The sequence below is a fragment of the Pan troglodytes genome, chromosome 2, assembly GCF_028858775.2.
Source record: "Pan troglodytes isolate AG18354 chromosome 2, NHGRI_mPanTro3-v2.0_pri, whole genome shotgun sequence".
NCBI lineage: Eukaryota > Metazoa > Chordata > Mammalia > Primates > Hominidae > Pan > Pan troglodytes.
The window spans coordinates 50855325-50924378 of record NC_086015.1 but is presented as its reverse complement, the minus strand read 5'-3'; the positions used below and the strand labels follow the sequence as shown (position 1 = coordinate 50924378).

General features: G+C 56.4%; 2 protein-coding genes across 9 annotated transcripts; one reads left to right on the top strand and one right to left on the bottom strand.

Moving 5' to 3' along the window:
* Window positions 1–11856: 11856 nt before the first annotated feature.
* PTH1R (parathyroid hormone 1 receptor) lies at window positions 11857–43370 on the bottom strand. Of its 8 annotated transcripts, XM_063806761.1 has the most exons (19): window positions 43315–43370; window positions 42704–42813; window positions 40231–40481; window positions 37802–37925; window positions 34511–34567; window positions 32003–32125; window positions 21621–21723; window positions 19791–19925; window positions 17695–17805; window positions 17468–17586; window positions 17188–17282; window positions 16803–16998; window positions 16200–16353; window positions 14571–14631; window positions 14176–14242; window positions 13796–13890; window positions 12990–13131; window positions 12867–12908; window positions 11857–12387 (listed from the first exon to the last, which is right to left on the bottom strand). In XM_063806761.1, the coding sequence occupies exons 6-19, from the start codon at window positions 32075–32077 to the stop codon at window positions 12001–12003; spliced, it is 1782 nt and encodes a 593-aa protein (XP_063662831.1). In that variant the 5' UTR covers window positions 32078–32125; window positions 34511–34567; window positions 37802–37925; window positions 40231–40481; window positions 42704–42813; window positions 43315–43370; the 3' UTR covers window positions 11857–12000. The 8 variants fall into 8 exon arrangements, with proteins under 8 accessions (XP_063662831.1, XP_001152239.1, XP_016796401.1 ...); XM_001152239.7 differs by having other exon boundaries at window positions 42704–43370; XM_016940912.4 differs by lacking the exons at window positions 40231–40481; window positions 42704–42813; window positions 43315–43370 and having other exon boundaries at window positions 19791–19964; window positions 37802–37835.
* Window positions 43371–52189: 8819 nt separating this feature from the next.
* Window positions 52190–57806, top strand: MYL3 (myosin light chain 3). Its single transcript, XM_016940914.2, has 7 exons — window positions 52190–52384; window positions 54679–54706; window positions 54841–54990; window positions 56009–56182; window positions 57222–57299; window positions 57411–57452; window positions 57582–57806. The coding sequence occupies exons 1-6, from the start codon at window positions 52256–52258 to the stop codon at window positions 57437–57439; spliced, it is 588 nt and encodes a 195-aa protein (XP_016796403.1). The 5' UTR covers window positions 52190–52255; the 3' UTR covers window positions 57440–57452; window positions 57582–57806.
* Window positions 57807–69054: the final 11248 nt, after the last annotated feature.

Genomic DNA, 69054 nt, shown 5'->3' with positions numbered 1-69054 from the left:
AATAGCACGGGCACATGTGTGCACACACAAACACACTAAATCAAAGCCAGAATGTGGTAATAATAAGTTGTCATTCTGAAAGTGTGATGTTCCATAGCTGTGAGAAGAGCTACAGTCATGTGCAACAAATGGATAGATGTTGAAAGAAGCAAGTCAGGGAAGAAATAGAGTATGAGCCATTTGTGTGACGTTCCAAACAGGTGGAGTGAGACGATGTAAGGACACACACAGGTGGTAAGGCCAGGGCAGAAGAGCAAGGTGGTGATCGTCAACTTCAGGCTTGTAATTAGCTCTGGAGTGGGGCCCTTTGAGATAATGGCAAAGTGTTTTTCTTGGCTTGAGTGATGGGAATTTATTCTCTATATGTATTTATTTTTATACACCTTGCTGTATATGCTGTATTTCAACACACAGGCTTATTTTTTTCTTTCTATCTATCTATCTATCTATCTATCTATCTATCTATCTATCTATCTTTATTTAGAGATGGATTCTCTGTCACCCAGGCTGGAGTGCAGTGGCACGATCTCAGCTCACTGCAACCTTCGCCTCCCGGGCTCAAGCAGCTCTCCAACCTCAGCCTCTCGAGTAGCTGGGACTGTGGCTGTGTGCTACCATGCCTAATTTTTTTTTTTTTTTTGTGATGAAGTCTTGCTCTGTCGGCACGCTGGAGTGCAGTGGTGCGGTCTTGGCTCACTGCAACCTCCACCTCCTGGGTTCAAGAGATTCTCCTGCCTCAGACTCCTGAGTAGCTGGGACTACGGGCACACGCCACCATGCCCAGCTAATTTTTGTATTTTTAGTAGAGAGGGGGTTTCATCATGTTGCCCAGGATGGTCTGTATCTCTTGACCTCGTGATCCGCCCGCCTCGGCCTCCCAAAGTGCTGGGATTACAGGCGTGAGTCCGCGCCATTTTAAAAACATTTTTAGTAGAGACGGGGTTTCACCATTTTGGCCAGGCTGGTCTCAAACTGACCTCAAGCGATCCTCCCGCCTCAACCTCCCAAAGTGCTCAGATTATAGGCATGAGCCACTGTGCCCAGCCTATTTTTTCTTTTTTTTAAGAGCAGTTTTACTACATCTGCAGTTTGACTCCAGTGTTCTAGATGAGAACATCAAAGCTAAAGGGAAAAAGTAACAACAGGCTACATGTAAAAATTTTAAGAGATTACCTACAAAGGAAGTAGTTTCGCTTTTCATCAACAATAGATACCAGAAGACAGTTTTCCTAAGTGCTCAGGAAACAAATGTCAAGTCTGCTCAGTTACCATAAGTAGGGGCATGACAGATGTTTCCAAGCTTATGACACTAAGTGTTTACCATGCACTGATCTTTGCTGAAAGAACTAAAGGATGGGATGCTGAGCAAAAACCAGTCTGGGAGCAGGGAGTGGATATGGGAATCGGGACTGTTTGGCAGTCACCCACGACTGGGCTTAAGCAAGAAGGGGTTTTATTGTCTTGTGTTAAGTCCAAGGTGGTACCATGGCTCCCTGAGGCCACCAGGGATGTGAGTCCCTTCTGTCTCCCCAGTTGCCATCCTCATCTCCTCATGAGAGCTTCTGCCCCATCACAGATTCGAGGTACCATTAGGAGGAGAAGGGCAAAGGGCAGGCCAGCTGAGGAAACCCTGGCTCCAACCCTGTCCACAGACCTGTCTTCACTTCGCATTGGCCATGACTGTGTCAGCAGCCGTGAAGGCACCGGATATGGGTGTTTTAAGCTGGGCACTTTGCCAATGAATTGAGACTGTCTGAGGAAGGTAGAAGATCCTGGGAATGCAGCCAGCAGTGAGCTACAGGGTGCAGGGAAGAGTGGTGTGCAAAGAGACTGGCAAACGCTGGAAAGACGGATACCATTGATGGGCCTCTAGGAAGACTGACACAAAAGAGAAGTCAAATTACGAATATCAGCAATGAAATAAGGGCATCATACTCCACAGACATCAGAAGGACAGGAAGAGGACACTGTCAATAACTGTACCCACATCAATTCCACAGGTTGTTCAAAGGGGCCAGTTTTTTGAAAAGCACAAATACCACACCTCAGCCAAGATGAAATAGATCATTTAAATAGCTCTATAACTATTAAGGAAATTGAATTTATTATTTTAAAGCCTTGAAAAACCTCCAAGCCCAGGTGTTTCAATGGAGTATTTATGTATTTGAAATGTATTGAAATGGAGTATTTCAATGGTTTAATGTAACTATTACCAAAAGCCCAGTGATTTTTTTTCTGGATATAAAGATTATTCTAAAATGTATATGGAAAGGCAAAGGAACTGGAATAGCTGAACAATTTTTAACTAGAAGAAAAAAGCATAAGGAATACTACTCATTTCACTACCTATTGTGGGCTTACTTTACAGTAATAGCAGTCAAGATTGTGGTGTTGGTGGAAAAAGAGGCAGATCAACAAGACAATACACAAGCACAGCCAACTGTTTTTTTTGTTTGTTTGTTTGTTTGTTTGAGACACAGGGCACAGGGTCTTGCTCTACTCTGCCCAGGTTGGAGTGCAGTGGGGAGATCTCAGCTCTCTGCAGCCTCAACCTCCCGGACTCAAGCGATCCTCCCACCTCAGCCTCCTGAGTAGCTGGGACTACAGGTGTGTGCCATCACACCTGGCTACTTTTTGTATGTTCGGTAGAGATGGGGTTTCGCCTTGTTGCCCAGGCTGACCAACTGATTTTTGACAAAGGTGCAAAACAAATTGATTGGAGGAAGGACAGTCTTCAACAAATGGTGCTGGAGCAAAGGGAAATTCATAGGCAAAAAAGCAAACAAAAAAACCCAAGCCCGAACCTCAGATCTTATACAAAATTAACTCAAACTGTACTGTGGACTTAAATGTAAAATGTAAAACTATGCAATTTTAGAAGTAAACGAGAAAACCTTCAGGACCTACAGCTCAGTCAAGAGTTCTGGGACCTGAGATCAAAAGCACAATCCATAAAGAAAAAAATTGATAAATTTGACTTAAAAGTTTTTGCTCCAACGAAGACCCTGTTAAGAGAATGAAAAGCTACAAACAAAATATTTGCAAATCAAATAAAGAAGGACTTATATCAAGAATATATAAAGAACTCCCAAACTCAACGGTAAGACAAAACAAAACAAACAAAAAAACAATTAGAAAGTGGGCAAAAGACATAAAGAAATGTTTCACTGAAAAGGATATACAGATGGTAAAGATGTTCAACATTACGAGCCATTACGGATATACCAGTAAAGATCACAATATCTTTTTTTTTTTGAGACGGAGTCTCGCTCTGTCGCCCAGGCTGGAGTGCAATGGCGCGATCTCGGCTCACTGCAAACTCCGCCTCCTGGTTCACGCCGTTCTCCTGGTTCACGCCATTCTCCTGGTTCACGCCATTCTCCTGGTTCACGCCATTCTCCTGGTTCACGCCATTCTCCTGGTTCACGCCATTCTCCTGGTTCATGCCATTCTCCTGCCTCAGCCTCCTGAGTAGCTGGGACTACAGGCGCCTGCCACAACGCCCGGCTAATTTTTTGTATTTTTAGTAGAGATGGGGTTTCACCGTTAGCCAGGATGGTCTCGATCTCCTGACCTCGTGATCCACCTGCCTCGGTCTCCCAAAGTGCTGGGATTACAGGCGTAAGCCACCGCGCCTGGCCCACAATATCTTTACACACGTATTCGAACAAATAAAAATAGTGATAAACGCTGACAAGAAAGTGGAAAAATTGAATCTCATACATTGTAGGTGGGAATGTATAATGGAACACCCACTCTGGAAAATAGTTTGTCCATTTCTTTAAAAACTTTACGTACACTTATCATATAGCCCAGTAGTCATGCTCCTGGGCATTTATCCCAGAGAAATAAAAACGAATGTTTACACAAAAATGCATATACAGATGTTCATAGCAGCTTTATTTGTAGGTTGCCAAAAGCTAGGGAAAAGGTCCTGTCAATAGGGGACAGGTTAAGCTCGGGTTCATCCGTACCATGGAATGCAACTCAGCAATAAAACAGGACCAAGGACTGACACCTGCCACAGCTTGGATGGATCTCAAGGGCATTATGGTGAGTGAAAACAGTAGGTATCAAATGGTCACATACTGTATGGTTCCACTTCTGTAACATTCTGACAGTGACAGAATTATAGAGATGGGGAACAGATTAGTGGTTGCCAGGGGTTAGTGATGGTGGGGACAGGTGACTCTAAAGGGGGTGGCTCCAAGGAGATCTCTGGAATGGTTGTGATGGAATACCTCTGTGTATCTTGATTGTGGTGGTGGTTACCTGTATCTATGCACCCGATGAAATGGAATAGAACTATACACACTGCACCAATGTCAGATTCCTGGTTTCGATATTGTACTGCAGCTATGGAAGATGTAACCAGGTGGAAGCTGGGTGAATGTTACACAGGACTTCTCTGTACTTTTAAACTTCCTATCGGCTGGGTGCAGTGGCTCATGCCTGTAATCCCAGCAATTTGCGAGGCTGAGGTGGGCGGATCACCTGAGGTCGGAAGTTCAAGACCAGCCCGGCCCACATGGTGAAACCCCATCTCTACTAAAAAAACCAAAAATTAGCTGGACATGGTGGCGCACGCCTGTAATCCCAGCTACTTGGGAGGCTGAGGCCCGAGAATCACTTTAATCCTGATGGCAGAGGTTGCGGTGAGCCGAGATCGTGCCCCTGCACTCCAGCCTGGGCAACAGAGTAAGACTCTGTATAAAAACAAAAACAAAAACAAAAACAAAACTTCCTATGAATCCGTATTTCAAAATAAAAAGGTTTAAAAAATACAGGTGGTGAGCAAAGAAACTGGTAAAACATGTTACTAAAATGTGTGTTTCTTTAAAGTATGCTTTCTCCATTTAAAACAAACATTCTGGGGTCTGGACTACAGTCTTCATCCAGGTGAGGATAGTTCAGAGTTAGTCTCAGTGATTCATAGTCCCCTGAAAATTTGGTAAAGAAAAAAAAGTCTCAGCCCTAGCCTTGGTTGGAGGGCTAGGTGGGGAGGGTGCCCTGAGGCCCTGGCAGCCCCTTTGTCGTAAGCCCTTCAGGCTTAAGATGGGCCAGCGAGGGCCAGGGGCCAGTGCCCAGCACTGTGGATGGAGCCCTGGTTTGCCTGCCACTGCCTGGTCCATCACTGCCCAGGCACTCCTCCAGGACAGCCCTGACCAACCTCGCAGTGTTCAGGTCCCTTCATCTTGGGGTTCTCTAGGACACCCGGCCTCTTCATCTTGGGAGAGGTGTCAGGCCTGGGATATTTTCCACAGCAGCACGGATGCTCCTTCCCTAGAAGAGGACAGGAGACCAGAGACCCAGGCGCAGGGCCTCTCGGTTCTGACTCTTGCTGGGGAGGCAGCAAGAGGGCTGGGAGGAAGTCCCACCTGGGCTTGCAGAGTCAGGGACCAGGCAGGTCACCAGCCAGGACAGGGCCTTGTAACCACAGTGAGGAACTATGGGCTTGGGATCAGAGATAGGCACAACCCCTGAAGTCACAAGGGAAAACTACTGTCCAGCCTGAAGCCCAAGCCCCTCACTGCCTTGGAGGCTTCAACATGTGAGATGCCCGCTCACCTTCAGGCGGCCTCTCCATGGGGCTCTGAGCTGGGCCCAGGGCTTGCTACAGCGCTGCCCAGCCCCAGGAGCCTGGGGAGTGGGCCATTAGTGTAGCATGCTTCCCGAGGACCCATGTCATGCTGGGCACTGTATCCAGGCATGCAGCTGTGACTGACGATGGTTCTGCCCTCGAGGAACTGACCTTCCAGGTGGTCTCCAGATCTGTGCTGGGATCCAAGCCCCTTCCCTCAGACCAGTTGAAAGGCCTTGCTTCCCCATAACTGTCTGGCTGGGAACCACGTGGGGCCCTCAGAGTCCACTCAGACGCGGATGAGCAACTCCATGCAGCTGTTGACTTTTATTTCCCCATGTCCTCCCATGGCCACTGGGGGGCAGCAGGAGATCCCCGATGGGGTCCCTGACAGGGCGCGTTGGTCCAAACGGCTCCTGCCAGCAGCGGGTCTTCTGTAAAGCAGGTCACCCCACCGCATGACGCACGCCTATCCTTTCCTGTGGGGTTTATGTCATTTGTAAGTGACTGCTCATCAGAGACGATCCAGAGAGTGGGGTCCAGTGAGCCTGAGACCCAGAACAGCAGGGGCCGTGTCCCGGCAGATGAGGTTCCAAGGCACTGCCGGGTGTGTGAAGTCCGGGTGGGGTATCGAGTGCCCGCCCAGCCCTGCCAGGTCAGCACAGCCTCTCCCCTCCTTGAACTGTGGGTGCGTCTGCATGTGCAGAGGGTGTGTGTGGGCAGAATGCCTGTAGCCTGGCTGGGAAAGGGCACCCCTGGAGGGTCAGGTCCTCTTGGCCCCCGGGCTAGGCCTGAGCTGGCATCCCCTGAATCTCCTGAACATCTGCTGCTCGGAGCCAAGGAAGCTCTCAAGATGCCCAGTGTTGACCCAGGGACCATCCATCCAGGTGGTGGGGGCATGCATGGGTAGCAGTGGGCACCCCACAGAGTGAGGGGGTGCTGTCGCATGCTGGAGCTCCTTTCTCCCTGGGCTCAGGCCTGCCCCCAGGGGCTCTGGCAGCTGTGGGCTGGGCAGGGGTGTCTGGGCTGAGTTTCCCAGCCAGCCTGCCCCTTCTGTATGTATTTACTGGTTTTCTTTAAATGTTCCCATTACTCAGGCCTCCAGTGGGCACTGAGACAGAAATAAATCCCGCAAGGCGGCCCAGCCAGAAGCCGGGAATCCAATTCCCCCTCAAAGACCGGAAGAGGCCCCTGTGCAGAGCATGCCAGTCCGCTGTGGCCCACACACTCCACACAGCCACAAATATGGCCACTCCCCTGCACACACATGTGCACATCCATGCCTTTACACACGTGTTCCCCCACGCAGACTCTTCACACACGCACGCGCACATGCAGGCATTCACACGCACCGCACACACTCAGGTTTGCCTCATACACAGAGTTGCTTTGCACATGCACACACACATTCACACACATGCACACACACCCCACTCATGCACGTATTCCCTGACAGCCAGGCTCACACGTAGTTGTGACCACACACTGGGTTCACCAACTCAGCCATCCTCAAGACACTGCTGGGCGAGACAAGTGGGCGAGGCTATGGAGGGTGCACGGAGGAGGCCAGCCCCGCACAGTTCGGGAGGAGCGTGGCCTCAGGGGAACGCAGGCCCAGGGCTGCCAGGGCTTCTGAATTTTTAAGAGAAGTTGGAAAGCTGAATTTTTATGTGAAATATCCTGATTTTTAAATGTTGGCTCAGGATGTTGAAAATACTGTAGGTGCCAAACCAAACATGTCTATGAGCCAAATTCCACCCACAGGCGGCGTTCTTAGACCACGAGTCCACACACACACAAATAGACACACACACAGAGAGACATACACACATAAACACACAGACACATACAAATAGACACACACACACATGCAGAGACATACACAAATAGACACATACAAATAGACACACACAGAGAGACATACACAAATACACAGACACACACAAATAGACACACACAGAGACATACACACAAATAGACACATACAAATAGACACACACAAATACACATAGACAACAAATACACATGCAAATAGACATACACAGACACACACATATACACACCCAGACATACACAAATAGACATATACAGACACACAGATTTACACAAATACACAAATACACATACACAGACATACACAATACATATAAATACACACAGATAGACATACGTACACCAGCACAGAAACATAGACACACACACACACATACACACACACCAGACAGATATACAAATAGGCACAGATATACACACACAAATAGACACACATACAGAAATACACAAATAGACATACAAATGCGCACACACACACACACACAGACACACTGGTACACAAACCTACAACCACACATGCATAGACATGCCAGAAGACACAGACACATACAAATGGACATACAGGCATATCCAGACACACACACATAGAAACACACATGGCCACACACACACACAGGTACACAAGCACAGACACACATAGGCACATGGACAGACACTCGTGTACACAAATACAAAGAAATACACAAGCAGCACGCGCATACAAACGCTCGCACATGGAGAATGACACCCAACACGCCCCACTGTCTTACTGATGTATGGATATGAGTTTGTTGTGGACAGGTTGTCTGACTGTGGCCTCCGGGCAAGCGCCAGTGTGCGGGCCATGCCAAGGCTGCTCCTGCCCTGCCTGTTAAAAACGCTGGAGCAAGAAGAATCCACCCTCACCTGGCCTCCATTGCCTGCATGCCCGTGGCACTGAAGAGGGAAGGAGCCGGTCATACACACAAATACACAGACACATACAAATAGACACACACAAATACACATAGACAACAAATACACATGCAAATAGACATACACACAGACACACACATATAAATACACACACAGACATACACAAATAGACATATTTGAGGCTAAGGGGGAGGTCCTTAGGCTGTCACGCCTGCCTGAGGGAAGGATAGGGGTCCTGTCCCTATCCTTGTTGAGGAGCGAGGTAGGATCCTGAGTCCACTCAGGTCATGAAGCCTGAGCAGGGGCTTGACCTGTGAGGAGAAGTTGAGGCTCAGAGAGGGAAGGTGGCTTGCCCAGAGCCACACAGCACACACCTGGAGCCAGCCAGGGCTCAGGCCCCTGCCTAGCTCTGGAGTACCTTCCTCCTCTGTCCCTCCCAGCCAGTGGGACCAGTCCCTCAGGCAAGGTTTGTTTCAGTTGGCCATGGCAGCCTTGGGCTGGGATCATTCTCCTGGAGTTGGCTGAGGAGGAACCAGGGACAGAGAGTTGTACCCCCTCACCCCAGCCCCCGCCAACGGGTCCCTGCAGCCAGACAGCTCTTCCAGGAATCCACGCAGAGACAATGCACTCTCAGATTCCCAGGATGGGTCCATGTCCCCTCAGACCCCCAGAGCAGGGCTGTGTCCTCCCAGACCCCAGGGAGGGAGGGGCAGGGTCATGTCCCTCTTGAACCTCCAGAGAACTCAGCCCCCTTTCCTGTCTGTCCACACCCTCTCTGGCCACCTCCCAGGGTGAGGGCTGAAGATCGTGGCCCCTCAGAGCCTGCCCACTCCAGGCACTTGGGGCCCAGCTCAGTCCTTGCTCTCGACAGGGACTGGCAGGTGGTGGGTGGCAGAGCTCGACCCTATTCTGAGCTGGGAGCTTTGCATCCACTCAGCTTCCCCTTGAGGCTAGGCCTGTGTTCCAGGGCTGGACGAGCACCCCCAGGAGGTCCATTCCTTCCAAGGGCCTTCAGCGATTCTTCTCGCAGCCTGGGCTGAGGGAGACAGGCCAGCGAGGGATGGGGCCGTCCACGTGCTCAAGACAGGTGGGAGCAGAAACTGGCCACTGTACTGGCCTGCCTTGGAGTCTGGGGCAGCCTGCAAGGTGCCGGATCCCATAGCCAAGGGGGCTGAGGATTTGGGGTCTCTAGGTGCCCTCCACCCTGCTGACCACCCCGCCCAGCTCTGCTAATGTTTACGTGTTCCCTGTGGCTTGGCTTTGCTGTGGGGCCTTGAAGGGAGAAGTGACCACCTGGATCCAGCCCCTGCTCAAGGCAAACAGGGTCCTGCCTGCCTGCCAGGCCTGCTGAGGGCTCCACTTCCACTGCCAATACCTGGATGGCCCAGGTGGGGCTCTGAGGCCTCTCTGAGTGGAGGCCAGCCCTGGCCTGGGGGCTCCTAGTCTAAGGGGAGAGAACTGGTCCTAGCCTAGGGGACTTGGACTGAGGTGAGAGGTCCAGTTCTGTCTTGGACATCCAGACTGAGGGGAAAAATGGTGCCTAGTCTAAAGGGGGAGGCCTGGCACTGCCCTGGGTGCAGATATCCTCAGGGCAGGGCAGTCCTCCTCTTAGAGGCATCCAGCTGGTGTGGGATGCCTGGCCCTGGCCTGGGGACACCAAACCTGAGATGGGGGTACCCAGTATGTCCTGGGGGCATTAGTTCAAAGGGGAAGGACAGCCCTATCTGGAGGGGAGTTCCATCTAAAGGGAAGATGGTGACAAGTCTAATGGGGGTGACAGCCCTGTCTTGGGGTGACCCAGTAGGGCAGAGGAGAGGCACACCTCTGTCCTGGGGGGCACCCTGCCTGAGACAGAGGCTCAGCCCTGACCTTGGGGTACTCAGACTGAGTGGGGAGACACAGCCCTGTCCTGGGGTATGGGTGGGGATTGGGGGTCCCTGGTTGTAGGAAGAGACCAAACCCTGTCCTAGAGGGAATCCAGTCTGAGAGGAGAGGCCCACCTCCACCTGGGGGGGCACCCAGTCTGAGGGGGAAGCCACAGCCCTGTTGCGGGGTGCCCAGTCTGAATGCTTCTAGGTGAGTGGGCCTCATTGGCTTGTTACTTCAGAAACCTCAGTTCAGACCCTAGAGAGCGGCATCGGACATCCCTGGGGAGGAGGATGAGGGTCTGCCCTGCTGAGGTCTCCTTCCCCCAGCTAACTCTTGTTGCCCTCCCTGTCACCATCTCCCTGCGAGGCCACCCGCCTCCTGCCAGGCCACCTCTTCTCCAAACCCTGTGCAGCCTCCTCTCGTCTCCACATTGCTGTGGGGACTTTTTAAACATTCAGACCTTGTTGCTCTCCCTCTTGAACTTCCAGTGGCTCCCAGCCTGGCTCTGCAGCCCTTTAAGACTGGCCTATGCCTCCCTCAACCATTGCATGGAGCTCCACGGGTGCACCAGGCCCTTGGACAGCCTTTGGTCCTGTCCGTCATCTGGAAGGGCAGGCAGGGCTGGGTGTGAGGCTGCTCAGCAGGCACCCACACCTCCTAACGCCCACCTGAGTTTTTTGTCTTGGGCCTCCTGACCCCTCCCCTATGCCCTACGGGGTGTGTGTGGGCTGCTGGAGATGAGGTGCACTCCTGGATGCCGAGTCCGTGGAGAAGAGCAAGACGGGCTGAGCGGGAGATGGGAAGGCAGGGCAGGGCTCGTGCGGGGCTGTCTTTAGGCTGGAGCAAGAGCAAGAAGCTGGTTCAGGCCAGAGCCCGGGGTGGGCATGCTGTAGGGTCAGTCCTCAGGGTGTCGGGCTGAGGGGCTCTGTGCCACTCTGGGGCCCACGAATGGCCCAAGGTGGGAGAGGGCACGGTCCAGGGGGGTGAGTAAGGTGGTAGGTGGGTGTCAGGTGAGGACACTTAGTGACTGTCCCAGATGCATAGTGAATGGATGTGTCCCACCTTGCAGGCCCCTGCCCAGCCAGCCCTCTGGGCTCAGACTCCTGGCTCCCCACAAGTCCTGAGCCAGAGCAGGGACCCAGCCCACCCTTCGCCTGCTGGCCTGGTGCTCCTCCTGCAACCTCAGTCACAGAGGCATGTCAGGTCACGGGTGGATGCTAAGGCTCCTGCGTGGAGGGCTCCCTGAGTGGCCACCGGACAGCCAGGAAAGGTCCACTCTGTGGCAGGGCCGTAGGCTTGGGGGTGTGGCCAGGGACCCGAGGGATCTGCCAGCAGCCCTGGGTGGCAGTGATGGGGGCAGCAGTCAGAAGAGTTGGCCCAGAGGAGCCTGGGTCCCCCATGGGGTCTAGGTACAAGTGTGGAGAGCAGCTCCACAGCTGGCGGCAACGGAGGCTGGATTCCCACATGGGTCCACTTGGCTGCTGTGTGACCCCTGCAGACTTGAGCCACTCTGGGCCCTTTCTGCTGGACACCACAGGCCCCAGATCCCTCCCCGTTCTGAAGTGAGACCTGAGGATTCCTCCATGACTCATGGCCCTCCCGCCACAGCTTTCCCTGGCTCCCAGCCCCACCCTCTTGGAGTGAGTCCCCAGTTTGGGCCACAGGAAGCCACACACCACTTCCTTTTCCTTTCTCTTTTTTTTTTTCTTTTTTTCCCTGTTTTTCCTCTTGGCCCCAGCCCTGAGTGGGAAATCATTCAACCACTCATCTTTTGGTCCATCTGTCCATCCACTATGTCAGCAGGTCCAGCCCCCAGCGCCTGGTCACATGACTGTCTCCCACTCTTCCTGTAGCAGGGCAGGTGGCCGCTCAGGCCCAGAGGCCTCCTCGTCCAGGCCTGAGCAGGAGCCGTTGAGGAACCCATCGTCCTTGGGAGCAGCCATGGCAGGTGGTGTGGTCTCGAGGGTCTCCAGGGCTGGGGTCCCTGGCTTGGCATGGCCAGGCAGCTGAGGGTGGCCGTTGGTGGTGGCAGCGGGCAGTAGGCGGGGGCTGAGGGGCAGGCCGAGTCCCACACGGGGGCCGACATTGGTCACACTTGTGTGGGACACCATGGGGCCGTAGCTATAGCTGCTGCTCCCGCTGCGTGCCTTGCGCTTGAAGTCCAGTGCCAGTGTCCAGCGGCTCCAAGATTTCTTGATCTCAGCTTGTACCTTGGGGCAGTAAGGGTGCGGCAGTCAGGTGTGTCTCCCAACCCCAGCGATGCCCCATCCCGGCCCCTGGACACCCAGCACGGAATGAAAATGGGAATAGGTGACTCCTGGGAAACTCCAAGGCCAAGTGAAATCCCATCCTCACAACAGGGTGTTTGGCTACAGGCAGCCGACACACCCAGAATCTACAAGGCTCAAATTGCCCCAAAGGTGGCTGAGTCCTCCAATCTGGGTCACAGATAATTGAACCATGGGGCTGGGAAGACACTTGGCTATGCCAGTGACTGAAGAGTCCCCACATCCTAGCACATCCTGAACCTGCATCATCTGGAAAGACTTCTCTGCTTTCAGAATGTCCTCAGGGGTGTTCTTGGAAGAACAAAGAAATAACGGGGTGGAAGAATGGAGAAATGAGCCTTGAGGAAGCCTCTGGGGTATCTGCCCCACCCTGCCCTATGCCAACACTGTCTCCTGCTTACCTCGCCGTTGCAGAAACAGTATATGATTGCGACAAAAAATCCCTGCGAAGAGGGGTGTCTCGAATCAGGCCTGCCCCCGGAACCCCTCCCACCCTCAGCCAGGCCCGGGCCAGCACTGCGCACCTGGAAGGAGTTGAAGAGCATCTCATAGTGCATCTGGACTTGCCAGAGCGTCCCTGAGACCTCGGTGTATGGTGTGGCCATGAAGACAATGTAGTGGACGCCAAAGAGGGGCATGAGCACCAGCGTGGATTTGAGCAGCTTCCTGGGCCAGCGGGGCAGGTAGGTCAGGGCCAAGCCACTTCTCCTTCAACAAGCATTGTGCCACCCCCACCCTGCCAGCCCCAGGCTCCAGAAGCTCAAAGGGGCCCAGGGCTCCAGTCACCACGGGAGGACAACCCAGTTCACCTGCATGGCTGCTGTCCTGGCTAAGTGCTAATAGGGCCCGTTGGTTCTCAGCGGTGTCCCGGAGTGGACTTCAAATGACAGTCCCCCTGTCCCTGGGCCCTTCGCACCTGTGGAGCCCTCAGCTGGCAAGCACTCCCCTCCACGGTCGAACCTCACTATCCCACAGTCTGCTCCTCAGGTTTCAGCTGAGCTGCGGCCTTCCTGGGGCCACTCACCGCCTACCTGTTCCTCAGACCCCCTGCAACCAACTCTTTGAGGAGAGGTTCAAGTTCGTTGCACACTCACAGACTCCAGCTCTAGTGCAGGGCCTGGTACAAGTGGGCAGGCTGGCTTTGGGGTGCCCTAGGGCCTCCCATCACTGCTGGGCAGGCCAGGTGGGTGAGGACAGCCAGGGAGTCAGATGCTGGGTCCTTTCCCTTGCCCCAGGATCATTCATGGGGCCACTGTCTTTCCTGGGGTACATGGTACCAGGACTCGGGGACCCCTGAGGAGCCAGGGCATGGCAGGCATGGTGGGCTCACCGGTACTGCTGCCGTGTGTCACACCGGCCGGCGTTGGTCTCCCGCAGCTTGGTGGCGAGCACCCGGACGATATTGATGAAGAGGATGAAGTTGAGCTGTGGGAGTGAGGGGGCTGCGTCTGGAGGCTGCACCCTAGTGGGGCGGGGCAAGGCCTGGCAGCCACGGCCATAGGCTCTGCTCTGTCACTGCATCTCTGGGTGGCTCCTTGAGCCCTTGGTTTTCCTTTCTGGGCTGGAGTGTGGATCAGCTGGTCCTCCGGCCTCTGTAGCTCTGACACTGGGGTCCAGGGAAGCCTCCTAGGTCCCTGTCAGGGGCTGGTTCCGGGGGACCCAGGCGCACATCCCACCCACCCCTGTGGCCAGCAGCCCACCCCTGCTCACCACAATGGAGGCCAGGATGGGCACCTGGATGATCCACTTTTTGTTCCCGGAGCTCAAGTCCCAGCACCTGGGGGAGGTTGAGGCATTAGCTCCCATCCCTCCTGTTCCCATCCTAAGACTGCCCACGGAGGCCCAGATTTGGTCTGGTCTGACATTAGCTGTTGAGGACACAGGGCAGGGGTGTTGGGTGTGGCCAGGCCTGAGGCCTCCCTCACAGGCCTCTTTGGAAGTAGCCTCCTGTGACCCTGAGGGTGCTCCTGGCTTGAGGCTGGACTGAGAACTCCTGAGGCTGGGCCGTTTGAGGCCAGGGTACAGGAGGCCCTCTCACATGCTTCCTGGAAGAAAAGGGACCCAGGGGTGCTTCTTGCCTGGGCCCCTTCTCCACCTGGACCTACCCGGTGTTGGCCAGGGTAGCTCTGACACTGACCCACACAGCCACGAAGACAGCGGGCAGACCTGCGGGCACAGAGGGGGACAGTGTGCAGGACTGTGGCTGCTGTCCACAAGGTCATTCCCCCCTCATCCTCGATGACCCCCAGCTTACCCCACCATTGCCCTGAACCCCTGACACTGGGCACTTGGTCCACTTGGTGACAGAGCCACACTCTGCCATGTGGTGCCCTAACAGCTTCCCCTTGGGGCTCCAGCCCTCAAAACCCAGCTCAGCCTCTGCCCCCATCTTGGCTCCATGTCATATGCACATATATGGGGTACAAGGTATAATATAATAATAAGGTATCACTAACTGATCCATGCCCTGTCCATTGCCTCTGCAGAGGGCACTGCTTTGGACTTGCAGCTCCCATGGGGAGACAGCCTATTTTCCGCATTTTTTTTTGCCCCAGCACAGCACCCCCCACAACCTGGTTTGAAAGGTCCTAGCCCTCGTGGATGAGACTGGATGGGGTGAGAGGTTTTGTCCCAAGCAGAGGCCACAGGGAGACCTCGGTGTGTCAGTATGTCCTGGCCTGCGCCAGCTCAGGGGGCACATGGTATATTTGGGTGAGCTGTGCCTCTGGGAAGGGAGCCCCAGGTCCTCCCCGACCACACACCACCAACTTGACTCTAGGCCTGGTACACCCTTGGAGGGATAGGGTATGACCTGGCTTTAGGGTAAGAAAAAGAGCTGTGACATTCCTGTGCCCCAGGATTCTATGCACTCCCAATCTGCATGTCGCCAGTTCACTAGGACACCTCCTAGCCCCAGAGCCTGCATCTGTTCCTGGGACTGGGCCCAGGTCTCCCCAACTCTGGGGCTTGTCATGGTGAGGTCAGGGTCAGGATGTATGTCGAGGGGCAGGGAGGCGGTGGCTGTTGACCTGTGGGCCTCTGGGTGCTGAGTGCGGAGAGGGCTCCAGCCACCCGGCCCACCCCTCTGCAGTCTGGCCAGTTGTCCCGGAGCCCAGCCAAGCTCTGCAGCTGCCAACAATAATGGACAATTATCGGTAACTGGATCCCAGAGCCTGTGGGGGGCTGGGAGGAGTGCGCAGCTCCAGCAACCCATTCTGCAGAGGTGCTGTGAAGCTCAGGTGATGCTGAGGTGCTGGGCCCACGGCTCTGGGCCATGGACCCCGCAGGCCTGCTGAGGCTGGCAATGGTGTGGGCAGCCCCGCGCCCCATCCCAGCAAGGGGACTGGTGGGGTAATAGATGCTGGCCTAGTCCATGGGGCTCAGGGTAGAGGGAGGGTCCTGGATCCCAATTCCAGCCCCAGGCTGACCTCTGACCCAGTATCCTACTCTGATCCTGAGCTGAATCTTGGCCTGATGGTTCCTCCTTTCCCTCTCCTGGGCCGAGCCTCAATTCAGGTGAATCTAACCTCAGGTGAACCTGATCCCTGGCCAAGCCCTGCTGTTCCCTGAGCCTGGAATAGGGTCAGGATCACAGAAGGGCGGCAGGCCTCTCTCCTGCTGTTCCACTTGGGGCAGGATGTGCTGTGTGGGCGCCTCCCCCCAGGGGCTGCCCTCTCCCTGTCACCCACGGTCCCACCCCTGCTGGCACCTCACTACCCGCTGTGCCCGCGTACCCCAGCCGAAGACCGTGAAGCCCCACAGGTACTTCTTCTCTGAGAAGAAGGCCATGAAGATGAGGCTGTGCAGGTACAGCCCCTCCACCAGAATCCAGTAGTAGTTGGTGGCCAGGAAGTAAAGGAAGAAGGTCACAGCCACCCTGCAGCCCGCCTAAGAGACCAGCTGGTGTTAGTCAGAGGGCAGGGCCTGCCTCCGGGAAGTCAGGGCTGGGCTGGGGGGCTGGGGCGGCAGGAGAGGACAAGTGGTGCCGGCCAAACAGGCCAGGAAGGGGCAGGCTTCGTTTGGGGGGCTCTCTCAGGGGGATGCGGTGTCAGGGGCAGGAGGCAAAGTGAAGAGGTAGAGTGGCTAGAGGGTACTGGGTTGCGGTAGGAGCCTTGATGGCAGCGCGGGGCGTGTGGGACACTCGGAGCCCTTGGCAGCAGGGTCGGCGGCAGAGCTGAGGGTTGCGAGGGACCCTATAAGACGGGTTTGAGTGGCTGAAGCCAGTGGCGCTGGCAGGAGGCGGGCAGAGCGAGGGCCGGGCTGGAGGGGGGCGGGGCGGGGCCCCACGAGGCCAGTGGCGGCACCGGGAGCGGGCGGGCGGGCAGAGGGGTACTCACGTAGCCGGCAGCGGCGGTGGCAGGCGGCGGGGGCGCCTGGGCGATGGCGCGCAGCTCCTCCTCGGTGAGGCGCTCAGCCTCATCAAGCGTGGCGCCAGAGTAGAGCACCGCGTCCTTGACGAAGATGCTCACGGCGCGCAGCATGAAGGACAGGAACAGGTGCATGTGGATGTAGTTGCGCGTGCAGTGCAGCCGCCTGCGGGGCGCGCGACATGACCGTGGGTGGGGGCACGGGGACGCGCGGTGGGTGGACAGGAAGCTGGGTTGTGCGCCGTAGGTAGGGACACCCGCCGGGGGTGATGGGTGCAGGGAGGGGGTCGCATCAGACCTCGGCCACCGCCCCCCCTCCACCATGTCCCGCCGCCTCTCGCCCCGCCCCGCCCACCTAAAGTAGGCCAGGATGAGCACAGCTACGGTGAGGGACGCCAGGGACACGGAGTAGCCCACGGTGTAAATCATGCCCAGGCGGTCAAACACCTCCTGTGCGGGGCGGGGGGAGACACAGTCAGAGCCCTGGGACCCAGGGAGAGCATCAGGGTAAGAGCAAGAGGCCAGGGTAAGGTTGCTGGAGGAGTCAAGGTCAGGAGTCAGGGCTGGGTCAGGGGTCACCCGTGGGGTGGGAGTGAATTTATCCCGGTCAGGTTGGGGAGGAGAAAGGCTCGCACCCGTTCACGAGTCTCATTGGTGAGAAATTTGACACACTCGCTGTAGTTGGCCCACGTCCTGTTGTGCCCAGGCACCAGCTCCCAGCTGCCATTGCGGTCACAGCGTCGGTAGGCATGGCCTGCAGGTCCATGGGAGGTCAGGGCCGGCAGGGAGGTCTCGAGGCACTGAACCCCTAGCTCCAAGTCTCAGCCTCCTTGTAATCCCCACCCCTTCCAGCAGGCCTCACCTTTGTGATTGAAGTCATAAATGTAGTCCGGACAGGGCACAGCCACCACCTCACCTGGTGCCCCCAGCGGCCAGCACAGGATGTGGTCCCATTCCGGCAGACAGGGGCGCCCTGTGCCCAGAGACAGACAGGGTAGGGGATACCAAGGGAGAGTCAAGGCCATGATTAGTGACCCAGAAGGATGAATACATCTGTGGTTTGTTTTTTTTTGTTTTTGCTTTGTTTTTTTTTTTTGAGACGGAGTTTCGCTCTTGTTGCTCAGGCTGGAGGGCAATGGCGTGATCTCAGCTCACTGCAACCTCCGCCTCCCAGGTTCAAGCGATTCTCCTGCCTCAGCCTCCCGAGTAGCTGGGATTACAGGCATGCGCCACCATGCCTGGCTAATTTTGTATTTTTAGTAGAGATGGGGTTTCTCCATGTTGGTCAGGCTGGTCTCAAACTCCTGACCTCAGGTGATCTGCCTGCCTCGGCCTCCCAAAGTGCTGGGATTACAGGCATGAGCCACTGCACCCGGCCCATCAGTGGTTGTTGGTTCCTGCAGGGACAGGTGTGCCCCAAGCAGGAAAATTCAGGCTTTGGAGCACTCTGGAGAAAATGTATTTCTGTGGGCTGTACCCACCTCATAGAATTTACTATGGCCTCTGCGATACAGGTACTGGCACTGGCCCCATTTTCCAGATGGGCTGACAGAGGCCAAGAGAGGTAGGCAACTTGCTGAGGTCATACAACACAGGGCCCTGTCCTCTTCAAGTGCTCAGCCCCAGGCCAGGCCTCTCGCCTTTCTCTCTGCTCTTGGAACCACCTTCCAGGTGTCTCTGAAGAAGGGCAAGTACCCAGACTAACTCTCCCTCAGCTGGGAGGCTCCCTGTGTGCCCCTTCCCCTGGGATCATGAACAGGAGGCAGGAGGTCTGGTTTCTAGTGCCAGCTGGACTCCAAGGAGCTGCTGACCTCATGCAGGTGTCCCAAGTCTTTCTATTTCCATTTCCTCATTGGGAAGTTGGGATTAACCACATTGGCCCATGCTTCTACCACCACTCAATGCCTGCCCTGAGTACCTGCTGTGAGACTCCCACGGCCACTGCTGGGGGAGATCGATTCCCCAAATCTAAGTGCTAATGGTGGGATTCAAAGTAGGGTGACATCCCACTTTGGAGCCCCAGCCTCACTGCAGGGAGGCTAAGTGACCTTGGAGGGTCCCCAGCCTCTGGATCTTCCACATTCCACTCCCAGCTTGCAGCCCCCTTCTCTCCCTCTGTAGGGCTCCAACCACAGGACTCTCCAGCCACCCTGGAAGGCTGCCTTGATGGCTGGACCCGCCCTGGCTTGGTGAAAGGCTCTCTGTCCTGGGCGCCATATTCCCAGCCCCACCCAGCCAGGCCCACAATTCCCTCTGGTCCCCAGGGAGCCACAGGGTGACCACAGCCTCCCAGATGTGGCCCATCTGGAATCTGCTGCCCACCCGGCCGGCTGAAACCGGCCCTGTGGCCAAAGCCTGGGCTCTGTCTGCCTTTCCTCATCTGCTTCCCTCCCTTCTCTTCTCCCCTCCTTGTCCCACTGCCTCTGGCCCCACCCTCTGCCACTGCCCTCCTCTCCTTCTCTATTTCTGTGGCCCTATCCACTATGTGTCCCCATGTACCTCCTCTGACACACTGAGCCCAGACTTCAGTGTGTGCCTCCTGGTCCCCTCTATCTCTGTGACTGTCTCTCCCTGCCTCTGTTGATCTCTGTCTCCATGCCTCTCCCCGTCTTTCTCTGTCACTATCTGTCTGTCTTTGTGTATCTCTCCCTGCCTCTCTGTCCCCCAGGGTTCTCTGTCATCTCTCTTTCTCTCCATGGGTGGGACCGTAGCCCTGGGTCCACTCTTGGTGTGGTGCTGGAGAGTTCTCTGTTCATCTCTTTCTGAGGCCTGAGCCATCTAGCTCCCCTTCCTTCCCACTACACTCTGTCTTCTCCCAGCCCCTTGCCTGGGGATGTGGCTGCAGCCTTTTACTTTCTATAAGAGCCAAGAAGCATGAGCTCACATCAGAGAGACAGTGCAATGGGGGTGGGTGGATCCAAGCCCATGCCAGCTGGATGCATGGAAGCAGAGACGTACCTCGGTACCTGCTGCCAGTGGGTGCCTCCTTGTCCTCCTCAGACTCAGGGTAGAGCTTCCCAGATGCCTTATCTTTCCTGGGCTTCCCTGATGTGGACGCAGATGTCCATCCCTTGTCTGATTCCATTATGTTGGCTGGAGAAACCAGGGTGGTAATGATGGCTGTCAGCTGAGCTACAACAGGAGACCCAGGGTACTCTTTGGCCTCAGACTCCCCCTTTGTACAATGGGGGGGTTGTCTCCTGCCCTGCTGACACCTAGGCTGTTGGGAGATCTGAGACGATGGGTGAGGAGGTGTTTAACAAAGTGTAAAGTGCTTGCCAGGTGAAGTAATAAGAGGAGGTGGAGATTGTCCCCCAGGGTTGGAATGGGAGTGCAGGATCAGCTAGTGGGGTGAGCACTAAACTGGGCAAGACAGAGCAGAGGTGGTATCCTCCCACCCAGGAGTCAGGAGTGGGTGGGGGCCAAGGCCACGCAGCAGTGAAGGCCCCACCAGGGGGCGCACGGTGAAAGCAGACAGAGTGGGTGATGTCAATGGACAGGTTACATAGCTAGAATTAAGTCTGGCCTGAGTGCTGTGCAGGTAAAGAAGCTGGTGGTGAGAAGACAAGAGCAAGGTGGTACAGTCAAGAGTGGACAGAGAAGACCACCCCATCCCCTGCCCTGGATCCTCAAGTATGTGGTTCACAGCTTCCACAGTGGCCGTTGAGATGCCTAATCTGAGATGGAGCCTGGCCTCTCTTCTCATTGGAGAGATGCTGGACGTTTTTTTTTTTGAGACAAGGTCTCCCTCTATCGCCCAGCCTGGAGTGCAGTGACATGATCACAAATTACTGCAGCCTCAAATTCCTGTGCTCAAGTGATCCTCCCACCTTAGCCTCCCCTATAGCTGGGACTACAGATGTGCACCACCATACCTCGCTAATTTTTAATTTTTTTTTTTAGAGATGGGGTCTCACTATGTTGCCCAGGCTGGAGAGGTCTTTCTTCCTAGCCACAAAGTCTTCCTCATTTTCTGACTTGTATTCCTTCAGCCACCGCCCAAGCTAGGCCCCCCTGGTCCTCACATGTCGGGTCTGTGGCAATGATGGGAAGCTGAGTCCAAGCAGCCTGGACTGGGATGAGAATGACTGTGCTCATTTTCCTGCCTCCACCCTCGGGCCTCAGTGTGGGGATGTGGGTAGCAGGGTGGGGTATAGTAGGAAGCGAGAGGCTCCATGGTGGATGATGAGGGGCAAAGAGAGGCTCCTCCAGGCTTTCACAATTAAGAAGAGGGGCTGGGTTCAGGACCCAGAGTGAGTGGGCCCATCTGACCCCCCAGATCTCGATGTGACTGGGAGCCACTGTTGGGGCTGGCATCGGTGGGGCTGTGACTGCAGAGACCATGTGAGTCTCTGTGAGTGTGAGCAAAATCTGTGTGCCATAGAGTGTGTTTGTCATTGTGTGCTTGTGTTCTGGGCGATCACCAGCCTCAACCCCTGCAGAACCCTAAGGGCTTGTCAGGGGAGGAAGCGGCTCCTCTCCTTCAGTCAGTTGGGGTCTGAGCCTCTTCGGTTGATGAGATTAACCCGACAGCTATCAGTCTGAGTGCTGGTGGTGGGCAACACAGGGACCTGAGCTCGAGACTTAGGACAAGCCATGGATGCCCGAGCCTGCTGACTCCACTCTTGCACCACGCACCCCACTTCGGTTCTCACTTTGGCCTGGCCCCCTTTACCTAAGTCCGCCCCCACAGAGAGCCTTCACCTGGCTCTGTATCCTGGGTCCCGCCCTTGACTGGCCCCTCCCTCACCTGACCTCATCCCCAGACCCTCTTCCTTTGACCCCCACCTGGCCTCTGCAGGACCTCCTTGAGCCGTTTTTCGCACTGGGCCTGAGCACGGTGCAGCAGGAAGATCTGTTCCTCTTTAGTCATGACGTCATCTGCATCCACCTGCCAAGCCGAAGGTCAGACCACAGGCAGGACTTTCCGGCGCAGCAGCAGGTCCCAGAGACATCCCAATTTCCCAGAGGGACTACCCCCTTTCAAAAGGCCCTGACTCTAGAGGGAAGGTGGGATTTCCCCTGCATGTGGGGAATCTGCTCTATGGAGCTCACACCTTACAGATGGGAAGCTGTGGCTCTGAGGGGTAGGGCCTGCCTGATCGAAGGGAAAAAGCAGGGGCTCTCTCCTGCCTGCCCGCCAGTAACCCTGTAGGCTGCAGTCACTGATATTCTCTGTCCAGTCCTTTCCCCAGGGGTACATGGGACTGGAATGGAATGTCCCAGGATGGATCCACACAGGATCCTGGCTGCCTGCTGGGGACATGAGTCGGGGGCAGGGGGTGGATAAGGAGTGGTGAACTGTGGGGAGACAAACCCAGCCTGGAGTCCTTCAAGTCCTGGCACCCTGGGGGGCCTTGGGAGTCACCAATTTCCATCTTGGCCCAGCTCCCCAGTCAATGCTGTCCCCAGTGAACGGTGAGTGCCTCAATGCCTCCCCTCCTTACAATCTCAAGAGAGAGAAAGAGAGGATGGAGGAACTGTTGGCATGCGGCCTGGGTTGGGCTGGGCACTCTGGTGCTGGCTGGGGGTGGGAGTCCCTCTCATTCCACTGCTTATCTGGGAGCTCCCTCCATCCAGACTCGGAGTTCTGATGACACTCAGGCCCTCACTCCTGCTGTTCTCTGCCTGGAATGTCCTTTCCCTTCCCTCCAACCTGCACACCCTGGGCCCTGGCTGCCACCCACCGGGACTCACTGGCCTCATTATAAGAAAGGAAATGAAATATCATGCGGGTGGAGGCTCACCCTGAGCAGGTGGCTGCTGAGGGGTCTCAGCCTCTGTCCTCTGACTTGGGAGCAGCTTGGTGTGCCTAGCCCAGCCATTCCCGTGAATGTGACCCGCAGAGGTTAAGGCGGTCTCTGAAACCTCCCCAGGGCGGGGCTGTGAAGCCCTCAGCCCCATCCCTCTTAATTCAGGGTCGTGTTTCCTCAGACCCCTGGGCAGGGGTATGTCCCCTGAGACGACCCCCTCCATCCCTCCCCCAGAAGGCTACGTCTCCTCAGCTCCGGGGCAGAGCCGCATCCTTCAGACGCGCCAAGGCGGGGCCGGGGCCCTGCAGTCCGAGCGTGGCTGTGCAGGGCGGGAGGACCCAGAGGAGGCAGGGGAGGAAGAAGGCGGGTCGGGCATGGGGCGGGCACCGGCGGGAGGGGCGGGCAGGCCGGGTCAGAGAGCCTGGCTGCAGGGAGAAGTTAATTGACCGCGTCTCTTGGCGGCAGCAGCGAGGGCTTCCAGGGCCAAGGAGTCTCCAATTGGCTCGGCCGGCCTTGGGTTCTGCTGGTTCCACTTAGCGGAGCCGCGTGCGCGTCCCTGTGCGTGCGCGCGCGAGTGGCGGCGCATCCTCGAGTGGCCGGCGCGTGCACTTGTGTGTGCCCGTCCGTGCGCGTTCTCACATGGAGACTGTCCAGCGTGTCAGTGTGGGACGCGAGCCGGACGTGTTTGTGAGCATGCACGTGCACATGTATTTCTGGGCATAGGGCGGCGTGTGTGCGTCTATGAGTGAGGCGGCAGCTCCTTAGCCTTTGCGTCTGTGGGTGGCCCGTGCTTCTGGTGTCTCTGGGGGCTGAGGTGGACCCTGAGATCTCCGCTGGTACTATGGACCCCAGGAAGGGCTGGAGCAGATCCTCACGTGCTGGCGGCTGGCCTAAGCTCCTCTATCCTAGTCTCTTTGCTTCCCCAGCTATGGCTGAGCTGGCTGGGGCAGAGGTAGACACAGAATGATGGGATGGCTTAAGGGAGGACAAGTTGGACTTGCCAGGATCCAGGGGCCTCCAAGACTAACCTGAAGCTCTCCCTGTGCCTCTGACATGGGGGATCCATGCTGGTGAGGGGGCTGATCCCTGTCCAGCTCACTCCATTTACAGCACCCATTAACTACCATTTCCATCGTTGCTGCTAGTACCTCCATCAATAACCATCATTACTGTCACTAACACCAACACCAGCATCACCAGTCCCTCCCAGTACTACCACCACCACCACTGGCATCACCGTTACCACCATGAGCACTACTGTAACCATCAATATAACCACCATCACCACCATCTGCACCATCACAACTGGTACATCACCAGCACCAGCACCACTGCCACCACCTCCAGCATCACCAAGGCAACATTAGCACCATCAGCAATACTGCCACCTGCCCAACAACTACCATTTACACTGCCTTTGCCATCTTGTTGTCTTACCCCCTCCCCACTATCCTTCTTCTTCTGCCACCTCCACCCCTCTCAAGACAAACCCATTGTGCTGTATTTTCTCCAGCTGATGGAGAGCTCTGGAGTGACTGACGGAGGCTCCCACACATCCCTAGAGACTTGCTGACTCCCTGGGCCTCCCAACAGACAGACCAGCCTACTGATATGACTGGGGGTCACCCCTGATGGCCTAGACTGCAGGCAGGCAGTCATGGGTTGAAAACTGAGTGGCCATTTGGCAGCCTGACCACCGAAAGCTGACCAACACACCCCTCACTGGCTCAAGGAATTGGCTCAGCCTCTACCTCCAGCTGTTGGCTTCACCTTCTCCATGGCCAGGAGGAGGCACACCCCTTTTTCTGGAGTTGGGATGTTCAGGAGAGGGAAAGATATGTGCTTCCAGCACGCATGACTCCCACACTCCTTCATTCATCCATAGGGGTGGTGGCCCCACCTCTGGCCTCCCTGAACTTTAGGACCTATTTATCTGTTAGCACAGCCATTGCAACAAGAATAACTCATGTTAAAGTTAAGGAAGCACTTTCCCAAGAAGAGGAGGACAACCCCACACCAAGTGCGCTACCCCTCCAAACGTTAGCTCACAGCTCCATGCCTGGAATGCCCCCACTCCTGTTCACTCCTCCCTCCAGCTGTGCCCTCCTCTTCAAGGAGATTCTGCCACCAGCCCCACAATGTGAATCCCACCTCCACCCTTGACTAGCTTCGTGTCTGAGAAAGTTGCTTAACCCGTGTGCCTCAGTTTTCCTGTAAAATCAGGGTAATAATAGGGCTGTTGTTGGCCCGGCACGGTGGCTAACACCAGTAATCCCAGCACTTTGGGAGGCCAAACCAGGTGGATCACCTGAGGTCAGGAGTTCGAGACCAGCCTGACCAACATGGAGAAACCTTGTCTCTACTGAAAAATACAAAATTAGCTGGGTGTGGTGGTGCGCCTGTAATCCCAGCTACTCGGGAGGCCGAGGCAGCAGAATCGCTCAAACCTGGGAGCGGAGGTTCCAGTGAGCCAAGATCGCGCCATTGCACTCCAGCCTGGGCAACAAGAGCGAAACTCCATCTCAAAAAAAAAAAAAAAAAAAAAAAAAAAAAAAGCTGCTGTGAAGATTAAATGAAGTACTTCACAACAAGCCTGTGCAGGGGTGAAGCTCAGGAAAAGCTGGTTGCTATTGTTGATACTGTGAGCAGCAGCAGCAGCAGCAAGTCACATCCCCGCCATGTGCACCCCTGCTGCCTGGTGACATGGGTGCTCCCAGCCAGGCCAGGGACCCAAGGTGGCTGGGGGAGATTATCTGGGTAGATGGCTGAGTCCAGCAGGTGACAGTGAGGGGCAGATGGGAGATGGGGCCCCAGGGTGGACTGGGGGCAGGGACTACAGGAGGACCTGCTAGATAAGGTGTTCCTGGCAAGCTTTTGGGATGGAAGAGTATCCCAATGGCTCCTTGCATTTCTGGATCCACTCTGGACTTACATTAGGATTCAAGGTTACTGCCAGAGGCCCCAAGCTTGAGCTTAGGAGGAAAAAGGACCCCCTCCTCTGCCTCTGCCCTGACTGAGGAAGCCTTATCTCCTGGGGATGAAGGGGAAATGCTGACAGCTGTAACTCTTCTCAGCCTGGCATGCCCCATCTGCTACTCCCTTCTCCCCACCCCTCCAACCCTCTCTCCCTTGAGGAGTTCCTGTCTTCTTGGCTCAGCGCCAGGGTGCAGAGGACTCAGGCTTGCGTCCCCTTAGATCCAGCAGATCTGCAGATCTTGGGTCTCAGGGGTGACGATTGAGGGACTGGGGCTGGGCTGTGGCCAGGGGTCACTTAGTCCATACCCACCACTTACAGGCCACCCAGCCCTGCACCAGCTGTCCCATATCCCCCCAACACTCCTCCTATGGTCCTGATTAGGGCTGACTTGACTCCCCCAACCCAGCCATCATGGTGCTTGGCTTCAATACCCTCCACTGTAGCACATCCTCCCCATGGTCAGCAAGGAGCTTTAAAACCCATGCCTCCTGCAACTTCTACCACATCCCCATTTTACAGACAGGGACACTGAGGCCAAGAGTCACAGAAAGAGGAGGGCCAGGGATGGAGCTAAGATCTGCTTGACACTGAAGCAGCAGCCTTGGAAGAAGGGAAAGAGAGGAGGAAGTGCCCAGCCACACGGGTACCCTGGCACCAGCGACAGTATCATCTTTCCATAATCCTGGATTTTAGCTGCTACATTAAGCAAGTCTCCCTTTGCAGATCCCCTAAGGCAGCCTCCCCGAAGCCGATTTAGGAGCAGAGGTGGGTAGACATAGAGGTGCCGGTGATGCCGGTGATGGCGGCTTGTCCCCAGCTGTAACTGGGTAGAGGACAGTTGGGCTCTGGTGTTGGCAACCAGGCCATTGATGCCTCCAGCACAGCCAGAAGGAGAAAACCCTGGCTAACAGGAGACCCCTTCGTGACCTCCTGGCCTTCCTACAGCCCTCCTCCAGGTTCTACTACTGGGACCCATGCTGGCACCCCTGGATGTCTCCCGTGCCAGCTGGCTGGGACTGCTCCCCCACCCCTGCTGCCCTCTCTCTGTCCGGCTGGCCTGAGCAGGCTCCTCGTCCTGCCCCGCCACCACTGACAAGTGCTGACTTTTCCTCCCCTTCGCCAGGCCTTCCTGAACAGGCTGCCTGTGTTTGGGGCTGGGAGGGGCTGGGGGGGAAGAGGCACTGTGACGCCTCTCATCCTGGCCAGCCAGCGTGGCCGCCTTCGGGGCAGGCAGTGGGATGCAGCCTGGGATAGCGGAGTTGGCTGCTACGACCTGGTGGATCTTCATAAGCAGGCCCTACTTGGGCTGAGGAATCAAGGCCCAGAAGAACAGTATGGCCTAATCTAAGCCATCGCCTGCTCAGCAGAATGGGATCCCATTAGGTCTCACCTCGGGCATAAGACTGGCCCAAGAGTTGGGGCTTTTAAGGGCTTGAAGGTCTCTGATGTTTCTGCAAACCTGAGCAAAACTTTGCGCCCTTCTCCCAGTCACACCGTATTTTGCAGACAATTTCAGAGGTCTGCAAAACCCTCGCCCCACCTTTTCTTTTTCCTGAGGACTCTCCTTCTGAAATAGCTGCCTTCCTGATGTGGTGGCTGGACCAGGGAGTGTCCCCAGAAGGCCCACAACAGGAATCTGAGGGAGGCTACTTGACGCCTCATTAAAACATTCTGAAGAAAACCCCAGTTCCTGGGAGGGCTCGGCACCCCTCCTGCTGCTCTGTCCATAAGCCGTAAGCCGTTTCAAGAGCTGAGGTGAATGTGTTTAAGGGCAGGTGATATAAAAAGCTTCAACAAATCAATTCGAAAAAGACAAATAACCCATAGAATGATGGTTAATGGCCCCGAGCAAGCTCTCACTGTAAAGCCCAGAAGTCACTGGTAATCAGCAAATTAAAATGACAAGAGACACCATTTTCACCTATCCAAGCAAAGGTGAAACACAAAGAATCCTCTTAACATCCTATGAGACAGTGGGCGTGGGCAGAGAGGCCCTCCTGGTTGGTCTTGGTGTTGTATAAGTATAAAGCAGCACAAGCTTTTTAGAGGGCAATTTAGCCATGCTATTAAAATAAAAAATATGTATATTCTCAGGCCCAGCAATGACAAAATCTAGAAATATCCTACTAGGAAATAGTCACATGGGGACACTAGAGGGCATTTCAAGGAGCTTCCCTGCCACCATCTGGAATCACGCACATATAGACACACACACAAATTATGCAGAAACGATCTAAATGTACATTCCTATGGACTACTTAATGAGTCCCGGGTTTTGGAATACTATGCAGCATTTAAAAATATAGATTCATATTTACTGAAATGAAGATCTCTAAGACACACCTTTACGTCAAAATATGTATGTGGCAGAGCCCTATCTAGAAACCGATGCCATTTATTTAAAAACAACCAGACAAATAGAAAATGACAAAATTATCTACTTGATATGTACACAAAGAGGTACCATTTGGAAACACACAGAAAGAGGAAGGAGAACGCCCCTCTACCCAAACTGCTAAAAATGGTTTTCCCTAGAAGGGAACTGGGGCTTGGGAGTGATCAAGGAGGGCTTCTGTTTAATTTTTATTGATTGACTCTCTCTCTTTTTTTTTTTTTCAGAGACAGGGGCTCACTCTGTCACCCAGGCTGGAGTGAAGTGGCATGATCGTAGCTCATTGCAGCCTTGAACTTCTGGGCTCAAGCAATTCTCCCTCCTCAGCCTCTCAAGTATCTGGGATTACAGACTTGTTTGACTCTTTTATAAGAACATATTCATATATCAGTTGTGAAGTTAAAAATTAACAAAATAACAGAAGGATTTAATTTTTTTTTTTTCTTTTTTACAGAGCCTCTGTCGCCCAGGGTGGAGTGCAGCAGCGTGATCTCGGTTGACTGCAACCTCTGCCTCCTGGGTTCAAGCGATTCTCCTGCCTCAGCCTTCCAATAAGCTGGGATTACAGGCACGTACCACCACGCGTGGCTAATTTTTGTATTCTTAGTAGAGATGGGGGTTTCACCATGTTGGCCAGGCTGGTCTCGAACTCCTGGCCTCAGGTGATCTGCCCGGCCTCCCAAAGTGTTAGGATTACAGGTGTGAGCCACTGCACCCGGCCATGATTTAATTTTTAAAAAAGAAAAAAGAAAGAGAAACCCCAGAGTGAGACATGAGGATCTCCTGCCAGCAGCAGATCTCGTGCTGCTTTTGAGGAAGGAATTCAGTGCAAAGGTCTAAAGATCTGGGTTCAAATCCTGCTGTGCCACAGACTCACTGTGTGACTCTCAGGGCCCTTTAGCGTAGAAATCACTGGGTGAATGGATGAAATAAGAAAACAATCTGTGACAGTTTCTAGCTCAGAATCTGGGGACAGCCACTGTTCTGTACATGTTGGCTTCTTCCTGTCTTTAAAAGCAAGCAACCGGCCGGGCGTGGTGACTCACGCCTGTAATCCAGCACTTTGGGAGGCCGAGGCGGGCGGATCACGAGGTCAGGAGATCGAGACCATCCTGGCTAACACGGTGAAACTCCATCTCTACTAAAAATACAAAAAATTAGCTGGGCGTGGTGGCGGGCGCCTGTAATCCCAGCTACTGAGGAGGCTGAGGCAGGAGAATGGCGTGAACCTGGGAGGCGGAGCTTGCAGTGAGCCGAGATCGCACTACTGCACTCCAGCCTGGGTGACAGAGTGAGACTCTGTCTCAAGAAAAAAAGAAAGCAAGCAACATGGCCAAGCTGCCCCTGGAGCAGGCTGGAAAAGGTCCCACACACTCCCAGCCTGTGAGTCCACACCACAGTCTCTTGTGAGTCCTACCCAGTGGTCACATCTTCACACTCAAGGCCTGCCCCATGCTGAGCTCCAGCTTCTCTTGTTGCAGTTTCTCCTCCACATGTGTACATGCTGGGGGGGTCCTTAGGAGGACGCATCCTCAAGGACAAGAGTGCCCCTTTGCCTCCTACTCACAATCTGTGGGTCTATCACTTCCTCCAAACTCCACCCCGCCCCAGACTCCAGGCTCCCAGGTAACTGTTTCCTGTACAGCAGAAGATGGACCAGCTGAGTCTGGCCACAACCAGTGTCCTCCAGATGGAATGCTCTTTGGCCCCCCAAATGTGAGGTCACTGGACATGTGAGCCTGGTCTTGGGACCAGCTGGGCAGGTAGCATACAGGTTTGGTGACCGGCCATGAGATAAGGTTGGTGGGCTTGAGGGGCATAGGTGCAGATCTAAAGGGGGGCAGTAGCCCTTTGGGCTCAGGAGAGGGAGCTGGCAGGCTGCCAGCTTCTTGCTGGCCCCAGATGAGTCCAGGGGGCCCATAGGATATTGGATGGGTGAGTAGGCTGCCCCCGCCCTTCAGTCCCAATCTTCTGGCCCCGAAGCCAGGGAGTGTCCAGTGAACTCACATGCCCCAACAAGGTCCTGGGCAGACTGAGCACTGGCATCTGTCCTTCTACTCTCAGACATGGGCCAGGGCAAAGCCAGGAAGATTCTCTGCATATATCTCAGCTTCCCTGGAGAGCAGTGGGGCTCTGGGTACCCATACTTCACACACACATAGAGGCACAGGGCTTGGCATGAGATAAATAATGGTCATTGTGGTTGTGTGATTCGGGCCAGTTAAAAATGGGGACAATAACCTTCCTCTGAGGGTGGTTGGGAGGATTAGACTAGCTAATGTACGTGAATTGCTTAGAACAATGGCAAGTAGAAAGCCCTACAGAAGCATTTATGAAATACACATAAGAAAACAACAGGCCCGGGTGCACAGGCGCTCACAAAGGCACACACAAACACACACAACTGCGCCTCCAAGTCATGCACCACAGCTTCAGACACGTGAACTCACACAGGGACTCAGACACTCACAATCACACAGACCCAGATGAACACCATGCCCAGAGTCCCACAGAACCCTGCTCTGACACATAGACTTACTCTCAGGACACCCACACCCATCACCCTGTCTACCCCTCAGGCCGTCACACACCAAACTCCGGGGGTGGGGTTGGTGGTAGTTCTATCCCCTGGCATTCGTCAGTACTTGGAGTGTCTCTGCAGAGGGTGTTGAGCTCCTCTGAACCTCAGTTTCCCCATCCACAAGGCCTTGTATGGGGCTGTCTTTGGTGGGGAGCCTTTGCTGGGGCCAGAATTGTGAGGGTGTAGGCACAGGTAAGTGGGAAGTGCTGAGGACCTCAGAGGAAGGGAGAGCCTCTGATGATGGGATTCTCAGGCAGATGTTTCTTCCAGGCCCTCTCTTTTACAGATGGGGCAACTGAGGCACGGAGAAGGACAGCCCAGGCTTACACAGGCATCATGCAAAGGTGGAGGAATCCCAGGCTCATTGGAACTGCCTGGAGCTCTGCCCTGTGTAGGGAGCTGCTGCTGGTCAGGAGGAGGAGGCTGCCTGACTGCCCTGCTCTCTAGCAGGCAGATACCCCCACTGGGGAGCAGGGAGAAGAGGCTTTGAAGTTAGGCGCACAGGCAGACAGCCTCCCCAGGAACGGGCTCGTCCCAGGGGATGGGGTTGCTGTGGAATAGGACTGAGGGGCTGGGACAGCCCCCTTCCCAGAAAGTGGGCCCCAGACCCTGGCCCAGGAGGAGGAGGTGCTGCCCACTCTGTGTCTCCAGCTTTCTGCCTTTGCCTGTCTCCCTATTTTTCTTTGCTGTTCTTAGTCTGTCCACCCCTCCAGCTGGGGGGATCTCTCCTCCCCACCCGGCTTTGTCTCTGTCTCTCCTCTCCCTCTAGCCTTCCCTACCATTCTGCTTTTAGGTCACTCTCAGGGAGTGACAGTCTTTCCAGGGGTCTCCTCACTTCCCCACAGGATATGCTGTGCTTCTCCTACAGGGGTGCACTGTGAGGTCAGTCTCCTTCAGGGAACTCCATCCCTTCTCCATGCCACACCACACCCACCTCCTTGGGGAAACAGCTTCTACCCTGGGTGAAGCCAGACGTGTGCATGTGTGTGTGTGAGGGCTGGAGGGGGCCCCTAAATCCTACCCCCTGCCTGGATGATTCTGACCTCAGACCTACATTCCCTGTGTCCGGGACTGCAACAAAACTTGCAGAAAACAGAGGTCCCCAAAGCAAAGTCTGTGGGAGTACGCAGCAGGGCCAAAGCCCAGCCTTCTGTTGGGTCACACTGTCATCTTCCAGGGAGAAACAGCCATGGTGCTCACAGAAGCAGAGGATGGTGAAAACTCAACCACAAATTGCCAGATTTGGGACCCCAAACGAGGCTTCAGAAATAGGGAGGCTTCGGGCAGCTGGAACCCACAGTCCAGACATCCCAGAGACAGCAGGCACCCAGGATCCTGGATCAGAGGGGACTCTCACCCAAAGTTCGAACTACTGGGGGAACTCAAGACTGCGTGCCTTAGACCTATCCCGCGGACCCTAGGGTAAGCCCGCAGCCTGTCCCGGAGTGTTGGCAGCGGGGGACTCACCAGCGCGTACGCGGAGCTGAGCACGGGGCAGCAGAGCAGGAGCGCCAGGCCGGGTGCGATCCGGGCGGTCCCCATCGCCACCGCCTAGGGCCGCGTCCCTCGGGGCAGCCGCCGCCGCCGGCCCTGGTGGTGGTAGGGGGTGCAGAGCTGCGTCAGGCTGGCCGCCCCGCCCACGCCCCGGCCTAGGGGACCCCGGCGTCCCGGCGGCCCGAGGCCCCGGGGCCCGGCGCGGGGCCCATGCGCTGAGGGCGAGCGAGCGAGCGAGCGAGCGAGCAGCGCAAAGGAGGGAGGGAGGGAGGGACAGGAGGGAGGGAGGGAGAGCCGGAGGCCGGGCGGGCGGCGGGCGGGCGCCGAGCGCTGCGGAGCGGCCCGTCTGCCTCGGAGCGGAGAAATCACATCCATATGGCCGGGCCCCCCGCCCCCGGCCCGCCCCCCGCCCCCCTCCCGCGCCGCCTTTTCTTTCTTTCTTTCTTTCTTTTTTTTTCTTTTGGGGAAATGGGAGCTGTGGCTTCGCCCCACGCCCAGTGGGGGGAGGGGGCGGGGGAGGGGTCGGGGTCGCGGTCTGCGGGGGGCGCGCAGGACTGTTATTTTTAGCTCCGCGGCTTTCGGCGTAGGGAGTCAGGGCCGGGCAGGGGGCGCGTTCTGAGCCGCGCGGGGCGTGCAGTTAGGGGATGCGATCCCAACTTTGCAGCCACACTGAGCCCTTAGGTGTTCCGGCCGCCAGCCCCCGGCCGTTCGGCCTCCTGAGATCCCAGACCCTCGGCAGCCGCCTCCCGCACCCCTTCCCCATCCTTGGCCAGAGCCCCGCTTGCGCCTGTGCGGCTCGGGCGCGCAGCGGCCCCGACGCTCTGTCGGTCTGCCTGTCTGTCAGTCCGTCTCTAGCTCCCCCGGCCTTGGCCTCAGTTCTTCCAGCGGCCCCAAGCTCCGTTTCGGTCACTCCCTCGCTCCCTCCCTCCCCCTTTTCTCTCTACGAAAACATTTGCAAGTTTCCAAAAAAGCCACCGAGCCGAGCGGCGCGGGGCTGGCGACTCCCCCGGGTTCCGAGGAGGCGCCGCCGACTGACACCGAGACAGAGCAGCCTGGCTGCTCCGGCCAGGCCCAGAGTCGCTCCTTCCCGACTCCGGCCACTTCCCCTCGGCGCGGGTCCCCAGCCCCGACTTACTCCGAGCGCGCCGCCGCGGCCCCCGCCTTGCCATGGATGTCGGGGCCCCCCCGACAGCCTCCCTAAGCCAGCGCCCCGTCCGCGGCCCCGGGGGGACTTCATGGAGCTCTCGGGATACCCCCCGCTGGCCGGCCTGGCCTCCAGCGACCCCCGCCCGGCCGCCGCTCGGAGCCACCGCCCGCCGCGCGCATCCCTCGCCTCGGCGTCTGCCGCTCCCCTTCCCCCCGGCCGGGCGCCTCTTCCCTCCCCCGCGCCCTCCCGGGCCTCTCCCGCCCCCACCCCCTCCGCAGCCGGCGACGCGGGAGTGTGGAGAGGCCGAGAGGAGCCTTCCGCCCCCCGCCCCGGGACATTGCGCTAGAGGCCGAGGCCCGGGGTCTTACGGCGGCGGGATGTGAGTGCTGGGGAGACGGGGCGGGGGCAGCTGTAACATCGAGACCCGAGCAGGGAACCCGGGACGCCGCCGCCGCTTCATTCTCTTCTGGAAAGCACGGGCTTTTTAATTTTTTTTCCCTTGATCATCCGGCCCCCGCTGGCGAATAGAGACCCTGAGCCGAGAAGCGAGCCCTCTTTCATCATGGGCGAATCCCCTGAGGAGGCTGCCTGGTACCCCCGCGCGCCCCCGGCCGCGACGCTGTCAGTCCACTGGGCTCCCGTTCGGGCCGGGTCGGGGTCCCTGGGGAGGCCGCTCGGCTGCCAGCCCCGAGCCCGGCTTGGCTGCTGCCGCCCTCCCCCACGTCCAGCCCCACCCTCGCCTCGTCCCCTGCCCTCAGTCCCATCCCAGGCCTGTCGTTCCTCTCGGCCCTAGGCCAGCCCCGACCCCCGCCCAGGTCTGCAGCCACACATCCCGCTCCCTCCCTGCCCAGCGTCTCTTCGGGTCCGGGTCTCCGAGTCTCGACCCATTCAGCTGCTGGCCGGGCCTCTCCGGCTTGCCCAGCCCCAACCCCGGAGGCTCGAGGCTGCCAGACCTGGGGCTCAATCCAGACACCCACTCTCAGGCTTCACCTCCCTCCCCCGTTCCCACCCCCACTCCCAAAAGCTATCGGCCGGCTCGGACCGGGCCGCCTGGGACCCTCGACTTAGGGGAAGGCAAGGAGGAGTCCGCGGGGGTTGGGGCTGAACGGGGCGGGATTTCTGTGTTTGGCTGGGGAGGGCATGCTGGAGCTCTAAGAGGAGGGGCCCTTCGACCCCAAACCTACCACCTCCCGGTACCAAGTGGGGAAACTGAGGCAGAGGGAGGGGCTGGGGATGCCTGGAGCGGAGGGCTTTAAGGATCGCGGAGGAAGCGAATGCATGAGGCCCTGGGAAATGAGTCTGGGCTAAGCAACAGCCTGTGCTTGCCCGCTTACCAGTTGTGTGTCCTGGACACTACCACTCTTCGGCTGTCTGGACCTCAGTTTCCTCATCTGCAAAATGGAGAGGTTGGCCAGCTGATTCAAGGGCAATGTTAACTTTACTGTTTAGTTTCCACGAGGGTGGGCATCCTGGCCCATGGGCTCCAGGGGCTCTCAAGACTCAGCCTGTGGATATTGAGCTCCTCAGAGCCTGCAAACCTGCCCTCCAACCCTCAGTGCAAATCTGTCAAGCCCAAGTCCTAAGGCCTAGGATCCAGCTGCAGCCACCCTTCTGCTGGCTCAAGCCCATCCAGCTTCCAGACTGCACTCCCAGGTGCATTCCCCATGTATTTCTTCTTCTGCTGCTACTTTCTTCTTCTTTCTTCTTCTTCTTTCTTCTCCTTCTCCTTCTTCTTCTTCTTCAAGACAAAGTCTCACTTTGTCACCCAGGCTGGAGTCCAGTGGCATGATCTCTGCTCACTGCAACCTCCGCTTCCCAGGCTCAAGTGATTCTCCCAAGTAGCTGGGACTACAGGTGTGTACCACCAACCTGGCTAATTTTTGCTTTTCTTGGTAGAGACTGGGTTTCACCATGTTGACCAGGCTGGTCATGAACCCCTGACCTCAAGTGATCCACCTGCCTCAGCCTCCCAAAGTGCTGGGATTACAGGTATGAACCACCAGCCTTGGCCCTCCCCATGCATTTCTATGGCTGCCTCCCTTCTCTGTGCCCACTGCCCTCATTTCTTTTTCTGGTGTTCAAGGGCTGTGCTATTTGAGACAGTTTCCTCCAAAAATGACTCTCCCTAACAGGAACTGTCTGCTAGACTCCTGGTCTTCTTCACACATCCACTCTCCTGCCTTTGTCCTTGCTGCTTCCTCTGCCAGGATCATACTCCTCTGCCTGGTGTAAAGGACACTCCCCTCCCTCCTTGTGTGCCCACATCCTCCGTTACTGGGGAGGGAGGTTGTGATTTCAGGGCTGCCTCCTATGGTATGTAGCCTCCTTGGGACGGAGGCCCAGGTGCCAGAATGGGCACCTAAAGAACACTTGTGGTTCTTCAGTGTTATATTTTAATGGTCTCAGCTTTATTATGCCTCTGTTTCTTTTCTTTTTTGAGACAGGGCTGTTGGCCAGGCTGGAGTGCAGTGGTGCGATCTCGGCTGACTGCAACCTCCACCTCCCAGGTTCAAGCAATTCTCTGGCCTCAGCCTCCTGAGTAGCTGGCATTATATTTGTGCACCACCATGCCTGGCTAATTTTTGCATTTGTAGTGGAGATGGGGTTTCTCTATGTTGGCCAGGCTGGTTTCAAACTCCTGGCCTCAAGTGATCCTGCCTCGGCCTCCCAAAGTGTTGAGATTACAAGCGTGAGCCACCACACGCAGCATTTTTTTTTTCCCCCAGACAGGGTCTTGCTGTGTCGCCCAGGCTGGAGTGCAGTGGCACGGTCATGGCTCACAGCAGCCTTGACCTCCTGGGCTCAAGCAATCCTCTCACCTCAGCCTCTCATGTAGCTGGCACCACAGGCATGAGCTACCACACCTGGGTAATTAAAAAATTTTTTTTTGTAGAGACGAGGTCTCACTTTGTTGCCTAGACTGGTCTCCAACTCTTGGGCTCAAGCAGTCCTCCTGCCTCGGCCTCCCAAAGAGCTGGGATTACAGGCATGAACCACCGCACCCGGCCTATGCCTCTGTTTCTAAGTGTCTCTAAGTTTTATGGTTCTGTGACCACTGATCTTCCACCCTGCTTTCCCCCTTGGTGATGAGAAAAGAACATTAATGGAGGGATTGGAAGGACTGAGAGATAAAACTAGAGGCTGAGGGGAGGAGTTCTTTTCAGATCTGACACCAGGGAAAACTTGAGATTTGGAAACATACTACTTGTACTTGGGAGGATGAGGGTGGGCTGTGGAGAGGGCTGCAGAGAGGAATCTGATGGGTGCTGGGTCCCTTAAGGGCATTCCTCCTGCCATAACTCATGTGCCTCACCCCAGAGTCCCCTGCTGGACATTCCACAGCTGTGGGTGGGGCCACAGATCATCTCTCTCACCCTCAGGCCTCTGGTTAAAGTGCTACCATGAGGGTGGGGGTGTCACACATTAACTGGTAGCACCCAAGCACCTGGCAGAGTCAGCTTGCCCTTTTTGACAAGCACGCCCCAGGGGCTCAGAATCAGTTTCTGGTTAGTGTCAGGTCAGTGTTAGTTTCAATGGGGTTTGAAAAGGCCTGGCTGGGGGTGGGGAGTAGGAGTGAGTCCCTGTCTCTAATCCCCAGGCTGGGGCCTAGGAGGAGGAGCCAGGGTGGTCACTGGATCTCAGAACTGCAGTAGGGGCCAGACTCTGGCCCCACCCCTGCTGGTGTGGCAGCCCCAGGCTGACAGGCCTCTGCTGCAGCCATCCCACTGTGAGTAGGGCTCTGGCCAAGGTACACAGACCCTGGGGCCAGGGTGGGCATCAGACACCAACAAGCAAGGCAAGAGGCTCAGCTCTCTGAGCAATGCAGCCTGGCCTTCCTCCCTCAGAAAACCCCTTGGCCAGACCAGGGGTTCTCTGGGACTAATGGCTCACATCTATTTCTGAGTCCTTATATTTCCCCAGTGCTTCATCCCAACACTAGCCCCAAAGTCAGGCTGCATCCAAGCTTAGCCCTGATCCCAGACTGAGCTCTATCTCCATGATGAGCCCCAACCTCAGGCTGAGTTCTTATCCCAGTCTGATTTCTAGCCCCTGGCTGAACTCTGACCCCAGGTTGTGCCTCCACCCAGCCCTCAACCCCAGACCTCTCTCGGCTTCTAGGCCCCTCTGGAAACTTTTTGAGGCAAGAGCCCAGTAGGGGAGGGGATGGCCAGGCCATAAGTGAAGCGAGGTGCCACTTTTACAGCCATTTCGGCTGCTCATAAACACCCCCTGACACCCGGCTGAGTCGCTGGAGGCTCCCATGGCAGCTGGCTGGGCAGCCCCCTTCCCTTGCAGCAGAAGCATGGCTGCCTGGCTTTCTTGCCTCTCAGGAAGGTGAAGGGAGGGGCGATGGGGGCACCTGGGGCCAGCAGGCTCTGTCCCAACCAGGGAGCACTCCTAAGGCTCCCAAGGAGCTAGAGGTATGGGCTTTCTGTCCCTGCTGGCCTCATGGTTACAAGCCCCCTGCTGTCATAACACCAGGTCCACAGATGTGTCTCCATGCGGGCATGTCTTGTCTGCCCCATAGCACGGCCCAGGTATTTAGACACTCACCCCCGGGGAAACCACAGACTTGGGCCTCCCAGCTGTGCTCAGGACCCTAGGCTCCCCTGGCCCCCACTCACCTGCAGCCCACGGGCCTTCCAAGTCGGGCCTAAAGCTGCAGAGCAGACTCAAGTTGGCCACGGGGAGGCCATGGATAGTCCCTGAGCAGCTTCTGTGGCTCAGGCCTAAGCAAGGATAGTGCTGCTGGGGACAAGAAAAGACCTGAGTCAGAGCTTCCACTTGAAAAGAAAATTAATTATTTTTTACCAAGCCCTACACTGGCCCAGGACTTTGTCCCAGGCTCCTAGTCAGGAGTAGGAGGCAACAGAGGCAGATCCAAGTGTGCCGGTGTTCAGATGCCCAGGGCTGGGCCCTCCCCTCAGCACCCATGGGTCTGCCTGCCAGGTAACTGGGCCCACTCAGGCTGCCAGACATGTGTGTGTGCCTCAATAGTCCTCTCCTTGCCCTGCCATGCCTCTCTCTTAGTCTCTGTGTCCCTGTCTGACCCTCTGGTCCTTTCCACATCTCAGGAATATCAGGCTGCCACGAGGTATGAACACAGCCCCTACTAGTGACTTCACTCAAGTTTAAGGCACCCAGAGAAATCAGAGGGGGGCTGGAGGTGGTTCTTGCCTGTGTCACAGGCAGGAAAACTGAGGCCCAAGAAAGCCTGATCTGCCAGCACTGGGTACCCAGTGGCTCCTAGACGGAAGAGATGGAGGGGGCCGTCATTCCACTCCAGCCCGTGTCCTGACCCCTACAGCCCCACAGCCACCTCATATCTGACTCCTTGCCCACTGGAATGTGGGCTCCTGGTGAGGAGTCAGCCAGGAAGCCCTCTCTATCTGCCTCCCAGGCCCTTCCAGGCCCAGGGTCTGCTTAAGCTGTCACAGGTCTCAAAGGCAGGGGGGCTGTGGACAGGATGACTTCTCTCTGTGTGTCTGTAGAACGAGCTGTGTTCAGAACCAGGGCTGGTTGCTCAGGATGAAGATGTGGGCAGACAGGGAGGCAGAGACCCTGCAAGATCCCAGAAACCTCACCCCCAGGCCCTGGGACCCGGCTGGAGGCTGCCCTTCTGCCTGAGCCCAGTCTGAGCTGGTTTGTGTCTGGAAGTCCTAGGCTCAGCCTGATGAGGTATAATGATTCACGTGGCAGCTGCCACTCAGCACATTCCAGCTGTAGCCCCCAGTGCCCTGCATGTGAGGCAGCTGGCCCCAACCACCCCCAGCCATTGGGCACGTTCCTAGGGCCCCCCTCCCTGAGTCTTCCAGGCTCCTGGGGAGGGTACCACTCATTAGAGTTTCCAAAGTACTTTTTGTTTCACAAGTTAGTCAGGGAGGCAGGCTCGGTGATACCTGGCCTCCAGGTGGAGGAAACGGGACCAAAGAGCAGAATGGACTGGCCAGGGGACATAGCGAAACTATGACAAACAGCACTTATGGGACTCCTGCCCCAGCTACTCTGAAGTGCACTGCTCCAAGGGGTATCCCGGGACACGTAGGCTATTCTGTGACCAGGCCAGCGGAGGTCAGTGGGCAGTTGTGCCCAAAGGAGGGAGAGTTCCCCTGTGCTCTGTCAAGCCTCCCTGTTGCCCTGGCTCTTGACTGCCAGAGCCTCTACCTCCCCTGAGTCCACATGCACTGCCCTACCCTGCCCACAGGCCCCATCCTCACTGGCCAGGGAAGCAGGAGGCTGGGGCCTTTTCTGCTTTGACCTGTGGATCCCTGAGCCAGACGCCTTCCTGCTCATGGCCTCAGTTTCCTGATCTGTTGTTAACAGTTGGGCAGTTTCAGGCTCAAAGGGGATCTGTAAAGTGCCCAGGCACTTGGGTCTTGGATGCAAGCAGACCTGGGAGTCTGAAAACCTGAAGGCCTTTCTCCCCTCGAGCCTTGGGCCTGCCAGTTTGCGTTCCTCCTGTGGGCCCCCGCCCAGGGCTCTGGGGGGCAAGTCTGGCCCTCAGCTCCGGGGACAGGAAGTTGTATTTTGGTCCTGGGTTCTGGGGAAGAGGTAGGGGGAGAATGGCAGCTCAGACCCAGCCATGTTTACTCGGGCCCGGCCCCCTCCGAGCTCAACAGGCTCCCATTCATTGGGAGCCCCATAAACCCTTTGGGGCTCCCTGAGGTTCAGAACGCCTGGATGCCAAGGCTGGCTGCCGCCCCCAGACCTGCTGGGAGCTGTGGGCAGCAGGTGGGGCATGAGTGAGGCATAAGTGGGATGGTGGGTGGGAGCCTGAGACACGCCTGAGTTTCCAGGTATTTGCAGTGTCGTAACAGTTCTTGCCCCATGCACATTGTGGAGCAGTTGGGAAATCCAGGGAGGTGGTGGAGGTTGAAGGGTTCCTTCCATGGCCATGGGGCCATCAAAACTGATTTCTCTTAGATCAGGCCCCAGAAGGGTGTCTCCTCAGACTAGGCTCCTGAGGGCATGTCCTCAAATTGCATGACCCTCAAGGCAAGGCTGAGACTGCTGTGTCCAAAGCGGAGCTGATGTCCTTGCTGAGGCCGCATACCTGGCCTTGGGTTGTTGACAGTCCACTCCCTGGCAGCGTGGGCATGGGCTTGCATCCCACTGGAGTAGGGCAAGTCTCTGGTCTGTTCCTCATCTGTTCAGCAGGAGGGGTCTTCACTGGAAGGGGAAGCACTGGGATTGGATGCTGAGGGATGGGGCCCTCAGGTCTGCATCCCTCAGTGTTGTCTGTTGTCACCTTTGTGCCCATCTCTGTGCTTTCTTTGGGTGAGTTAGAGTACCATCCCGTGGTCCCTGGAAATGGAAGGGAGGCAGCAACAGTGTTCAATGGGAAGAACTGTGGCTTGGGGGTCCAAACCTTGTCCAGCTTTCCCATGACCTGGAAACAATTCTGTCCCCACTCAGGTCTTCAGTTCTCCCTGCCACAGACGGGTTAGAGTGGACTCTCTCCAAACCCACCCCTAGCCCTGCTGTTCCCAAGGGCAGCTCTGAGGGAGATCCCTGGTGGCATGGTGGCGGGGAGTGGGGTAGGAGAAAGGCCTCCCCACCAGATCCCCTTTCATCAGTGTCCCCACATGCCCGGGCAACCTGGCCAGCCACTGGGGACACTGGTTGGGGGTCCAAAGCGGGTCCTGTTTCCCAGACGCCTTCTGGGTGGAGTGTGATTTCCCGCTCCAGTGGTTGTAAAATCCCCAGAAGCCTAGTGCGTCCCTAGTGTGTGTGTGGGGGGGTCTGTGCCTCGGAATACCCCCTCCCAGGCGTGTTTGACACGTGTTTCCGCCTCTCCCGGCATGGGCTCCCGCTGCTGCTATTTATAACCTTTAAGAGCTCCTGCCGACTGCAAAGTTTTCTTAAACTCAAAATATCACCGAGGTCCCGGGCACGCGTTCCAGAGGCCGGCTGGGCCCTGCGGTTTGAAGGGAGGAGGGGGCCAGGAAGGAGGAGGTGGTGGGGAGGGGGTTAGCTCAGACACTGGGTCCTTGCCGGGGGCTGTGGCCGGGAGCCCTCGAGTGGAGAACCCCTAGTCCTGACCCTCCTGCCCTGTTAGGCCTGGAGGAACCCTCTATGTGGGTGGTCCTTTGTCGTGCCTTGCCAAATCTCTGGGCCTCAGTTTCCTCTCACTCTAAATGCCTCAGGGGACACTGGCTGGGGCAAGGCAATGAGCTGGCGGACACTGGGAATGTCTCTAGGGCTGGAATCAGGGTTGTGTCTGCCCGGCCATCCTGCAGGCTGCACCGAGCCTGGCCCAGAGGCACCGTGGACATTGGCTGAACTGGCTGGAGAGGGGAAGCACTCAGGGAAGTTTATAAAACCGTGTATGGGAAAGCGACATCCAGAGAAGGGCAATGGCATGCCAGAGGTCACCCCACTCATCCAGAGCAAGTCTCCAGGCCTTCCGACACCCGTGCCCTCTGAGGTGAGCCTCTTTGGAAGAGGCTGAAGGGCTCTCACTGGGCACAGGTGGGTCGCCAGTGTGGAGGAGGTTCTGGGCTTAACAGGAGGTGGCTAGGCATAACTCAGATGCCTCCCTGAAGCTGGAGGGGACACTGGCAGCCGGTCTGGCCCAGTGAGGTCAGGCCTCTGCCCAAAGTCACACACCCAGCTCCTGCCTGCCCTGACCTCTGCTCTATCTCTGGGGCCTCTCTGCCTCCCGGACTAGTCATGATCTTTTTGGGGAGGTCAGTGGTCTAGGCTTCCCCCAGTCCCACTGCACTCCTTTCCTGAGCTGGTGTGGGGGCTGTGGAGGCAAGGGACTGGAGCACTGAACTCAGGGCCATCCAGTACATCCTGTCCTCACAGCAGCACCCTCTCTCAGCACAGCTGGCTCTGGAAGCCACTCTTGGCCCAACGAGCAGAGCTGGGTTCAAGATGGAAGGGTGACCACCCCCGCCCTTAAACTCGGCGGCCCCACATCAATTTTCCCAATCAAGCATAACCACACAGGGCTCCTTGGGGGTGGAGGGGGGCAAGGAAGTGATGACCTCGCAAACAGAGGAGGAGGAAGAAGAGGAGGAGGAGGAACAATGTGTTCTGCAAGCTCAGCCCTGCCTTCCGTGGCCCCTGCCTGCACCTTACTGTGTGTTGGGCTCAGCTGGGAGATGCAGAGACTCTAGAGTTTGGGGGAGCCAACTCCCTGCCTGGCCCCACTGCCCTGTGTTCCCATTCCCTGAACCCTCCATGAGCTTTTGGCCTCTGCCCCTGCACTTCTTGCCATCTGACTTGTCCTTCCCTTCTCTGCCTGGGTGGCTCTTGTATGCCCTCCAAAGGCCCCCTCCTCTCTGAAGCCTTCCTGGATCTGCACCCTTCAACTCCCAGCAGAGTGAGACCTCAGACCTCCTGGTTTGACTAGAAAATTTAGCACGGCATGATATGCTGCTGCCTCTGTCCCAATAGACGGTGAGCTCTGGAGGACAGGGGCTAGGTTATCTCTGTGGCTCTGCTGAGAAGCCTCCATCTCTGGGGGAGGGCACACCTATTGGCCAGAGCTGTGGATTCCAAACACCCTGCTCCCTTACCTCTTCGTCTCTCAGTTGCCATGGGTAGGCTCAGTTTCCTCATGAGCAGGCCCCAGGATCAGAGACAGATCCCTTCATTGTTGGAACGCTCATTGTCGGAACGTTTTCCTCTAGGAAACGTTATGAGATGGAATCTGCCTGACGGCATCTTCTCAGAAAGCCAGGGAGCAGCCCCAGGGGTTGAGCTGGAGCCTAACCCTGAGACAGCAGCTGAATCTGGCACTGGCAGAGAGGACCCACCCTCGACCCCCATCCCAGACCAGCCTGGCTGTCCCTGCAGCTGCTGCTGTGAGACCATGGGAGTGGGGAGACTGGCATGTCCTCTCTCTGGACCCCAAGGTCAGGCGAGGAGGGGCCTGAGAGGTGGTGACGGCTTCTGGCAGCCGCAATCAATGATGGTTTCTCCTTGTTTTCCTGCCCCTGGGAGGTGTATCTCCAATGATTCTAGGTGGGGCAGGGGCCACGAGCATGCTGGTTGGGGGTGGGCTGAGGGGGGGGGGTCTCGGGGCCCTACAGCATCCCCTGCTAAATCCCCCACAGAGGCTGTCCTGCTTATGCTCTCAGACCAGGACTCCCGAAGGCAGGGCCTCCCTTTGGATGGATGGGCTCACTGTTAGGCAGGGCTCCCTCGGGGCGCAGGAACTCCCCAGCCCCTCCCAGCTCATCTGCAGCCTTGGATGAGCCCCTCTGTTTATGCAGAATTCCAGCCAATTGTTCCCCTGTTGTCTTGGCTTCAAGCTCCAGCCCTCTCCCCCTCACTGAGACCTGGCCAGGGGCACAGGCTGAGGCAGTGGGGAAGGAGGACACTCAGGTCCAGGGATGCCCCACCCTGGCTGCACTGGGAGGACCGTGCACCTGCTGAGCCCACCTTTAGGGAACTCTCGCCCCACTGTACAGGTGTGAACACTGAGGTCTCCAGAGGGGAAGAGGTTCCAGGAGTCAGTGAAGGGGCCAGCACCAGAACTGAGTTCTCTGTCCCCAGCCAACCCAACCCCAATCCCAGGACCTGTACCCTCATCAACTTTGGATGGGAGGATGATGCTCCAGTGTCTCCTAACAGTCCACTGTCCTCCCAGAACAGTTTCTCATCCAACCCAGCTCCAGACCTTTGGGGCACAGAGGTATTTACCTCAGCCCTGGCTCTAAAACCGCATGAGGCTCCCTGGAGCAGAGGGCTCCAAGGCCAGATGCTGCAGAGAGCTGGGCTCCTGGCCTCACCCTTACCCGTCAGCTCTAGGCTCTGCATTTGGGGGTTCCTGTGCTGGTCTGAGGGGGTTATTACACATTCCTGGGTACCCGTGAGTCTCTGAACCTGCTGTGGTCTCCCCACAGCCCTCAAGGCTGACCTGATGGGAGCTTGCCTGTCTCCCAACCATCTCTCCTTCCCTTTTGTCTTCCCTCTGCTTGCACTGGGGTCCAAGATCTGGGAAAGGAATGGGTCGGGAGCCTTCCAGAGAGTCCTTTCCCACGAGAGCCAAGCTCTGACCCCGTCCTTATCTGGCCCGGATGTGCCAAGAACAACACAGATGCTGAAGCTCGAAAGCCCCAAACCAGGACGCTGACCTCCCCGCTCAGCTACTCTGCTTGGGCCTCTGTTTCCCCTTCTGTGAACAGGGTGGGGTGGGGTGAGAGGAGGCAGTGGAAAGGTCCCAAATGTCCAGACACACACGTTCACACACAAACAGATGCGGACACTACCGTGCCAGGCAGGCCTGGTAGGGTTCCTTGATTTCTGCTGCCTTCAGCCCTGCTCCTCCTTCCGAGTGCTCATTTCTGCCTGGAAATTATACCTGGGTGTTCTTTCTATACCCGTGAGCTAAAAGATGTGGTTCATTAGGTGTATGTGGGAGAGTGCATGGATGTGTATGCAAAGGCATGTGAATGTGTATATACATGTGTGCAAAAGCATATGTGTACAAAGGAGTGTGGATATGTGTGCACGGGCGCGTGAACATGCATGCAAAGGTTTCTATGAAGCATGAGGATATATGGTAAAGGTGTGTGGTACAGCGTGCCTGCTCTTGGCCCAAGCTCCCTTGGGCCAGGGTTCCTGAGTGCATGTCTGCAGGCTCCAGGAAGCTACGTGTGCACACACACATTTCAGTGTGATTCCTGCTGTCCCAGTACTGGTGGAAAGGGACTAGGCAGAGGTGGAGTAGGTGGAGTAGGGAGTGTCTAGGGGCCCATAGGTATCTCCAGACAGACACACATCAGGGGTGGGTTAGCCTGCCTGGGGGTAGTGTGTGTGTGTTTCAGACATAGCCACACTGGGAGGGTGGATATATAAATACTCACACAGGCAGGTACCAGAGTTGACCCTAACTATTCCTGGCTGGGAGCTTGGGCCATTTTTATTGCAGCATCCACACCCTGGGCCACAGAGGATTTTTGTATGGCCACTGGAGGCAAGGCCACAGCTGGTTCTGGCTGGGGCAGAGTGGGGAGAGCCCTGGGTGTAGGGGGCCGCCATGGCTAGGTGGGGTCTGCAAGGGGTCAGGGAGGTCCTCCCAGCCAGCACTCCCTCTTCACTGTCACCACCACTGTGGCCTTCTTGTAACCCTCCTGTCTTCACCTCCATCACTGTTGTCCCTGTCCTCGGCACTGCCTTCTTCATCTGTCATCCTGTCCCTCTGTCCAGGTGCCCATGCCCACCCTCTCTCCTTGCATCCTGGTCTGGTGCCCACTTCTTGTCCACTTGGAGCTGCTTGAGGATGGGTGAGAGGTGGGAATGAATTTGGGTTATGCTGGCTGGGAGCCGAGGTGAGGGGTGGCATGATGGTGTGCATGCGTGCGTGTCTGCAGGCTCCAGGAAGGTACATCCTTTCCTGGGGCAACATTTGTCCCTGACCCTCCTACCAACCCTCCCTCCCCCCTGTTTCTGACTGCCCCATCTCTCTCTTTCTCTGTCTCTCTCCATCCTCCCATCTCTGTCTCAGTCTCTGTGTCTCACCTCTGCCATAGCCAAGGGTCCCTGTCTCCAGTTTCTCCGTGATGGCCCAGGGGAGCCGGTTCCTCCTCCCAGCCAGTGTGAACTGTTTGCCTGAGACAGTCGGTCCATCCACTCAAACAACCACTCAATTCAGACTCCTCGTCTGACTGACGGGGTTTTTTTTTTCTCCTGCTAAATTTACTTGCATTTTTGACTGAATTGGCCATTCAACAGAGGTTGTGTCCACATGCCCCTTCCCCACCCATGCCAACAGATGAACAGGCTCGCAGACAGACACGCACACAGAGCCAGGAGCACGCAGACATGCTCACGCCCACGCAGAGTCACAGCCTCGTGCCCATGGTGACACGTGGAAGCACGCAAGACGACACACTCCCACACAATCACACGTGTGGCCTCATCCTCTTGTCCATGGTTACACACACATAGACTATCCACACCCATCCAGTCACACATGTTCACACCTCGTGTGGCAGTGTCTGCATGTCCTCACACCTATTCTGGGGAAACCTTGGGGAAATGGAGGCAAGGGGAGGGAGGAATGTGGCCCAGGGTGCAGCGCTGGGCAGAGCCCCAGCCCAGCACCCAGGGCAGCCTTTGCAGTCTCCTCCAAGGCCGGCTCATGGAACACCCTCCTTTCTTCCTCAGCCCATCTAGGTGGGGTTTCTGGTCATTTCAGGCCGCTGCTGAGCCCCTGCAAACCTCAATAGCAGCTCCCAGACCCCGATCCTAAAAGGGGAGTCTTTTTTTTTCTTCCAAGGACAATAAATATTTGCTCTTTGGGAAGCTGCTGGTGGGAGAGTACAGGGTTTGGCCCAGTGGCAGGGAATGTCCAGGGCAGTTCAGGGAGGCCACAGGCCATGCTGGGGGGGAGGGGCCGGGCCCCTGTCCGGAAGCTGGACCAGCAGGCAGAGCTGGGGAGCTGGGGCTCAGGGCTGCATCTTGCTCCATTCCTCCTGACCCAAGCCCCAGGCCTTTGTTTTCTCAGTTCCTTTGATTAGTACATTGGCACCCCCTCCTCCCATCCCAGACCCTGGTACCCCGAACCTCACCCATCCAGAGCTCCCACAAACCCTTGGCAGCCCGAGACTCCATCTCATGCACCCAGAATGCACAGACCCAACTGATGCTCACTCTTTGGACTAAACAGGGGTGCAGTATCTCCAGACACATTTTCAGTCTCCCTCCTGAGACTAGCTGCTGAGAGTGGGGCTGAGGTCCCCCAGTCCAGGCCCCTGAGAAGTCAGGGCCATGCCCTTCTTCCAGAATGGACCAAGCCTGGCCAATGCTGTCCCCATCCTGTCCCCCATGAGGCTTGGGTCCCTAGAGGCTTCTGCCTGCCCACCCCTCCCTCATGCTGAATTGGGCTCCCAAATATAGCGGCCGTGGCCACAGCCGGCCAGGACACCACAGCCCTAAGCGTCAGTCCTGGGCCGGGATCAGAGGGGCAGGAGCTGATTATAGGTCCTTGGGCCAAAACCAGGGTTTGCCTGCCAGCCCGCTGGGCCCTGCCACCCCCACCCCTAGAACCACAAGGTTGGAGCATCTGGTCCCCGTCAGCACAGTGGGCAGAGGGAGGGGCCTGAAGGTTGTGTTTGGCCTGCTCGAGGACAGAGTTGTCTGTGTGTGGTGTGGGGGTAGTGAGGATGGGCTGGGACTCAGGGGCAGAGACTGTCCTCTGAACCTGGAATCACAGTGCCCCACCCATGGCCATGGTACAGGTGGGGAAACTGAGGCCAAGAGGAGCAGGGACCAGCCCGGGTCACAGGAGCATAGGGAGTCTACTGCCTCCCCCTTGGGTACTCTTTTCCATCTCTCAAGGCCCGGGGTTGTGCCTCTGGGAGGTGGGCCCCATCCTGTTAGTGGCAGAGCGGCTTTGCTGGGAAGTCCTCCTAGGAGTCAGACTTTCATCTGAGGCTCCAGGGCCATGGGATGGTGTAGAAATTTATCTCCTTCTGCTGGTCCTTGTACCTGCCTCGTGCCATCTCTAGTCAGAGTTGCTGGGCAGCCCTTGCCTCCTTGGGGCCACGGTCTCCCCATCTGTGCAACTGGACAGGGACCTAGGGGCCCCGCGTGGGGTCTGTGTTCATGGGTGTCCAGTGTGTAGCGGTGGGTTCACATCTATATGGACACACAAGTGGGCCCTGGTAAGTGAGCTGCAGCCTACGGGCCTGCCCACACCAGGACAGGGTCCCCAGGACCTGCTGCGCGGCAACATTTGACCTACTTCTAAGGCTCTGGGTCTGGCCCAGGCCGTGTTCTCGACTCCTCCGGGAAGTGTGGGCCTGCGTCCCAGCCCAGAGGCTGTGGGCCAGGAGGGGCGGGACCGGCAGGCCAGGGCGGGCCATGGCTGCCTGCGGAGACTGCGGCCCAGGGGACAAGGGCACGTGGGGAGCCCGACCCTGTTTCCCTGCCTCTGGCTCTTAGGCCCAGGGGACAGCTGGCCCTTACCTCCTTCTGCCCACCCTCCACGTGGCAACCATAGTCTGAGCTCCCCAAATTGGCTCTGACAGGATGATGGACATTCTTCATGCCCTTCTGAACGCTACCAGGGAGGTCTGCCAAGCAGCTACCCCCGCTGTTGCCAAGAGTGTGACCCCCCCGGTGCCCCTTCCCACTGGCCTTGTCCACACAGGGCCACGCTGATCTGGAAATCCGTCAGCCCTTGTCCTGGGTCCTGGGTCTGGGGTTTGGGTTTGCAGTCCTGGAAGTCTGGGTTTAGAGTCCTGGGGCTTGAGTCCTGGATCTGGGGTCTGGGTTTAGAATCCTGGTTCCTGTATCTGGGGTCTGGGGTCCGGAGTCTGGGTTGAAGGTCCGGGTTTACCATCCTGGGTCTTGGAGTCTTTGGTCAGGGTTTGGGTGCCAGGATCTGGGTCTAGGTCTCCACAGTGGGGTCTAGTCCTGGAATCTGGGTTCTTGGTTCTGAGTTTGGCACTCAAATTGTGAGACCTGAGTCTGGGGTCTGAGCTTGGGGTTCCGGGTTCCCGATCTGGGGTCTGGGTTGGGATTCTGGGTTCTGGGGTTTGAGTTCAGGAACCAAAGGTCGGTTCCCATCCCTTCTGCGCCCCCTGCTGGCTGATCGTGGTCCAGTCACTGCCTGTACCACAGGGGTCACCCTCACCTCTTTAGTCTGTGAAGAGCACGCCTGAATTGGGGTGGGCATGGGGAAGTGGTGAGTGGGCTTGGAGGTAGCCTCTGGCCGCACTACTGTCCCAGAGTGCCCTCTGCACTGCCAGAGCTCCTGTCAGTCAGTTGGCAAATCTCCCCATCTCTCCGGGCCCACTCCAGGACAGGGTTTAGCAAGGGGTTCCAGTACCTCTGTGAGAGGTGGGTAAACTGAGATATTTGGAACATTTGTTCATCCAGCATTTATTGAATGCCTGTGGTGTACCAGGTCCTGGGAAAATGTAGCTGTGGAAGAGCAGAACATTCCTCCCTCCTGTGACGGCTGACATTCATAGGAAGGCGGACGCACGGAAGATGCCAGGTAACAAGAGCCCAGAAGAAGGCCGGCGTGGCCGGGCTTTCCTGCCTTAGTCCACAGGCTCCTCAGAAGTCAGGGCCCATATCTTCCCCGCATTCCCCTTGGCTGGGGGAAGGGAGAGGTAAGTGGCTGCCTGAGAGGGCTCTGGGACATGGCGTGTGCCAGCCTGCAGCACACTGGGCTGCAGCTCAGACATCAGAGCTTTGGGAGCTGAAGCAGTAGGACCCAGACCCCCAGCCCTGGCTCTCCAGGCCCCCGAGGCCCTGCCCAGATCCTGCCTGCTAGGCTGACTCCTGAAGGGCACAAAGCTCAGGTTGGGATGTGGGAGAGAGAGGGAAGTGCCAGGCATGGTGTGGCCTGTTCTTACCGCCAACTGCTGCCCACCCTCCCTCCCTCCACCCCCAACTCCCTGGTCACCTTCCTGCCTCCTGTTCACCCCATGCCTTGCTCCTGGTCTTGGTGTGCCTGGGAGGGCTCTGGCTGGTCCTGAAGAGTGCCTATTGGGGGCTAGGCAGTTGTTATAGGTTTGAGGGTGGGCCTGTGGGTGAGTCCTGGGGCACTGTTGCTCCCAAGCCAGCAGGGGCATGCCCAGAATCAGAGCTCAGGCAGTCATCATCCTGGCCCTAGCCTTCATCTGGGTCCTGATGAGGGAGTGAGGATGGCTCTGTGCACCCTGTCCCTGCTGCAGGACCACGTTTGCCCTGTGTGTGACAGGAGGGGCCCAAGCCACTGCCTTGACTGCCACACACAGGTGGAGGAAGGTGGCACTATGTGGCTCTGGCTGGCTGCATGAGCCTGCCCATCCCAGATCACAGACCTGGACACTGAGGCCCAGGATGCTCTTGTCACTGGCTTACCCCCATTTGGGCCAATGTTGGGTGGTTTCCAAGGGGTGGTAATTGTGTGAGGATGAAAGAAATGAGATGGGAGAGAAGGCCCTGTATATGTCCTCTGCTCTGGCCCTCTGCTTCCCTCATGATGAACGCAAGGAAATTGGTCTTGTTGGCGGTGTCTGTGGGTGGCTGGGGCTCCCGTGTGACTTCCAGAGCCCGTTGTCCTGAGGGTCGGCAGGCCTGGGTGGTGGGGCCTCCCCGGGGCCCCTCTGTGTGGCCCTCTGGCTGTCTTCTCCTCTTGTGGTATTTCTGGCTCGTCTCTACTGACCATCCCCCCACCCCTTTCTTTCTCAATACTGTTGCCAAACATCTGGAAGAAAAGTGAAAAACTTGCCCCCCCGCCAGTCCCGGATGTTGTCAGATTTCCAGATGTGGGTGTTCTGCCCTCCAGATGAGAGGCAGAACGTGTTCCAGTCAGGAGCGGGCCGGCCCCAGCCCTGGACTGCTGTCCCTCCCTGTGAGGCGGAGTGACAGGATGAGAGGGACCGGGCCCAGTAGGAAGACAGCAGGGCGTGCCAGGTAGAGGCCCTGGGCCCCACTGCACCTCTCAGCCTCAGGCTTAGCCCCTTGCCACACCAGGGAAATCCCTGGCTTTGAAGTTTCTATCAAAGGCTCCAGGCACTTAAAAGTAACCAGGAGCACCTCCTTCCCACCCCCCAGGCACAGATGCTGGGCAAGGAACAGAGCCCAATGTGTTTACAAGATGTCCCCACTGTTGGCGTCCCCATGCGGGAAGAGCCTTGTGCCACCTCAGCCTTCCCACCTCCCCAAGTGGCAGTCCCGTCAGGCTGCACTCTGTCACTGTCATCTGCTGAAGGCTGGGCTTGGGATGGACCCTGAGGGCCGGGCACTGCAGGATGGGCACTGGGGGTGGGCACTGAGTGGTAGGAACAGGGAATGAGCATCATTGCACTGGGGCAGACCCTGCTTGGCAGCTTGGGGTTCCTCAGAGAGGCAGACCCTCTCAGAGCCCCTGCCAAAAGGGTCGGCAGAGGGCAACATGTGGCAGTGGAATAGCATTGGAGAGAGCTTTCTGGAAGAGGGCCAGTAGAGCCAAGCCTTGAATATGTCAGGCAGAGGGGGCGAGGGCACTCTGGGCAGAGGGTGCAGTGGGGAGCCAGGCCTGGGGTGTGTAGGGAAATGTGCATCCCTGGGGCCTGTAGAGAGGGGAAGTAGGAATCTAGGGGTGAAAGCTGAGAAACTGGTCCCTGGGCCAGCAGGTGCTGAAGAGGGAGGCTGCTGAACTGGCCTGGGGCGACTGCCCTAGAGGGAGCAGCATCCTTTCTCTTGCCCTTTGTGGGGGTTCCTGGAGACCCTTGGACCCATAGCCAGGGCTACAGCTGCCTGCCATGACCAGACACTCACATACAGACACATGTAAACACCCAGACATAAACACACAGAAGCAACACCCGCAGACACACTCACATAGACACATAGACACACCACGCACACATAAAGACCCAGACCCACAGAGACAAATGCAGACACCCGGGCCATCCCTTACATAGACACAGATACGGAGCACACATAGGCACGCACAGAGCCCCCCACCATGGAGGCACCCAGACAATACACACAGGTGTACACAGACCCCCCTCCACACAAACACAGACACAGAGAGACCCACAGACACATAGACATCCCGACACAGACACAGACAACGCACACAGACACATGCTGACTTCCGCCTTCCCCCACATGGACACGGTCATAGACACAGACACAGACACAGGGGACTTTGGAGAGCTTAAGTTCAGAGGTGCCCTTAGATCATCCCAGTCCTTCTGGCCCCAACACAACACGTAGCATGTACTTGGTCCACCCTTCTTCACCTCTTCAACTTACGGACCTGCAGAGAGGCAGCAGGGCCCTGTGTGGGTATGTGTGGGTGTGCAGATGAGTGTGCGTGTATGTGTGTATGTGTGTGTTAAGCAGTGGCCTTTGTACCCCTCTCTCCCTCCCCCTTCCCAACAGGTGATTGGGAGGAATGGAGATCCCTCCTCCCCTACCCATTCCTGAGCCTGAACAATGCCCTCCCCAGGCCCCAAAATAGCCCCTAAGCCTAGCCATATCCTTTTATGGCCCTGTCCCTATTGTGCACTGCAGGGGTGGGGCTGGGGTCATGAGGTATCCGGGCAGGATAAAGGCCTGGGTGAGGCGGCTCACCTACCCTGCTTTCTGCATTCTTCTCTCCACATCCCTCTCTGTACTTACAGCCCCCAATGGCCCCCAAAAAGCCAGAGCCCAAGAAGGATGATGCCAAGGCAGCCCCCAAGGCAGCTCCAGCTCCCGCACCTCCCCCTGAGCCTGAGCGCCCTAAGGAGGTCGAGTTTGATGCTTCCAAGATCAAGGTGGGTATGGAAGCTGGGTGGTGGCAATAGGAGCAGGGCAAGTGAGTGGATCCCAGAGTGGACCTAGCAAGAGGCAGGTCAGGCTCTGGAGGTGAGCACTGAGCTGACGCTGGAAGCTTCTGTGCAGAGGTCAGACAAGCCCTGACTGCTTCAGGCATCAGAAGGGCTGCAGCAGGAGGGATGGTGGTCAGACGTTCTGCAGGACTCCTCTGGTGCTGCTGAGAACTCAGGTGGAGTCTGGACTGGGGTTTGAGTCTGGACTGTCTTTTTAGTGGTTTTGGAAATGGACTCTCCCTTGCCCTTCTTCCTGGACTTCTCATCCTTGGGGAATCCTGGAGTCAGCTGGAGCCAGGCAGGGATTTTCCTTGTTCAGCTGAGGGGTCCCAAGTCCATACACGCTCCCAGCGTGGATGAGATAGGGAGTAAGAAGAAGCAGGGCCCCTGTCCAGGCTGGGTCTCGTTCAAATCACCGAGCCCAGAGCTGGTAGAGCACTTCCGGGCCTCAGCTTTTAGGTAGGGAACTTGAAGCATCAGCTGGCTGGGGATATTCTGAAAGCTGTGCAGGAAGCTGGTCATGGAGCTATGACCAGTGGCCCCAGGAGCCCTTCCCCAACTGCGAAGTCTTTCTCAGAGTCTAAACTTGGAGGGAGCCATGACTCCCACCTGTGGTTATCTGCATAGCAGCACGTACCCTGTGTCCTGCCTGCTCCCTGTTCTTGGCTGGGACCACTGCTGCCCTGGCTGCCTCCTCAGGAGCCCTGTGGAACCCTCGCCGTCCCCGCATGCCCAGCAGGACCTACATTCCATCGGTGAAGTCTTGCCTCCTGTTCATGAGCCCTTCCCAGAGATACCTACCATGTCCTTTGAGGCAAGGGTTCAAATCCCAACTCTGCTCCATTTTAGTTGCCAAGTTCTTCACTGCTCTGAGGCGTGGTTTCCTCAGCTGTGAAACAGAACAGCAAGTCCCCTCTTGCAGGGCTGCTGGGAACCATTCAGAGTATATGCACCTGGAGTTGGCCACCCAGGTCCCAGGCTTGCATTCTGCAGGCCTCATGGTGAGGCTGTGACCACAGCCACGGCCCATAGTGGCATTGTCCTTTCTCGCCAGGCCTTAGGTCGGCACAGACTTCCTTCTGAGAGGTGGGGACAATGAGACCCCTCATGCGCCCTCTTCCCCCATCCCCAGGTTGCAGGTAAAGGGCAGGGAGCCTTTGCCAGGAGCCCAGAGACCCTAATGTCAGTAGGCTTCCTGGTGGAGAGAGCTCTCAGGGAGCCAGGAATGACAACCTGTTCTTCCCAACACTGGGTCAAGCCAGAAGCCAGGAGGGACAGTCATGGTAGGGTGGCCCTGAACAGGGTGTCCCTCTGTGCCGGCATGCACTGTGGAGATTGGTGGGGCTCCGAGGCAGCAGCCATGAGAAAGACGCCAGTCATGCCCCTCCCCCAACCTCCTTTCCCTTGTGTGACCTTGACCTTGGGGCGAGTGACTGCAGTGATAAAAATAGACCTGGTATCCGGTGAGGAGGGGGACACTGGATCCCGGGAGGCCTCTTGATTGACGTCAATCAAGGTGGCCCCAATGTGACTTCAGCAAACACTCAGCAGCACTGCCCTGGCCCTGTGCTGTCCTGGGGTGTGGGAGCTTCCCAGGGACCTACAGACAGGGTGTGTGAGAAATAGGTATAGTGGGGCTGGTGAGTGATTGCCTGGTCTTTAGGGCTTAGGGGGCTCTGTGAGGGCAGACGTATGTAGACACATGCTCACACACAAACATGCACACTTGTGCTCACCCTCGATGCTTCCAGCCACGAGCCCTCGGCCTGTACCATTGCCCTTACTCCTTCTACCACCCTGGGCCCTCCCATCTCACTTTTGCTGACAGTCCTGCCCACCAGGCCCCAAGCAAAGCCAGCCTGACTGGGGCTTGTGGCTTAAGGTACATCTGTCCAGAACCGGGAGCATCAGGTAAGGCCCATGCTGGCCTGAGGCCTTGGGCATGTGGCCTCCCTCCTCACTGCTACCCCTGCCAGGGTCCACCGAGCATCAGGGGCTTGGTGCACACAGACTCAAGGCCTTCTGGCTGGAGAGGTGGAGGGGGGCAAGGAGGCAGGAGGGGGGCAAGGAGGCAGGAGGGCATCAAGGTGGACTGCAGGAGGTCCTGGGGGTGCAGGCTGGGATGCTGGAATGGGACAGGCTGAGACAGTTGACATTCTGGGTTGGCCACCGAGTGCCCAGGAGGAGGTGTGGCCCCACCTTTTAAGCCGGGCATCTGAGTCTTTGGGGTCTCTTTTCAGATCGAGTTCACACCTGAGCAGATTGAAGGTGAGCAGGGGTCTTGAACCCAGGGGTTGCAGGATTGGCCTGGGGTTCCCTGGTCTGAGGGTCCTGCCAGGGGTGTGGGGAGTGGGGTAGGCTGACCCTGGGAGTGTCTGTGGCTCACTGCCCTCTCCTGGCAGAGTTCAAGGAAGCCTTCATGCTGTTCGACCGCACACCCAAGTGTGAGATGAAGATCACCTACGGGCAGTGTGGGGATGTCCTGCGGGCGCTGGGCCAGAACCCCACACAGGCAGAAGTGCTCCGTGTCCTGGGGAAGCCAAGACAGGAAGGTAGTGCACCTGCCCGAGAGCCCCCATAGTGTTAGTCCCGGGGAGACTGGCTGGGTGGGCTGCCATCCATCCTGCGGGATAGCACGAGAATCTTTCCTGACATCTCCCATTGTCCCGATGAGGGCACCGAGGCCAGTCACAGGGCCATGCCGACCAGGTGACATGCAGTAATGGTTTGCTGGAGCATCTGGATCCATGCTGATTTGCCAGGCCCCCTGGTGGTAGGCGCTGACACCTATGGAGGAGTGAGAAGGTCGGGCAGTGACAGCAGTGGGCAGTGGGATGCTGTCATCCCAATGCTTTGGGAGGATCACTTGAGGCCAGGAGTTTGAGACCAGCCTGGGTAACATAGTGAGATTCTATATCTACAAAAATTAAAAATTTAGCTTGGCATGGTGACATGCACCTATGGTCCCAGCTACTCAGGAAGCTGAGCCAGGAGGATCCCGTGAGCCCAGGAATTTGAGGTTGCAGTGAGCTATAATCACACCACTGTACTCCAGTCTGTGTGACATAACAAGAAGACCTCGTGTCTAAAAATAAATAAATACATAAATGAATAAAATTTTAAAGCTAAAAAAAAAAAAAAGGAGTGAGGCCCAAGCCCCCACCAAGGGTTCAAAAGTCCCAGGGAAGGTCTCTGATTGGCCTAGCTGCTCCTGACCCAATCACAGATGGTGGAGGGTGAGGTCTATAAGAAAATGCCATGAGGGGAGGACTGTTTCCCAAAAGTAGGCAAGGGGTTCTGGACAGAGCCCTCCGTGGTGGCTCAGGGCAGCACACTCCCTTTGTGAATAGCAAAGGGCTATGGAAACAGTGCATTGCTCAGTAGACTGTAAAGTGCCTCGCGATGGTAGTTTGCTTTTAAATGGCAAACTGGTGTAGACTGCTGTGAGAACTGGTGTAGACTGTTGTAGAACTGTGTGAGAGGTGGGGATAGCTCCTCATTATCAGGCATGGGGGAGGGGTGTGCCCACCCCAGCCTTAGACCCTGGAACCTGGGACCATTTCTCTGCAGAGCTCAATACCAAGATGATGGACTTTGAAACTTTCCTGCCTATGCTCCAGCACATTTCCAAGAACAAGGACACGGGCACCTATGAGGACTTCGTGGAGGGGCTGCGGGTCTTCGACAAGGAGGGCAATGGCACTGTCATGGGTGCTGAGCTTCGCCACGTGCTGGCCACGCTGGGTGAGGGCAGCCTCCTCCCCTACCCCAACTCCTTCCAGGGACATCCTGGGAGAAACCACTCTGTTGCCCCCCAGGCCTGTGACCCATTGGTGAAATGGAGAGAGTTACATAATTAGGGAGCCTCAATGGCAGACAACAGAAATGTTACTTAGGAGGAGAGTAAAGCAAGCATGCTGGTGCAGCTCACAGAAGGGGGATGACATCAGCTCTGGGGACAGAGCAGGGCAGGAAGGAGCCGTCTTGATATGCTCCCCTCCTTCCCACGACTCCAGGCCACCGTCCTGGTGGTCATTACTCCAAGGTCAAATTCCAGGGCCACAGCCCTAAGTGGTCAAGCAGGTCAAGTGCCTGCTGCCTGGGGGGATCCTGACCTCTGTGGGGCCCTGTGTACCTCCCACTTATACCCTTACCATCGGCTGCCTGCAGCAGGGGGTCCCTCTTCAAAGTGATTTTTTCCTGCAGCAAACATTTGAGTGTCTACTGTTTCAGCTCCTGGTCTACTGTTTCAGCTACTGTTTCAGTGCTGGTCTCTCTCTCCTCTCTCTCTCTGTGTGTGCGTGTGTGTCTAAAGTGGGGGTAAGAAGGGGAAGCTGTGGCTGGCATTTTGAAGGGGGGCCAGCACAGCATACAGAAGTACGGAGGCAGGAGAATGCCAGACTTGGGGAGCAGCGGGTGGTCTCTTGGCTCCCTCCACCACCCTCTCCCAAGATCCCCAACTCCACCCCATGGGCCCTTCCTCTAGCCTCAAGGGGCTGCCCCAAGGGACTGCTTCTAGGGAGCCCTGGCTTCGTCCTGGCGGAGGGACCCCCTCCCAGCCTAGTGGGACAGAGGACAGCACGTACTGCACCCCAGGCCCCTTCTTAACTTGTCACTGATTCTCCTGGCCTCAGAAATGGGGTGATGGCCAAGGTCTTGTGAACAGTGCTGGCTGTGGGAATACTGGAGAGGTTGAGCCACCATCTAGAGGGATTCAGTGGGTGCCCCCACCCCATCATGCCTCTGCACGCACGGTGCTGACTCAGCCTCCCACTCCTGCCAGGTGAGAGGCTGACAGAAGACGAAGTGGAGAAGTTGATGGCTGGGCAAGAGGACTCCAATGGCTGCATCAACTATGAAGGTGGGCTCAGCAGGGGCAGGGGTCTTCTGGGAGGGGAGTGCTGGGACCCAGGCTCCCAGCCATGGCTTCCCCATGTTGCACTCCTGCCACTCACTCTCCTCTTCTTTCCAGCATTTGTGAAGCACATCATGTCCAGCTAAACCTCGTGCCCAGGTAGGCACCCACTCCCTCCTGAACCCGCTGCTGCCACCTGCCCACACTCCACCAGCTGCAGTGCTCACTTGACATCCTGCTGCCTCCGTCTCCCTTCCCCTCTGTAATCTGCACTGCCTTTGCTTTCAGGAAGCCCAGGGAAGGCTGTGCAGGGACGTCTCATCTCCCATGTGTGATGCTGACACCAGCGGCCTGGAGTCGTGGGAAGGACGGGAGCCTTACCAAGACTCCTGCAAAAACCCTTGGACCTCTCCGCGTGGTTGCCATCTCTGGCCCCTCTCAGGCTGTGCTTACCTGTGACAGCAGCTCTGTCCCCACCCCATGGGCCTCATGAATAAATGGCTTCTTGCCGGCCTTCCTTTCTGACTTATTTCCCTTCCTCCCTCTCTTTTTTCCTTCTCTCCTTCCTTCCCTCCCCTCCTCTTTTTTCTTCCTTTTCTCCCTCCCTCCCTTCCTACCCACCTCCCTCCCTTTCGTCCTTTCTTCTTTCCTGCCTTCCCTCCCATTTTCCTCCCCTTCTTCCCTCCTTTCCTTTCTTCCTTTCCTCTTTTCCTTCTTCCTTCCCCCTTTTTTTCCTTCCTTCCTCCTTTCCTCCCTCCCTCCCCTCCTTCCTTCCTTCCTTTCCCTCTTTGTCCCACATTTCTCCTTCCCCTCTTCCCTTTCCTCCTTCTTTCCCTCTCTCCTTCTTTCCTCTCTGTGGCCCTTGGCTTGCCTATGTGAATTCTGTGGCCCATGGACGCTGAGCTGGAGGAGGCCGAGTGCTTCTCTGTTGCGCTTGCCCCTCACCTGGCCTTCTGCAGGAGGCAGCCATGCTGGGGCCGCTAACACAGGTATGCGGGCTGCTGGGAGCCTGAGAGCACTGTCTGAGCTGTCTCACTGCATGTCCACCAACTGGGTGACCATGGGGCATTGGCCCAGAGCCACCCTGTCACGGGTGGGAAAGCTGAGGCCCAGCACAGGGAATGGCCTTGCCTGAGTGACATTGGGAATGGGTGGCAGGGCAGGAGCTAACTTTGTCCCCAGGCTGTCAGAGCTGACCCCTTGCCCTGACTCCGATGGTGAAACTGAGCCACTCTGCCAGCAGTGTGGCTCTAGGTCAGAGGTAGAGGCTTTGTGGGGATAGCCCCGGGCTCCTCAGCAGAAGACAGCATGCAATCCCTGCGTGGTGGAGGGAGGTGCACACACCTGCAGACCCCTGCCCCATTCTATCCCCTGCTCTGGGGCCAGGGCCCCTCCCCTGAGTCCTGGAGCCTGATGAGGATAGAGAGGGGAGGCTTCCTCGAGGAGATGATTCACGCAGGCTTGATGTGAAGAGAGAGCAAAGCCCTGCAGAGAGGCTGGGGGCCCCAGATATAGAAATGTGGGGGAGATCAAAGGCTTTGAGTGGGGAGTGGGCCACACTGGATGGGAAACACCTTGCAGGCCAGGACCCAGGAGTCAGGGCAGCTCCAGGGGGCGCCTTTTCATGACCTCGTGTGGATGCGCGTGTCTGCGTGGCAGGGGGGATGTGGTGGGGGTGAGAGCAACTTGGAAGGCCTGCGTGGATCAGACTGTCCAAGGGGCTGTGTGGTGTGGGGAGTCCTGAGTGTGTGTGAGAGTGAGTGTGTGTGGATGGGGGCTGCTGGCAGTGTGTGGGAGAGAGTGCATGTTAGGGGTGAGTGTGTCGCAGGAGTCTGTTGCATCCTCCTTTCATTCTCTCAGCATTTACTGAGCACCGACTGTGTGTCAGGCTCTGTTCTAGGTGCTGGGAACACTGCAGTGGAGAAGGCAGTGGAAACCTCTGCCCTTGTAGAACTCACACAAACCAGACAAATCCTGACAGTGGAGTATCGAATGGTGCTAAAGGCAGAGAAGGACTGAAGGCAGGGAGGGCTGTGGTGTGTGTGTGCATGTGTGTGTGTAAGCCGGGAGGTGGGTGACATGTTAAATAATGAGGTCAAGGATTATCTGGGCAGGAAATAGTTGAGCAAAGATTTAAAGGAGAGAAGATAATATTTAGAATATATAAAGAACTTCTATAACTCAAAAACCACCCCCCAAACAACCCAACTAAAAAATAGGCAAAGGACTTGTATGTATACATTTCTCTAAAGAGGATATGCAGGCTGGGCGTGGTGGCTCACGCCTGTAATCCCAGCACTTTGGGAGGCTGAGGCGGGTGGATCACATGAGGCCAGGAGTTCAAGACCAGCCTGGCCAACATGGTGAAACCCCATCTCTACAAAAATACAAGAATTAGCCCAGCATGATGGCCGGTGCCTGTAATCCCAGCTACTTGGAAGGCTGAGGCCAAAGAATCATTTGAACCCGGGAGGCGGAGGTTGCAGTGAGCTGAGATTGCGCCACTGCGCTCCAGCCTGGGCAACAGAGCGAGACTCCATCTCAAAAAAACAAAACAAAACAAAACAAAACGCCAAAGGATATACAGATAACCAATAAGCACATGCAAAGATGCTGAACATCACTAATCATTACAGAAATGCACATTAAAACCATAATGAGATACCACCTCACACCCATTAGAATGGTTTTTATAAAAAAACAGCAGAAAATAACAAGTGTTGTTGAAGATGTGGAGAAATTAGAACCCTTGTGCACTGTTGAAATTTGAAAGTAAAATGGTGCAGCCACTGTGGAAAACACTATAGCAGTTTCCCACAAAATAGAATGACCAGATGACCAGCAATTGTACTTCTGGGCATGTACCTAAAATACTTGAAAGCAGGGTTTGAACAGGTATTTGCACACCCACGTTCACAGCAGCACTATTCGCAGTAGCTAAAAGGTGGAAGCAACCCAAGTGTCCGTGGAGGGGTGAGTGAGTAAGCAAATGTGGTCTATCCACAAGGGAGTATTACTCAGCCTGACAAAGCAAGGCCATGCCGACACACGCAACAATGCGGGTGAACCTTGAGGATGTTACACTAAGTGAAATAAGCCAGTCACACACACACAAAATACTGTAGAGTCCACTTATCTAAGGGTCCTAGAGTAGTCAAATTCATACAGACAGAAAGTAAATGGTAGGGGCTGGGGGAGGGGAGATGGGGAGTTATTGCTAAAGGGAAAAGGGAGAGATGAAGTGTCTTAGGCTGGGCTCCCCCAGAAGTAATCCCTGAGACAAGGACCAGATCAAGGACTACCTGCAAGTAGTCTCCCTGGAAGGTGATTCCAGGGAGCGTGGGAGAGGGGTGGGGTGGGGGGCCTGGGAAGAAAGAAAATCCCCCCAAAGGGGTGCACACAGAGCAGATGACACTTATGAGCAAAGGGGTCTCAGCCCTGCTGGGAACCTCCGGGAGATGGTGGTATTTCTCACTGAGGGATGAGGAAGGCAGACTATCTACAGACTCCCATCTGTCACTGGCTGGGCAGGGCCCCTAGGTTGGCTGGAACATTCCTATGCGGCACCTCAGCATCTGCTTCAGGAGGCTGTATGGGCATCTGAGGGAAGACGTCCTGGCAGAGGGCACAGAGGCCTGGTGATGGGAGCAGAAAGTGCCAAGGAGAGGGACAGGTCCTGAGTCAGAGAGGTCAGGGAGGGCTGCAGCATGCGCCCTGGGGAGATGTTTTCTCAGTGCCACCCTGGCCGCTGTGTGGAGAAGAGACTGTGGGGGCCACAGGGGCAGCAGGGAGGCAGTGAGGAGGGTCCAGGAGAGAGGAGATGCACACTTGGCCCAGGGTACTGGTGGGGGTGATGGTCGTAAGTGGTCAGATTCCAGGGCTGTTTTGAAAACATCCTCAGCAACATCAAGGACAGATTTCAAGGCCTTCTGGTTCAGTCCACTCCAGCCTCAGATCTAATTCAGGGGAAGGAGTCGTAATCTGCTCTTTCACAGTTTACCACCACTGTGCTGAGAGGTGCACAGTCTGTCGGCTGGTGGGGCAGATAAAGACGCCCTGTGCCCCGTTGCAGTGCACTTGGCCAATGAGGGCATCTTCATGTGTGTGTGTGATCTTGGCGGGCTCTGGCCAGCCTTCCTGGCCCATGAGTGACTGAGGACCCACACAGAGGGGAGCAGATCCCAATCAGGTTCCACCTCCAGCCTCCTCCGGGGTAGGGCACCACCTGAAGTGGCTGACACTCTCCCGGGCAGTCCCCAGTTCCCGCCTGTCCGGTGCACCTTGCTCCTGAAAACCAAGCCCAGAAGTGCTGAGCTCCCCTTCAGAAGTCTGCATGGGACTGAGTAGTTTCAGCATTTTCTTTCTGGGTATGCCTACCCTGGGCTGGTGTCCTGAGCACAGATTGCACCTGCTCTCAGTCGTCTCCAGCAAGGAGTGCCCTGCATCCAAGTTCACATGTGTCTTAGTCCTCAGGCATACACGTCCCACTCTCTCAAGAATGCCTGCCCTTCTGGTTTCCAGGGTGGCCTGCAGTACTCCCAGGCCTTCCCCAAACATACCCTCCTTCTTGCAGGCTTCCCTAGTCCCTGGGAGCTACTGTCCCACTTGGTTTGGCTTGGTGGTAGAAGGGAGCATCTTGCAATTCCCAGCCCCTATTCTTCTTGTGTAGCTGGGAGGGGACGGGTTAGGGGCCCCTTGGTGAGGGCAGGGATGGATGGAGCTGTTGTCTGATGAGCCCTGGCAGGGGCAGCTTGGTTCCACTTGTTGCAGCTCAGCTCCACTTAGAATGTGCCTCTGGCCCAGCCATGGCCATGTTGCTACCCTGGGGCCATTTACCTCTCATATGTGGCTCTCCTGACCACATGTTCCTGGGTTTGGGTCACTGGCTGTGGGTGCAGACATCAGAATGGATGGGGTGGAGGCACCTAAAGGTGGGACTCAGCTGCAGAGGTGAGCCTTCTCCTTACTCAGCATCCTCCCATCCTGGCTGGGTGAAATGTGCGTGTGTATGTGTGCATAGGTCCACAGTTGTGCATGTATGCCTGTGGATCTGTGTCTGTAAGTGAATGTGGGCTTGTGTTTGTATGTGTGTTGTATATGTGTGTCTGTGTCTGTGAGTGTGTAGGTGCCCATTTGTCTGTGCATATGTACATGTGTGTTTGCCACTGTGTGTGCATGAGTGTGTGTGCCTGTGTCTGAGTGCATATGTGCTGGGGGGGCTCTGTTGAATCAGCACCGGCGCTGGGCAGGTGGCACTCCTAGGCAGGCTGTGGCCTCCCTACAGTGGCATAAACACTGGTCCCAGCTTCCCCCTCAAGCAGGGTGGTCCAGCCTATGGCCTTGTGGCTGGTAGAGAGGGGTGGGTGGGGGCAGGGGGTTTGCCCTTGGGCCACCTTGATACCCCTCATGCCTCAAGTGCCCTGTCATGTGCCCCATAAGGCTGGGGTCTGTTCTGGGGTCTCTCTATGCCTCACTTTCCTCCTCTGGCCTGGGGCCTGATCTCTGAGGTCTCCTCAAGGTGGCAGGAGGAGCCACCACTACATTCTCAGTCCATGCTGGATCAGAGGGTCAGTGAGGTAGTCCAGGGGCAGAGTTCAGCTTCAGCACCCCAGGCAGGGCCAGGCAGTCCCCTTGAAACTGCAAAACCTAACACAGAAGGTCCAGTGACATTGCAGGAACAAGGTTCTGATGGGCCCTTGACACTCACAGCTTTAGGGCAGAGTTTGGGGATCTAGAACTTGAGCACAAGGGACAGAGGATTATCGGAGCTGGGCCCGCGATGGTCCCAGAACAAACCGTCCCTCCGCTGCTCGGATGTTCCTGCATGGATGCTCATGGCTCTTGTTAGCCTGCCGCACCCTGCATCTTCTCTTCCAGACATCATCCCCAGGGATCCTGGGGTTACCACTGGGACATGAATGAGATGGCATGGAGTAGCGGTGCCAGGAAGGCCAGAAATTCAGGCCGAGATAGAAAGAAGTCAGGTGGGATCTTGAAGAAGTCAGGCATTGGATGAAAATTTTGCCAGGCCACAAGAAGGAAGGAAATCAGTGCAGCTGTGGGAAAGTGGACTGTAGTGCTCAAAGCACTCAGTGGCAGAGAGTCTTATGGAAAGCTGATGGAGGCCTTAAGAGAGGTCGGGGGTGACGGAATGTATGGAACAGGGGAGGAGGGGCCAAAAAAAGTCGGCAGCAGTGTGACAGGAGCTCCTTGTGTTGCATAAGGGGGTGTTTGGGGTGTCCTCCGTGGTTGGTCCTGAGGCCATGGGTAGTAGTGAGAGTTGTGGGGTCAGGGAGAGGGCGGGCCTGCCTGGGAACAGGGGAAATGCTGATCCAGTCACCTCAGAGCACAGCAGGAAAACCCAGATCTTGAACCTGGTGACCCAGCACAGAAGTGGTTCCCTGGGGTTCTCCCAAGTTCCTTCCAACCAGCCCCAGTCCCTCCCTCACCCACTTTTGGGGGTTATTTGTTCCCTGCCCTCCCAAAGCCACACAATCCTGGTTTGCCCAAACGCTGACAGAGCACAACTGGAATGTGGCATGTGTGTGTGAGTGTGTGCACACGATACTCCCCCAGGCCGGATCACCCAGCGGGCCCCTCCAGTCTCAGCAGCCAGGGCCCGGGGCCTCTTGGACAGAGAAGGCCCTCGAAGGTCAGGTCTGGGCAGGGTTCCTGCCTGCACCCTCCTCTCCAACCTGCCTGAGGACTCCTGAGGTTCCACCATTTTTTTCCATTCTCCACCCCCACCTCTGGTCTATGGGCTTGGGTACCTCACATATCTACCAAGGCCGTGGCCATGGGGCCATCAGAACCTTTCTGGAGGGCTAGTTGGGGTGGAATGTGGCAGCTGGAAGACTCAGACTCCAGACTCTGCACTTCCAGGTGCCCCTTGGGCAAGTTCAGGTCTTGGCAGCTTCTTGATTTTTCTACTTTGGTCCAGCTAAACATGAGTATGCCCTTTTCCTTACCACACCTATGCCCTGGGGCTGGAAGCCTTGGTCTTCCCTCCCCTCAACACCTCTGCCATCATACCCTGCTCCTGGTCTCCTTACCTCTCTCCCATGGTAGGCTTGGAAGCATTTAAAGGTGCTCTAGAATGGCATCGTCAGCTCCTGAGCTAACTGGGAGAGGTGGTGAGCCCTCTGTTCTGAGGAATATGCAAGCAGAGGGGAACCAATCCGAGCCAGAAAGGCTGCAGAAGGGGCTCTTACCCTGGTGGATATTGGAAGCACTTGGGCATTTCCAAGCCCTAAGGCCCAACTTATCACAATACCCAAGAAAGTTTTGAAAAAATGTCCTATCTTGTATATTTTCCAGAAGCCCAATCTATGCATCTTCAATGCCTGTCTTTCTTCCAAGATTGCATCCTGCCTACTTTCTTTTGCCTTGAGAATATCCTTCTGTTTACAGAAACAATAACGACGGTAGCTGTTGTTTTCCATATCTCTACTTGGCAAAATAAGAGCTTACCTTACAAGTCAGTTTTTAAGTTTTGAGGAAATTTCACAGTTTGTTGTAGTCAGCATTTCCCAAAACCCCTGGATAGAGACCCTTGAATGGAGCAGATCTTTGCCAGGCCCAAGGCTCATTTGAATCAGCTTATTCATCCATTCATCCATCCATTCTCCCTCCCTCCCTCCCTCCCTCCCTCCCTCCATCATGTAATTTTCAGATCTTTGCCAGGCCCAAGGCTCATTTGAATCAGCTTATTCATCCATTCATCCATCCATTCTCCCTCCTTTCATCCCTCCCTCCCTCCCTCCCTCCATCCATCCATCATGTAATTTTCAGGTGCTAACTGTGCCGACCTATGATAAGTAACAGAGGCCCAGCCTTGCCACTGGGATGGAGTGGGGAATGGGAACTTGGCAGGGAGGTGCTGATGAGCCTGTGGGACAACCAGGTGCTGTGAGGTCAGGGCTAGGGGGTGGTGGGGCACAAGGGAGAAGATGCCTCAGCTCTTTGTTGGAGTATCTGGGATCCTGAGATTCTGAGTGTCCCCAAACCTCTGGATGTCCATACCTGTTTCCACCTCTGGGGCCTGCAGCTGGAGGTGGGGAAGCTCATGGCAGTGACCTCTCATCCATAGCTGAAGCACAAGGTGTGGGATGGTGGCTGCTGTGGCAGGAAGGCAAATGTTCAATGGCTTCTAGCCCCGGGAAAGGTGGATGGATCTTGAGGCTGAGGGATGAGAGGGGAAGCAAGGTTTCCCTCTGTATGGCCCAGGCTCAGTGGGGGGCCCTGGGCTGGGAGCTCTCAAGAGGGTGACATGGCCGGATCCCAAGCTCTAGGCTGGGACAGCTCTATTGCTGGAAAGGGGCCTGCTCTGAGGGCTGACTCAGGCTCTGTGCAGTCCGTCTTCAAGAGGGGGCCTTTCTCATAGTGATGGAGTCCTTGGGGTGTTTCACAGAGTAGAGCTGGACGTATGGGAGGGCTCTCGGCTCCCAGGCTTGCAGTGGACTCCAAGAATCCTCTGGGGCCACATTACAGAGTCACCTCTACCCTCCTGGGCACTCGAGAATGCTACCATCAAGCCCCAGGCCTGAGTGGGCATGCCCAGTGATAGGGTGAGTGTGGGCAAGACAGCCTGAGTGCTGACAGGGACATCCAGACTCAGTTTCCAGGTCCCCGGGTTGCCTGCCCCACTTGGACCCCTGCCCCATTTTCTCCTGGGGCCAAAGTCCCTCCTCCAACCTCTTTTCCAGGGCAAGTCTGACCAAGCTGCTGCTTGCTTAAATGCAACAGGGATCTTAGCCCTTGCTAAGGAAGCTCTGCATGGGCAGCTCTCAGATGTAGGGGAGAAATCTGTCTAGGGCCTCCCTGTTTCTCTGAAATTGAGTCTCCAGAACTGTTTCTCCCCTGGCTGGCCCCTTTGTGGTTCACTAGGCTGACCCTGGCCCTGCTATTTTCTAGGGATGGGCCTTGCCCTCTGTAAGGCCACTGACTCAGTGAGGGCTCAGTTTGCCAGGGGCCTGAGCAGGGCAGGGACTTTGATAATTCTTCTAGCACCTGCTCCAGTGGGGGAGGCAGGGGTTGTGTTTGTGTTATGAAGGGACCACTGTGGTCACCTGTGTGGAGGGTGGAACAGAGTGGGTGCAGAGAGGCAAGAAGACAGTGTTATGGGAGGGTGACTGCGGCACTTAGGGGAGGATAAGTTCAGGTGCAGACTGTTGGGGAAGAGCCCTGCAGGTCTCCCTGGGGTGCTACCCTATCCATCTCTGGCCTTAATTCTCCTCCTGTGCCGGGCTGGAGGTGTTGGAGACTCTGGTGTTCTGAGCCCTAGAGAGGCCCCTTCTGGACTCTGAGCTTCGGGCTGGGGGCGGTTGGGGGAGGCGACAGCTGCTTTGAAATGTGGAGAATAATAAAGTGAGGAATGTCTGAGCTCAGGGGAAAAAAAAAACCCTGCTCGCCAGGCCTCCCACCCAGCCGAGCATAATGAATTAAGTATAGGCAGGCACGTTTCATGTGGGGGTGTGGGTTGGGGGAAGCAAGAAGGCCCCAAATGAGAAACAGGGTCCTGGGCAGGCTGCCGGTTGCTGGGGGTTCTGGGCATCTGACCCGACCCCTGGGGATGCCCTCACTCCCCAGAAGCTTCCCCTCCACCTTCCCTTGGTCTGTATGGGTGAATGGGTGGAATGTGTCCCAACCGTATGTTGACATCTGACCTCAGGCTGCACGCTGGTGCTAACCCTGTCCCCAAAAGGCCAGAAATAGGAGAAGGTGTGGTTGACTCGGAGGGATCATCTCTTCATTCTCACCCTTCTACATGCATTTATTGAACACCGATGGCATGCCTTCTCCATGCTGGATGATGGAGTCAACGCTGCCCCCTGTTGGACTGACTGAACCTGCAATCCTGCCCATCAGCCTCTGGGGAGCAAGCCCTGAGGCTTTGGAATGCGTCCTGCTTCCAGTCTCCCAGCCCTCCACTTCCTCTGGCCAGTTCCTCACATATCCCCTCTGCTCCATGTGAGTTCATCCTCCCTTCCCACCCTTATGTCCTTGGCACCAGCTCAGCCTCCCTGCCCCAATCTCCCTGGGGCTTGGACATCAGTGGCTTCCAGGCCCATGCTTTCAGGTTGTTACTCATGCTGTTTCCTTTTGCTTATCTGCCTGGTGGACCTCATTCATTGAACGCCAAGACTGCTTTATAAAAGACCACACCGGCCAGGCGCGGTGGCTCATGCCTGTAATCTCAGCACTTTGGGAGGCCGAGGCAGGCGGATCACTTGAGGTCAGGAGTTCAAGCAGCCTGGCCAACAATGCAAAACCCTGTCTCTACTAAAAATAGAAAAATTAGCTGGACGTGGTGGTGCGTGCCTGTAATCCCAGCTATGCAGGAGGCTGAGGCAGGAGAATTGCTTGAACCCCAGAGGCGGATGTTGTGGTGAGCTGAGATCAAGACACTGCACTCCAGCCTAGGTGACAGGGTGAGTGAGACTCCATCTCCAAAAAAAAAAAAAAAAAAAAAAAAAAAAGACCTCCCCTTCCCAGAGTGGCCCAGGGAATAGTAGGTAAGTAACTGAGCCATCAGCGAAAGGGCAGATTCTCAGCCAGGGAGCCAGAGAGTGGTGGAGGCAGGTAGTAGGGCTGTTCCTTGGGCTGTCCAGCAGGGAATCTTGCCTCCCAGCCTCTGCCGGCTTGGGGCAAGACTCCCACTTTATTTTTAAGAAGTCTGGCCTGGAACTTGGAGCTCCTTGAAATATTCTCCCCTACAGTCCCTTCTCTCCCCCACCCACTTTAATGAAAACCATTGTTTTTCAAGCACATGTTAATTAAAAAGCAAACATGTTTTGCTAAGTAATTTGGAAGCTCTGGTTCTGCAAACCATAGCCATTCCAGTTAAATAACATCCCTCACCCAGCTTGCCCCAGTGTTTTGGGAGCTGAAGACCCCCGTGGGTACTGCAGATGCACTTTACAGTTTAGGCACCCTGTGGTGGACTGGTCAGGATAGGGTGTCCTCTCTATCTCACAGGTGGGGACATGGAGGACCCAAGCTCCTGGCAAGTTCAGCCCCACCAGCCCTCTGCAATCCTGTGCTTTGGGCCCAGGGGAAATAGCTGGTAAGGAGGGGTGAAAGACTCATGTGCGCCATCCTGCAGGCAAGGTCACTGTCTCAGAGCCATGGCCCAGCTGTAGGGTGAAGGGAGGAGGATGGGAGCATGACAGCCCTGTGAGCCCAGGCGGGAAGGCTGGCAGGTGCTGCATGGCCTGGGCTACCTCCCATAGTTCCCAGTGCAGCTGGGTGACATCTACCCGAAGCTGGGATAGTAGGTCGCTGAGGTGAGTGCCCAAGGTGAGGACTGGCCTGATGGGTGGAGGGAACCTTGGATGCTCCGAAGCACCCGCTCCAGCCCAGCTCCCCACCCAGTGTCTGGTGATCAATATCACTACAGTGCCCATATCCCCACCTTGGCTCCGGTCCTTGGGAGTGCTGGGGTTCTGAGGCCCTTCACACAGGGCGGTACCCTCAGGGCCCATCACAAGGTGCTGGGGCCACTAAGGTTCAAGGTTCAGTGACCTCCAGCCTTCCTGTTCCCAGCCCCTGGCAGAGGGAAGGGGCATCTCACCAAGAAGCCTTTTCAAGCCTTGCCACTGCCTCACAGCCTGCTGGTGGGCTCTCCCAACTAGGATTCCGAGAGCAGGAGTGATTTCCCTGGGTGTGCTTCCAGGTGTGAGCCTGTGTCCAGGTATGTGTTCCTGTTTCCGTGTGGGCTGTGAGGGTCTCTGTGAGCCAATACCCTGGTGTGAGGGGTTCC

Excerpts from the sequence above, each read along its gene's own strand:
- PTH1R (XM_009445363.5), bottom strand. The coding sequence starts at position 22,657 with ATGGCTGGGCTAGGCACACCAAGCTGCTCCCAAGTCAGAGGACAGAGG. Across the intron at positions 12,909-12,989 it reads TGCTCTTCAACTCCTTCCAG|GGATTTTTTGTCGCAATCAT; the intron begins GTGCGCAGTGCT and ends CCCTCTTCGCAG. Across the intron at positions 12,388-12,866 it reads ACTGTTTCTGCAACGGCGAG|GTACAAGCTGAGATCAAGAA; the intron begins GTAAGCAGGAGA and ends TACTGCCCCAAG.
- MYL3 (XM_016940914.2), top strand. The coding sequence starts at position 52,256 with ATGGCCCCCAAAAAGCCAGAGCCCAAGAAGGATGATGCCAAGGCAGCC. Across the intron at positions 54,707-54,840 it reads CACACCTGAGCAGATTGAAG|AGTTCAAGGAAGCCTTCATG; the intron begins GTGAGCAGGGGT and ends CTCTCCTGGCAG. Across the intron at positions 56,183-57,221 it reads CCACGTGCTGGCCACGCTGG|GTGAGAGGCTGACAGAAGAC; the intron begins GTGAGGGCAGCC and ends CACTCCTGCCAG.